The sequence below is a fragment of the Helianthus annuus genome, chromosome 9 (assembly GCF_002127325.2).
Source record: "Helianthus annuus cultivar XRQ/B chromosome 9, HanXRQr2.0-SUNRISE, whole genome shotgun sequence".
Classification (NCBI taxonomy): Eukaryota; Viridiplantae; Streptophyta; class Magnoliopsida; order Asterales; family Asteraceae; genus Helianthus; species Helianthus annuus.
In genome coordinates, this window is record NC_035441.2 from 174,164,200 (window position 1) to 174,236,288 (window position 72,089).

Below are 72,089 nucleotides of genomic sequence, written 5' to 3' on the forward strand. Positions count from 1 at the left end.
CTATTCATATTTGTTTGTTTAACTTGTCGAACAAAACTTGTTCGTGTTTGTTCATTTATTAAATGAAGGAACATAAACGAACTTCCCGCTGACGGTTCATAAACTGTTCCCTAAACGTTCGATTCATTACAGCTCTAACAAGAGATTTTTAATTGATATCGGTTGTCTTATATAATGTCTATAATCTATATTTTAATTTTTGACTTATACTATAATAATAATAATAATAATAAGTAAAGAAAAAGAATTGATGTAGAAACCTTAAACCGTTTCATTTTAATATGCCTATAAAATTGTGTACCTTTTTTTTATCTACTAATTTATTAGGAAATGCTGTAATTTTTTCAAGAATGTGACTTTGGAGTTATATTCTCTTTTCATCTATTTTCATTCCTAAAATCTGATAATAATAATAATAATAATAATAATAATAATAATAATAATAATAATAATAATAATAATAATAATAATAATAATAATAATAATAATAATAATAATTAATGAAAAAGAATTGATGTATAGAAATCTTGACGTTGAAGTTCAAGGTCTGTGGCTGTCTATGCTTCTCCATTCACACACACATGTACTTCAGGCATAAAGTACAGACAAACAAATCAGAATGCTGGTATGCTATCTATATTTTGACTCAACCAGATACGCATGAAGTACGACCCATGTATGCATCTTTGAGTTATCAATTTATAAGGGGACTAGGGGTGGTTCACTAGTGATGGAATTCCATCACTCCCACTATCCAATCAAGTAATGCTATGTCATCAATCCAATTTCCATCACTAGTGATAGAAATGTAGGAGGGGTGGAATCACTAGTGATGGAATTCTATCACTCCCTCCCAATTTTTTTAATTTTTTATTTTAAATTAGAAATTAACAATAAAACACTAAAATTAAAAATTTCATTAATTTTAAAACATACTACTTCAATTTCACATACTAGAAACATACAATTTAAAAAAAAAAAACCTACTCCTCGAATTTAACATACTAGGAACATACAATTTAAAAAAAAAAAACCTACTCCTCGTCCGAATCCGGAAACTCCAAACCTAGAGAACCTACTAGTTCGATTAAATCGAATCTCAACCGAAAGTGAGTTTCTTCGTTACGCAATTGTAAATTGATATCTTGTGGAACTTGAACTTGTGTAGGAGGATCCGGTACCCAATCCGGGGATATTGCACGTCCGTCGTGTTTGATCAACATATTGTGCAATATGATACACGCATACACTATGCTATGTATTGCTTTCTTGGTCATCGAACGAACCGGTCGGTGTAGTATACCCCATCTACCCTTTAAAACACCAAATGCCCTCTCAACATCTTTTCTTGCCGATTCTTGCAATTTTTTGAACGCCTTTTCTTTAGCCTCGACGGGAAATGAGGGAGCTTTCACAAAAACAGACCAAGACGGGTAGATACCATCCACAAGATAAAAGCCTCGTCTGTAATGTCGACCGTTAACATAGAAAGGAGAGGAAGGTGCGGTACCATCCGTTACACTTTGGAACAACGGCGACGTGTGCAACACATTGATGTCGTTGTTTGAACCTGGGACACCGAAATACGAATGCCAAATCCATAAATCATTCGACGCCACCGCTTCTAGTATAATGGTTGGTCTTTTGATGTCTCCCCTCACATACGCCCCTCGCAACTCTCTTGGACAATTTTTCCACTCGATATGTGTACAATCGATGCTACCGAGCATCCCGGGAAAATGCCATCTAGCCTCGTGTGCGGCGTAAATACGTGAGATGTCGTGGCTCGTCGGTTTACGTAAAAACTCGTTAGAATACAACTTAATGACCGCATTGCAAAAAAATTGCAAACACTCACGTGAAGTTCTTTCAGACATAGCTAGGTATTCATCATATTGATCGGGTGGGTTACCTGTCGCTAGTTGGCGAATGGCGGACGTGCATTTTTGAATCGGCGTGAAACTTGGTTTGCCCCTCGCATCGTAACCTTCTTGAAACCATCCCTCGCTTGCCTCGATGTCTCCAACAATCTTTAAAAATAATTCTTTGGGTAAACGAAAACGATCTCTAAACGTTTCGGCATTGTATAGCGGGTTTTCCACAAAATAATCGTTCATCAAAACTTCGTTGGCACGTATACGATCACGGCCGACCATCTTCTTCTTTGGGCGGGACGACTCGGCATCAAGCTCGTTATACACCGACACAAAATAGTTTAGCGTGTCGTTGTCGGAAGACGACTCGGTATCGGTATCGCTAGACATCGGAAACGTCGAATCGGTAGGGAATTCCATTTGAGAAAGATATAAAAAATTGTGTGAAATGGGTTTAAAATGGTTTAAAAGATATAGTTTGGCGTGTGAAAAAATGGTTAAAATGTGGATATATATATAGATAAAATGGATTATTATTTTTTTTTATTAAAAGTTACCGTTTTAAACGGTCATGTGCGCCCAATGGTCGGATTTTTGAAAATTTTAACGCGTTATGTGCACCACGCGTTGAACATTCCACGCGTTATAGAAACACCGGCGGCGGTGTTCCGTGATGTTTCAACGCGTTATGGGATTCCATAACGCACCCGCCCCGTGTCCTCTAAGGGTGTAAGGAGTGGTTAAACACTTGAGAGTGACAAACTAAAAAATCAACCAATGAGAGTGTGCCACGTCAATTAGTGAAAAATGTTTACACTTTGGTGAAAAGTGTTGACAATGGTTTAGACATTTGGTGAAGTGGTAAACTTTTTAAATAAAAAAAAAGGAAAAAAAATGTGATTGGTTGAGATTGGAATGACCCCACCCCACACCCCCCTCTCTCTCTCCTTCCTCCTTCCCCGCGTCGGTAATGCATCACCGAATCTTGTCCATTTCGTCAAACATCCTTATCGGCAAAGGTGTTGGCATTGGTTTGCCACACTTTACCACTTCGGTAAAGTGGGTTTGCCAAAGCCCACACCGAACACCCTAATCATGTAAAGTTAACCAGCTGAGGAGGGGGGGGGGGGATAAAAAACTGAGGACCAAACAATGGCGGAACCAGGACTTTTTAACCGGGGTCGTAGTGGAAAAATTTTCACAATCGGTATAACAAAAATTCAACTTATTAAATTATCATTATTTAATTGATTTGATTTTTTTTATTGCACGGCAAAGAATCTCACGTGTAAACTCATCATGTTTGGAGCTATGTCCAAGGTCAAATCCTCGACCGTCATGAGACCGTCCCCCGCAATAAAGTAATCAAATAAGAAAAAAAAACTAACGTTTGCTATACTTTTTCTTATTTACGAAACTAATAAAGACAAAAAATGATATGAATTTAAATGACAACCAAATAAGAAAAAAAAAACAAATTAAAGTGGTCATATCACACATATTACTTTAGCATATTATAAAAAGCTTAGCTAGCAGACTCCAAACTCCAAACCCTATTGATCCTTTATTTCTGTCTTCCTTCTTTTTCCACCGGAAAGTACAGAGCTCGCCACGGGTCACCGAAAAGCCCCAGAGATGCTATTTTTAGGGTGTAAGGGGCACTCCCCTAAGAGGGGAGTCCCCTCTCTTACGCATAACCAATCCTCGTGTGCCACGTCAACTCCCCTCTTAAACTCCCCTAACACTAAATTGATGGCGGCACTCCCCTCTTAGGTGACTTTGTTTTTATTAAAAAAAAAAAATTGATTGGACGCCGCCTCCCTCTTTCCTCCCTCTCTCTTCGGTGACTTTCCACCGATGTTGGTCCCCGATCGTGGTCCCCGAATGAATGGCGGCACCACCCCTAAGAGGTGGAGGAGGTCACCGCAAGGGGTCACCGAGAACGCCCCGCTCACCCTTACTCTTCTTTTTCTTCATTTTAACTTCTCTAGAAGACAGAAATTGGAGGGTCAAGCTATAAAATGGTTTTTCGTTCGACATATAAGTTAACATAAATCTTGGCCGCCGGAGGGTCAACTGACCCCCCTGACCCTCCCGTAGTTCCGCCCCTGGGACCAAATGTGATTAGGAAACATCGTGCTAAGTAGCAACTAAACGGTAACCAAAACCAAAAAAAAAAAAAAACATAAACAAAATTTAATAAAAAAAAATCTAAACTCTTTTAAGTTTGTTATGCAAAAAGAAAATATAAAAAACAAAATTTAATAAAAAAAATCTAAACTCTTTTAAGTTTGTTACGCAAAAAGAAAATATAAGAAACAAAATTTAATAAAAAAAATCTAAACTCTTTTAAGTTTGTTATGCAAAAAAAAATATAAAAAAAATACAAAATCACCAAAGACAAAAGAAGATTATATACTAGGTTGTTTCCATCCACGCTTTGTGATGGGGAACCAACCTGTTTTGAAAGCAAAAACAACTAAAATAATTAAGAACCTTGTAGTTGATGATGATTTGTTTCATTTAGAGATTATCTGTGATGCCATCGCTTCCCACTGTTAGCCGTACCCCGGCAACTCACACTCCCAAAAAATTCTACTTTAAAAACTTTTTAGCGTTAACACCACTTCCTTCGAACAAACAATCACCCAAAGGCTACTTTTTAACATATAGTATAACATATTGTAGTGGATTGGTTTAAGCGTAGATATAAAAACACTTAACAATGGTATATTTGTACATGGGTGCAAGATGGTTTAAAAAATTAAACACTATAAAAACGTCTAAAACTTTGGCTAGTTGAAAAATAACGTTACGTAAATGAATGTCGAAACGTAGATAAAAATAAACAATGTGCACCATTATCTACATATAACAATTCACGTAGCTTCTTAGCTACAGTACTAACGTTGTGAAGAAACGTCGTTTACAAAAGGATAACCCACGTAATCTAGTTCCACCGCATCCCACGACGTCCTCCGCTTCCTCCCTCTTCTCTCTGTCTACGACCGCTACGTCCACACGTCGTCGTCCCTCCCTTCAATTTTGATTCCAATGATCACGCTTGATGCTTTTGTTTGAAATTAGGGCTCCAACAGGTATGTTTTAGCTATTTGGGCTCGGATTTCAGTTAGTTTATGGTAAATCTCCGGCTTTACTTTTGCAATTAGGGCTTGAATTTTAATTAGTTTTGGATGAATATTTACAATTTGAGGTATGGCTAGGGGTGTAAACAAGCCCAAAGGCTCGAGAGCTACTCGTTATCGGCTCGGTTAGAAGCTCGAACTAGCCGAGTTTTAACGAGCTTGAGCCTGAAATAGAGCTCGTTTAGTTATCGAGCCCGAGCTCGAGCCTAAAATACAAAGCTCGTTTAGGTTCGCGAGCCTAAACGTGTGACAACCCTCACAATTACAGGTACTGTACAAATTAATTAATTTTGATTATGTGCTTAATGATTGTGCTTGATCACAACTGACACTTTAAACTGCTTACTGATTTATGTTACAAACATACATGTGCATCACTTTACATACAGTCACTCCATTTATTTCATACAGACTCTTAGTGACAAACCTGATGCACAAAGCACAGTTAGCACAGTGAGCGGATAACTCAGACACATGCTGACAATGCCAGCACATAGACATACACTACATTGAGGCCAGTATGAGCCAGGGATAGAGTACTACACCAGTATGGAGTGTAGGGAAGTGAGGACCATAAGACTGTGTCACTAGGTGATAGTTTGAGTGCCGGAAAGTGCCTAAAACTCATTTTTAGTACAGAATCTGCATTTTCAACAACAATTCAGCTTTTAACACACTCGCATTATTCAGAAAATTTACTAAATGGTCCTGAACGCTTTCCTAAGTGTTGGAATTAAAATTCGTTACAAAAAGATGCATAAAAGACACTATGCGGTACAATTAAACGCTTTAACGGAACGATACGTAACCGAACAACCAGACATTACCCGAGACACCAAAATTTTGTCAGAAACATTATTTTATTATTCTTAAGTAATCATGGTCACAAAAATCCCCACACACTATAGAAACATGACATACACCCGCTATTCTAGAAAATACCCTTAACCTCCTAATTATTCACCTACTTATAATAGAAACTTACACTTAACCCCCCCCCCTCACAAATTTTCGGCCCACATATGGGACCCACCCATAATCATCACTAAATCCCAACTAAATATTCCTTTTTAATGTGATTGGACCTCCTTTGATTGCTACAAGTGCCAAGAAATTTGACATCATTACAAGTAGAAGAATATCATCACTTCAAAGATCACACTCCACCCTCACTCTCTCTCTCTCTTTTTCGGCCACACTATAACCACCACCATCACCACCACTTTCACACCACCATCTTCCATTTACAAGCTTCCTTCAAGTGTAGAAGATGGATGCTAGAGACTTACAATTTGTGGAACTTCAAAAGGGACTTTGTTCTTACTTTTTCATCATCTTCTCCACTAGAATCATCCCTAGCTTTAAGCTAGTAGTAAGTTCCTTGCTTAAACTCTTGTTCATCTTGTTTCATGGTTAAGATAGGTAATATGATGAAATTTACAAGAACACTAAAAGTTTAAACAAGAAATATGAACAAGAAACATGCTGATTTACATTTTCAGCCAACTTCAACAGGCTGTAACTGGACCGTTTTAAATCGAAAAACTGATTTTCTGAAGCCTAAAATATGCATTTTGGAATAACCGAACAAATGGCACTGAAATCGTAATTTTTTGAGGTCGTTTACTATTTTTAAAAGACTGTTTTTGGACAGCAGCTTAAGCTGTGTTTTTACTGTAGAAAAAGTGTGTTGTATTCGGAGTCATAACTTGAAACCTGAGTAGAATCAACTCATGGAATTTTTACAGTAAATGGTCACCATTGTCAAGATGATCCTCCAACTGAAATTTCGTCAATCGGACTTACGGTTAATTTTTAGTGAATTATTCCGTAAACTGCAATAAGAAAGTAACAAATCTGATTGCAGTCGGGTAAATAAATTTCTATAAAATATTGGTAAAGAACTGGACCCTGATATTTTTACACAATAAAATTTGGATCGTATGAGTCATTCTTTAAAAATTTGGGAATTTTTGGAAAAGGTTAACTATTTTATAAAAATCCTCGAAAACAGTCCAGTTTTGGGTGATGAAGCTGAAATAAAGTAAGTAATGCTTTGAATGTCTATATGTCGGTTTGATTATTGAAAATGAACTACGGGATATACGTAAAAGAAAATGATATGCTATGAAGCATGGACACCCCTATTTACAAAGGAGACTATGACGAAATTTTCCGAAAATCCTAACACTTAATAAATATTTTTGAGACGGGTGTTTACTAGTATACTTTAGATTTTGTTTTCAAAGATAAAACTCGTCATAATATTTATCACAAAATACAAAGTATCGGAGGTTGGTTTCATACATGAATATGGTTAAATATATATATTCTCTAAAAGGGACTTAAAAATATATTTCCGTCATCCCATCCTTGGGAAGGAAACGCGTATATAAGATACTTTAGAAGTATTGATACTAGAATATGGAATGAACAAATATTCCAACACGACATATGATTAAGTTGAAATATTAATTATTTTGACAAATAAATTATCACTCGTAATAATATAAGAAACGTAACTCAAAAATATAAATACTGAGACAAGGCACGACCCGTTCGTCTAATAGACATTAGACCATTGTAGGTAGTCGTGTTTGCTGAGGAGATTTGGGTTACAAGTACCGAAGACGCAATACTGTGAGTTCATGTCCCCCTTTTCTTTTTAACTGTTTTCAGTTTTATACTTCGAGGGTGAAATACATGTTACACTTTTACAGACGCTTTTATAAATGGTATGGTTAGCTTAAGGAGGGTTTAGACGCTTAGAGCAAGTGAGTGGTGGGCATGACACTTAAGGCCATTAATCCTCATTGTAGGACCGAGGGACATTAGTGATAGATCTATTCGAGTGTAGCGAGCCCCACTCCTGAGTCCGCTGAGTGGACCATGAGGTGACTAAGTGTCCGACGCACAAATCCGCTAGGTTTGAGTCTTCCTGCATCACTTCACACATATCATTGGCTTTGCAACCCAATGATGATTTCTTTTTCCTTATTGCTACATACCAGGGATTTTCATACATACAGACACATTACAAAGGTTTATACATACTCACTTACACATGAACTCGCTCAACTTTTTGTTGACTTTTTAAACTACATGTATTTCAGGGAATTAGTTGGATCTGGCGAGCGATGCATGTTAGACAAGCCGCGTATTAAATAAGGATGTCATCCAGAGTTGTAGGGTTTGGGAAGTGCAACTCCTTCCTGGACGAGTTGCATGTCTCTTATCCTTGTTTTGTTGGTAGTCTTCGTTGAGTCACACGAACTCGTTTTAAACAAGTAATGATTTGTAATGCATTTTGTGGTTGATGTTTTTAAGACAAATATGTTATGATTTTCTTTAAACTATTCTAATGGATGAACATCACGTATTTTCATCATATAGCATTGTTGTGATTGTTGCTATGGTATTAAGAAGTCACACCAAATAAACCCACGCTTCCGCAAAAGTCAGGGTGTGACAAAACGAGCCCAAACAAAAATTTATTTGTTTTTTATATAATATAATAATAATGATGATAACTGTTGGTGCAGTTTTCTGTCGACTTCATCTTCGTTCGAGTCTCAGATTAGGAGAAAATGGAATTTATAGGTGATTCCGCTTGAAAATTACACATGGTCATTTCAAGCGAAATCAAGTGAATTAGTGATTGAGTGGGATTTCGCTTGAACATGTTATTCCGCTTGAAACTGTTTCAAGCGGAATCACATGCCTATAAATACTCCTCGAGCGAAATTAGTTGTATTCTTCTTGTTTCCGACGGCGAAGCTCTGTCGAAGTGTCTCCGTGTCTGTAATCGCATTCTGATCAATACAAGAGGCAATTAATAGTGATTCTAGTGTTATCCAAGCTAAACAAAGACTGAATCAATGAATTTCGCCTCTGATTCAGTCTAAGACCTCTTCTGATCGACTCGTTATGGTCGTTTCACGATCCTACATGTGGTATCAGAGCTCAGGAGGAAGAGCTCTTACTGTTTAGCTTGTTTTCGCTGGAAAATTCTGATTTCTACACTTTCTTTTCACAATTAATCAAGTTTTCAGGGTTAAAATAGACCGAGTTTTTGATATATTGTATAAAACAGTGTTTTAACAAACCCTAGAGAGAATCAGATTAAAATTTGACCTAAAACTGCTAAAAATGGACTGAAAATCTGATTCCTCTTGAACGAGATACTTGATTCCGCTTGAAAATTAAGAGATTCCGCTTGTAAGTCAGTATTCCGCTTGAAATATTCTCTGATTCCGCTTGAAAACATTATCTCGCTTGAAATTACACTTGATTCCACTTCAAGTTGTTATTCCGCTTGAAAATTCAAGCAAAATCAGTGATTTCGCTTCAAGTTGCCTGATTCCGCTTCAACTAGGTATTTCGCTTGAAACGTTCCAAGCGAAATCTGTTATTTCGCTTGAAAGGGTTATTCCACTTCAACGTGTGATTCCGCTCCATAAGTGTATTTCGCTTGAAGTTGATATTTCGCTTGAAGCTGGTGTGTTGATAATTTCGTTTGAAAGTGATTATTTGTGTGAAATTTGTCGGTTTTGTTTTGGAAATATGGCAAAGATGTTTGACGAAAAAGAAAATGATTATCTTGAAAGTTTAAATTGTTGGTATATGAGAACTGTGGATAGTAGTTATAGAAATGTAGATGTGGATATTTGGATTAAAAGTTTTGAACATTTCATGTGTCAAAAGGATGAAACGTTGGATGAGCTGGAAAAACGGTTTGAAATTTTAATAGACAATTTGAGAAAAAAGATATTAGAATATCAAATGATGAACATATATCGAAATTGGCAGATGCATTACCTGCTAAATGAGATGAATTCTTGGTTGAACTAAAAAAGAAGGATCTGTTTCCAGAACTTTATCCAAAACAGTTCTTCAATGAGGTTAATGCAGAGTTTCGTAAGGAATATAGGAAAAAGAAGGAATTGATGAATGAAATGGAAAAGAATTTACAAAAAATGGAATTGGATGTAATTGCTGAAATAGATAAAAGAATTCGTGTGTGTCTTGCAACAAAGAGTATTTTGAAATATGATATTAAAAGGAAATATTATATCGATGAAAGTATGAATCCTTTTGATTTCGTTAAACTCTTTTGTGCAGGAACATACAAGACTGAGATAAAGGAAATTGCAAAGAATGAAGAATCTGTGAAGCTTGGATCTTCGAATTCTGAATTAGTGTGCTCTAAATGTGACAACTTTAAAGCTGACAATGACAAACTCTTGAAAAATGCGGAAAGTTTGGCATTGGAGATCAAAAAGTTGAATGATGAGAAGAAATCTAATGATAAACAGATTCTTGAAATGAAAGATTTGGTTCTCCTTAATCTTGTCCCGGTTTTCCTCCTGTCCTATATCATTTTTCTTTAGATTATTTGGTTTCTTTTTTTAGTTGGTTTCCTTTTCTTTGTATCGGCTATTTAGCCATCTGTTTCTTTGGTGTTTGAATGCAAGAAACCAATAACAATTCCATAATTTATTATGGTATCAGAGCGGGTTCTCTGATCCAAACTCTCACCAAATCGTCTCCAACATGACCGACGTCAAAGATGAAAGTGCCGCGGCACCAAAAACCAATATCGACCCATCCTCACCCTATTACGTTCATCCTTCCAATTCACCACGGCAGATGCAAACTAATGAATTCCTATCCGACGTTAATTATAGCGATTGGTCGCAGGAGATGGCCAATTTTCTATTCGCAAAAAACAAGATGGGGTTCGTTGATGGAAGCATTCCAAAACCGAAAGTGACGGACGAGATGTATGCGGCCTGGATGAGATGCGATGCCACGATCAAAGGCTGGTTAATCACGGCCATGGAGAAAGACATTAGAGCAAGTGTAAAGTATGCTAAAACCGCCGAAGAAATCTAGAACGATTTGAAGGAAAGGTTCGAAAAGGAAAACGCCCCCAGAGCCTATGAACTCAAACAAACTCTCACGTTGACGCGACAAGAAGGGGCCTCGATCTCCATTTATTATACCAAGTTGCGAGGTATCTGGGATGAAATAAACACCGTGTTGCCGGCACCAACATGTTCCTGTAACCAGTGCACTTGTGAGATGGGGAAAAAGATGGTGGAACACAAAGAAAAAGAAAATTTATACGAGTTTCTAATGGGCCTTGATGCAGATTACTCAACCATTAGGACTCAATTACTAGCCATGAAACCACCACCAACACTAAGAGAAGCATATCGGCTCGTATCGGAAGATGAACAACAGAGATCAGTGGCTGCGGGAATGAAACCGCCTAGAGAAAGTGCTCCCTTTCTTTCGAACTATGGACGTGATACGAAGCAGCAACAGCAGCGAAACAAGTCTGCCAATTCCAAAGAAACTTGTACTCATTGTGGGAAAACGGGTCATGACAAAGGGGGCTGTTTTGAGCTCGTTGGGTATCCCGAGTGGTGGCCGGGAAAGGCTAAGCGAGAGAAGGGAAACCCAAAGGCTAGCTGTGTTGAAGCCAAGCAACCCGTGTCACACCCCGACCACGTAGAACATACAAAACGTGGCGGAAACGTCGGGGAGTGTTGTAACAGAATCAATTGTTTCAAATCCATGGCAATTGAAGTTTCGTTTTATAATCAAACATGAAAGTTTACATCGTTTAAACAAGAACCAAAGAGTACATAACATAAATTAACTAGTTCTTGTCTCGTTTTAAGTCACTAAGGCACAGGTCCGCCTAAGTAATCTTGATAAGTCCTATGCATCATCTCCTGAAAACACATGTGAAAATAGGTACGTCAGCATAAAAATGCCTGTAAGATACATTGGTTTTGTGAAAACGGAATTCATGACTTATGTTTGAGAAAATGTTTAGTCATGAACCTTGTAATTTGCTTTGTCTTGTAAATCATTTGAAAAACGATAAGATCAGATGATATGTATAAATAAGAGAACACTGTATGGTTAAACGGATAACCATGTAAAATGAGTTTGTATAAGATAAGTAGTTTGTAAAACAATGTCTCGTGAAAAGTGTGTTATTTGTATAAAATGTCATATGTCTCAAATTGAAATGATTCAAATAACGCTACGATATGTAATACCATACAAACACTTATATATAGGAAGTACCAGCGGCGTATCCACCATGCTTGTATCATATTACACACTCCTCGTTACTTAATCACTTACTCAAACCAAACCATCAAGATGAAATGTTTAACAATTGTGGAAATGTTTATGTATAGTCAAATGTCTATTGTCAAATGTAAATCATGTCAACAGATACAACTGGTTTACACGGTTCAATGGTTACAAACGGTTCATATAATCAAACGGGTTTAGACGGTTCACATAGTCAAATGGTCACAACGGTTCAAAATGTAGCATAATGTGTTCATATGCTGGATGAGCATATGCAACAGAAATGCAATGTAGAACAATGTACTAAGTACGCACACAATTGGCATACATAGCATGTAATGTAAAGCAATGTACTAAGTAAGCACACAATGGGCATACATAGCATGTAATGTAAAGCAATGTACTAACTACGCACACAATGGGCATACATAGCATGTAATGTAAAGCAATGTACTAAGTACGCACACATTGGGCATACATAGCATGTAATGTAAGGCAATGTACTAAGTACGCACACAATGGGCATACATAGCATGTAATGTAAGGCAATGTACTAAGTACGCACACAATGGGCATACATAGCATGTAATGTAAAGCAATGTACTAAGTACGCACACAATGGGCATACATAGCATAAACACAATGAAATCATGTACTATATATGTACTATCGAACATAGCAAGTATATGATGTGAAAACCGGAAAGCATGAAAGTAACAAGTAGGCACATGTGTTTCACCCCAAAACAGTTTGGAAAACAGTAAAAGAGGGGTTCAATGTACTCACCTGAGATTGCTTTGAATTCCTTGTATAATAACCAGATAATGCTAGAGATTACGGAATATCAAACGGCACCTAATAGGTAGCTATATTAATATACCGGACCAAAATTGGAAGGATCGGATAGTATGCGGGTTCGTAAACCAAACGAGTATGGAGACTCGTGAAATATGGTTTAACAAAGCCTACATACTAAAATGAAACCTAACCTAAGTGTTTGCGACCCATTACGACCCGTTTAGGTAGCTTATGCTACCTTAACGCGTCGTTCGCGTAGAACGCGTTTGGAACGCCTAACATCGTGACCACAAGGTATAACCTCGGAAGGTTATAGCTATGGTCACCTAAGGTGTTTGGTCGGATCCTAATGATCGACCAAATGGGTCGGGTTCGAAAGTATAAGCGATGGTTTAGATCGCTTACCTTACGACCCTATATATGCACTAAATTAAAAGTGACGAGCTAAGCATGTTAGAACATGCTTAACTAAGTTTAGAAAACAGGTTTGGCATCAAAACAAACGGCTTTGATGCTCACGAGTAGTTTGGTTACAAAATACGCAAGAATGCGCATTTTGGCCGAAACTACGACTCGTCACTGAGCCTAGATAACGTGGTAATCAGTAGGTATAGTCACTACGGACTATAACCATCGTGATCACGCTCACGTTATGAAGTTCCAACGAACTTCGCATCGACCATAAACTGGTCAATGCAGAAAGTCAAACATAGTTCGACTTTCGGACTCGAAAAGCGATAAAACAACGAAAGAACACTTACAAAGGATCCCCGAATGCTAATCTCGATCCAAGGAACTCAGGTATGAAGCAATGGCTCCAACTTAGAGTTTTAGATCAGATTCTTGTGGGTTTTACACCAAAAGGGGGGGGGGTATTTATAGGAAAAGCATAACCGTTAGGATCGTTTATCGATTAACGTGCTTTGATCTTGTCCATACACTTGTTGCAACATCTATGGTACATCAGATTTGCCCCTAATTGGCCTGAAGAGACAAGGGCCAGCTTGGCCTTTCGCTACATGAAGAGGCAACTGCATTTAAAACTGAATCTGCTGTACTGGGGACACCTTACGGACCGTATGGGTTATGGCTTACGGTCCGTAAGCCCTTAGTTTGGCAGATTTACAGTTTTGGTCCCTGCAGCCCCAAAACTTGGTATTTGATGCATTTTTGACACGTTTAAGCCCCGTTAACCCCATTTCAAAGCTCTAAAATGAAGTTAAAGTATAGGGAACTTAAAATGTGCTCAAAAATATCTCGGATGCCGGTTCGTTTGGCCGTACGGTCGCGATGTTCGGTTAATTACGACGGAATGCGCATAAGCGCGAAAGACGATCCAAATTGCGCGACGAATGGATTTTTCAAATGCCAAACACTAAGGCATAATATAAGGATGCTTACATAAATTTTTGGATGTCCGGATGTATTCAGAACGTAAGTTATGCGCGAAAGTGCAAACTTGTGCACCTTTTGACACTTTTAGCCCTTGAATGACCCAAAAGTTTATTTTAGTACACGGAACACCTCAAAGCCTATTTCTAAGCTTTGTAAAGGATATTTATGGTATGTTTAACTTACGGACATGCTCCGGAATGTTCGTTACAGTTCAATTTGGCATACTTTCGCAGTTTGTCAAGTTTAGTCCCTGTAAGCGAATTAACTTGTTTTTGCCATACCAAAGCCTTCAAAACTTATTTCTAAGTTATGTGAAGGTTATTTAAGGTATGTTAAGTATATGTTGATGTTCCGGAGTATTTGTCGCATTTAAACTGAGTGCGTTTACGCACCAGTTTGCGTATAATTCTCCAGAAGGCGATGTAGAGTTTGAATTTGAACAAAAATTGATATGTGCAAAAGATACACATATTTATACAAGATCCCAAGTATGAAATACAATATTTAATCGGCTTGGTATTTGTTTGATGGTCGCGGTGACACAGGTGTTGACGTGACCGTGTCGTCCCGATCAGTTAAAAACCCAATTAAACCTAGGTAGCTAGGGTAAGTCGGGTATCGAATCCACGAAGAGCAGGTGGTCAGTATTGCACAACCCGTTCGATTAGCTAGACTATTTACAAATAATATACAAGATGATTATGAAGATTGCTATTATTTATTTATTTGTTTGGTTTTTTAAAATAAATCGAATGAACCGACAAATTGATGTTATCAAAATCAATTGAATATTAACTAAAATTGTAACCTAAACTAAAAAGTTGAAACATGAAATTAGAATACGGATCACACCCGGTTTGATAATTGCAAGACCTAGGGTTTCTACAAGTTTTTAGATTCAACTCAATTGTATACGATTAGCGGATTTAGTGTACCGTGACTTAGGTGCCAATAACTATCAACGTTTCAAAGAACGGACAAGAATGCACTTTGTAATCAACACAAGTAAAACCTAACCAAGACAATGCATAACTACACATAACCATTTCGTAAAGTCATAACTTTTAACATCGTTCGACAATTTACGAATACGAAACAAATGTAAACTATTGTCAAAGGTTTCAAAAATCAATACAAGTTGTCACAAAGTCGAATCAAAGAACAAATGCATAAACCCTAGAAAATACAACTACCTACACCGGGGTGAAACCGAAGAGACTAGCCGCTCATGGTTGGGTGGACGCGATCACCGGCCAACGAACACGAACACGGAGCCATGACCTTGAGTCTTCAAGAGTGGTGGAGGTTAGGGTTTGAATGGTGGATGAAGATTATGGTGATGGTGGAATGATGGAGATGGTGATTTTGATTAGGGTTAGGATGAAGATGGTGTTAGTGGTGATGTTAGAATGATTAGGGATGAATTGGATTCTCAAGAATGGTTCCAAGGAGGTGGTTTCAAACTCAAGTCCAAGTGTAACTCCCCCTTTTTTCAAAATTGACTTTTTCTCTAAAAAATCCCGTTTTTACCAATCAGCCGGTGTGCAGAAGATAATGCGTCAATTTCTGGCCTTTCAAAACATTATATTTTGATTCGTCTCGTCGAGCTACCCCAAATGCATATATTATAAGCCCCGAAACTCATTTTCTAGCTCAGGATAAGCCAAAATGAAGTTTGAACTGTTTCTGGCGCAGAGTTCAGCTCAGTTTTGCCTCTTTTTACATTTTCTTCAATTATGCTCTCTCTAGCATCCGCCCAAAGCTTCAGTAAATCTCCAAAATGCACCTTAAACCCGTCAATGCCTGCAAAACACAAACCATATCAAAGTAGTGTATTCTAGAAAGTAACTTCGTGTAATTAACCGAAATTAAAACCATTAAGCTATGGAATTTTACCAACCCATCACATCCCCACACTTGTCTTTTGCTTGCCCTCAAGCAAATCTGTTTTTCACTTTCACGTGGGTCGAACAAGAAACACACTTCCCATTCTTGAGACGTAAGTTAAGGTCTAAAGTCATACCCGGTTCAAACTTTTTTTACAATTTTCACATATTTAGCAATAAATGATTAATCATGTAAAAGTGGTTATCCAAGATTAACCCGCCCGTGAAACTCATGTTTCATGCATGTCCCTCACAATGTTCACTCCCCTCGGTTTATAAGTTGGCTAATTTTCATGATGTATTAGCACTTTTAAAAAGTAATCGCTCAAAACCGATTAGAACACGTACCCGCATAGGCTTGCAACTCAATCATTCTCCACCACCGAACACGAATACTAAGCACAAGTCAAAAGGTCTTTGAAGGGTTGTAATGGGGCTAGGCAAAGGGTAGGAAATAGGATGTTTTAAAGTGGCTAAGGTGATGAAAACTCGATTTTTATTACAAAGAAACTATTCTAAACAAAATTAAACTATAAACATCAACTAAAAGGCAACAACTTTAGCCTTTAATTCAACAACTACTAACTTCATATTTTTATGCTTTTCTTAACAATTTTTTTTTCTTCTTTTTCACAATTTTTCTGTTTTTTTTTTTGGCAAATATAAACCACAACTATACAAACAAATAATCCTACAATCGAATTTTCATCACACGGGTTTAAAAGAAAAGGTTTAACGGTTATGGGCTAAACGGGTTGTCAAACGAAAGGTTTAGGCTCAAAGTGGGCGACTAGTGGATTTGTTTGGGTAAGGATAAATAATTGGTTTAAAGGAAAAGGTTTACCTAATGCCTTAATCATTCTCGTGCTTGTATTCGGTCTATGGTCTCAAACGTATCAAGAGTTGCAAGTTCTACAATACATGACTAATGGTCCACTCCTATGAAGCACTGGGACGGCATCTTACATCAAGTACCCGTCTCGGGGACGGCTCGGGGACGGAAACGCGTAGGGGACGGCTCGGGGACGTTTCCCAAACGTACCCGGATATTGGGGACTTCTACAAAACCGTACCCGATATTGGGTACTTCCAAAACAGAGTATCGGGGACGTTTTGGTTCGTCCGATCCAATTCGCGGTACGAAAACGATCCGGTTTCGCTTGGGATCGCGTTTCCGACGACCATAATGGCATTCCGAAAAAACAATTCAATCGTAATAGAGAAGAAATGATGGCTAATCGAAGTTGCTGATCGAACCTTACATTCCCTGCTGAATCGTAGAATGAAAGATCTGTCGGCTGATTTTTAGCTTTAGAGCTTTAGATGAGCGAACAGGGAAGAGAGAAAGAGGACGGCTGATTTAGTTTAGGGTTATACGTAGGTTAAAATTAACTCTTTGTTTTCCTTGTTTACACCTTTTCTTTTAACTAAGTTACGATTTCATCCACCATTTATAGATTTATCAAAATTAACCCTTGACTTTTATAAATTAGTGCATAAAGATGTATATATAAGATATATATTAAATAATAAATAAAGCTTATTTGTAGCTAAATATTAAGTTTAATATATTTTTATTTTTTAATATTATTTTTTTTGCCGTACCCGTATCTTGTATTTTTGAGTTTTGCCGTTCCCGGTACCCGTATCGTCCCCGTACCCCAGTCCCGTACTCGTATCCGTGCTACATAGGTCCACTCAAACAAAGAAACAATAGTATGTAATTCTATGATGTAAAAGTGGCTCAAAACCTCACATGTATCAAGGGTATGGTATGTGACATGCATCAAATGCTAGTTTCTTAGGCGGATTATTCCCAAATAACCACCCGCTAAATACCCGTCATGCTAATTATTTGAACTTGACCATGACAATAGACCAAATGGGTTGTGCCGTCCCTCGTTGACTTAGTTACTTGTGCTTTTTAGATTGCTTCAAACAAAGACATTTTTGAAAAATTTTTGAAATTTTTCCCCCCGTCCCCACACTTGAGGTAAACATTGTCCTCAATGTGTAGTGTTTAAATGAACGGGTCAAAAATCGAAAACTTTTACTAACTCCCCCATCCCCACACTTGAGGCAAACATTGTCCTCAATGTGTGAGAACTAGAGTTTTTAAAACGCACAAGGGACGTGCAAGGCTAACCTCCACAAAATTTCACCCCGGAAAATAAAATACAATTTACAATCCACTTATTTGCTAACTAAAAAAAATCAAAGGTAAAAAGAAACGTATGCACCTGATTTTCTCGCTAGTGGCTCATGTGCTCTTCATCTCTTCAAGAAAGCGGTTGTCTCATGAACATAATGTACCTACAAATTTTAACCCTTGTGTAGAAGCATGCTTCTCACAACCATCAAAATTTGTTAGTTACCTAGTTCTACCACTTTTATGAAATTATTACCAAGTCATACTTTATTTTACTTTGATTTATGTGGAAAATAATTTATAACAATAACAAGCCTAACTCACTTTCGTAGGAATCACGGTTGCATTTAGCGTATGAAACAAGCCCTTTTAAACCTACCGATAGCTCGGGAGGACGAGTAGGTCTCGTGAGGGTTATATAGGGAACACACCCACAACGTTCATTTAACTAAGAAAAAAAATAAAACAAATAATAATACAAACTCTACAACAATCATACCTGATTTACCTCTCATGGTGGTCGAAATGCACATTTGCCTACCGAGTTTCCAACATACGCTCGGTAGTTGGCATGCCGGATCCATTCTCTTTTTATTTTACGCGGCATGCGTAGCAAACTACTTTGGGGTGGTTTCTTGATGAAATGTCCAATGTCTTGCAAGACTACCCTTCGAATCCTTGTACCCGAACCCGCATCCCCAACTTTGTTGGTTGGAGTGATAAGTATGGGAGAAGGATGGATATGAACGTGGGCATCTTTCGGATCCGACTCGTCTCGCGGTATGATGTCTTCCGCTTGGTTCAAACATCCATTTTCTTGCTCGGGAAGATCGATAACCTCTTCCACCACATCACCATCTACTATTGTACCATTGGCCAAAACCTCCCGCTCGCGTTTAATTTGGGCTAATTCCTCCGCTAATTGACCCACTTGCACCACCAATGCTTCATGGGCTTTATCTCTCACTTCATTCGCTTTCTTCAATTCTTTGACATCTTCATGATATTCTTTCACCATGTTTATGAGAAAATCAAGCTTGGAATGCACTGACTCTAGAGGTTCCTCGAATGCCGGTTGAGGGTATTCATTATAATAATCATCATACTCCTCCTCCCGGTAACTTGAGAAATGTGGCAATTCGGGTTTATAGTAGTATTCTTGATAATGTGGTGGTGGCTTGTAACCAGACTTTATTTTTCCTTTCCAAAACACCGGATCTTTCCAAAACACTGGACAATCTTCATGTATATGAATTTTTCCACAACAAGGACATTTGCTTTCTTGCTCTGGTGGTAGAGGTGGTCTAGTGTATGGATAATGTGAGGATGGACCATTGAAATCTTTATGATCCGCCCTCCTATAATCAAACAATCCGCTGAGGAAGTCTTCCCGTTCCTTGTTAGCTTGAACTTTTTCGTAAAAAACAGAGCAATCCTCTAAATAGTGCTCTCCGCTTCCACAACACTCACACGGATCATCATCTACCCAATTCATATTGAAAGATGGTACCTGCAAAACATGTACCTGCACAAACAAGCTCGACCACCCAAAGTAAAATCACAAAAAAAAATACAAGAAAAAAAAAACTAAACTAAAATCGAACAAGCAATGAAATACTAAGCGCACTAGCTCCCCGGCAACGGCGCCATTTTGACGTGACCGTGTCGTCCCGATCAGTCAAAAACCCAATTAAACCTAGGTAGCTAGGGTAAGTCGGGTATCGAATCCACGAAGAGCAGGTGGTCAGTATTGCACAACCCGTTCGATTAGCTAGACTATTTACAAATAATATACAAGATGATTATGAAGATTGCTATTATTTATTTATTTGTTTGGTTTTTTAAAATAAATCGAATGAACCGACAAATTGATGTTATCAAAATCAATTGAATATTAACTAAAATTGTAACCTAAACTAAAAAGTTGAAACATGAAATTAGAATACGGATCACACCCGGTTTGATAATTGCAAGACCTAGGGTTTCTACAAGTTTTTAGATTCAACTCAATTGTATACGATTAGCGGATTTAGTGTACCGTGACTTAGGTGCCAATAACTATCAACGTTTCAAAGAACGGACAAGAATGCACTTTGTAATCAACACAAGTAAAACCTAACCAAGACAATGCATAACTACACATAACCATTTCGTAAAGTCATAACTTTTAACATCGTTCGACAATTTACGAATACGAAACAAATGTAAACTATTGTCAAAGGTTTCAAAAATCAATACAAGTTGTCACAAAGTCGAATCAAAGAACAAATGCATAAACCCTAGAAAATACAACTACCTACACCGGGGTGAAACCGAAGAGACTAGCCGCTCATGGTTGGGTGGACGCGATCACCGGCCAACGAACACGAACACGGAGCCATGACCTTGAGTCTTCAAGAGTGGTGGAGGTTAGGGTTTGAATGGTGGATGAAGATTATGGTGATGGTGGAATGATGGAGATGGTGATTTTGATTAGGGTTAGGATGAAGATGGTGTTAGTGGTGATGTTAGAATGATTAGGGATGAATTGGATTCTCAAGAATGGTTCCAAGGAGGTGGTTTCAAACTCAAGTCCAAGTGTAACTCCCCCTTTTTTCAAAATTGACTTTTTCTCTAAAAAATCCCGTTTTTACCAATCAGCCGGTGTGCAGAAGATAATGCGTCAATTTCTGGCCTTTCAAAACATTATATTTTGATTCGTCTCGTCGAGCTACCCCAAATGCATATATTATAAGCCCCGAAACTCATTTTCTAGCTCAGGATAAGCCAAAATGAAGTTTGAACTGTTTCTGGCGCAGAGTTCAGCTCAGTTTTGCCTCTTTTTACATTTTCTTCAATTATGCTCTCTCTAGCATCCGCCCAAAGCTTCAGTAAATCTCCAAAATGCACCTTAAACCCGTCAATGCCTGCAAAACACAAACCATATCAAAGTAGTGTATTCTAGAAAGTAACTTCGTGTAATTAACCGAAATTAAAACCATTAAGCTATGGAATTTTACCAACCCATCAGGTGTCACAATCCGGAATCGGTGGACTCAGCGAGGAACAATATGAGAGTCTCCTCAAACACTTCGGGGACTCAAAGGGGGCCAATAACTCAGGTGAACAGACCCCTAAGGCCAACATTACATGTAAACTCCTCGAAACCAATTATTGGATTGTTGATTCGGGATCCACCGATCACATTCTTTATGATCCTCGCATGCTAAACAACATCATTGATGGAAAGAACGAGACCCCTGTGATGATTCCAAATGGCCAAAACGTCTCCGTTAAGGGCAAAGGAGAATGCTCATTAACGGAAAATATAAAAATTAAAGGAGTTCTTTATATCCCGAATTTTAATTGCAACTTACTCTCCGTCAGCCGATTGGCAAAGGATCTAAATTGTTCTGTTTGTTTCCTTCCAAACTTTTGCTTTATGCAGGGCTTACACCCGAGGAAGTTGATTAGCGTGGGTAGGTGCGTGAATGGTCTCTACCGTATGGGCATGGTGGTCGAAGAAGAAAGAAAGGCTATGATGTCCAAGACGGATGCTGAAGTGTGGCATAAGAGATTGGGTCATGCATCTTATAATAAATTGTGTAGAATCGGCTTTCTTGAAAATATTTCTTTTCGTGTTAAAGACAATTTTTGTGATGCTTGTTGCAAAGCAAAACAAACTCGTTTACCTTTCCCGAAAAGTTCAATAAAAACCGTTGCATGTTTTGATCTCATACACTGTGATATTTGGGGCAAATACAGAAAGCAATCTACGACTCACACTAATTACTTTCTAACTATTGTTGACGACTATAGTCGAGGCGTTTGGACCTATCTTATCAAGCACAAAAGTGACGCTAGTGAGTGCTTAATTGATTTTCAAAGGTTCATGAAGACACAGTTTGGGAAGCTAATAAAGAGGGTCCGGTGTGACAATGGAGGTGAATTCACCTCCAACAAAATGATGAAGTTTTACTTCGACGAAGGCATCTTGTTAGAGACGAGTTGTCCTCATACTCCGCCACAAAAACGGAGTGGTAGAAAGAAAGCATCGCCACCTTCTTGAAACGGCTCGTGCCCTCATGTTCCAAGCAAGTTTACCTAAGAAGTTTTGGGGAGAGTGTATTCAAGGTGCCACTTTTCTGATCAACCGGCTCCCATCCAAGGCAATAAACGATCGAACTCCTTATGAGATCGTGTTCAACGAGAAACCGAACTATGATCGATTAAGGGTTCTTGGGTGCCTTGTGTACTATTGGATCACCGAAACGGGGGGGAGACAAGTTTGCATTCAGGGGGAGGCCTAGAGTTTTTATCGGTTACCCCACGGGAACGAAGGGTTACAAGATATACGACATTGAACAGGGAAAAATCATTAACTCTCGTGATGTGACATTTGTCGAGAACCGTTTTCCTTTCGAATGAGTAAAACCTCGAGTCGAAAACCAATCTACATTCGAGGTCCCTCCATATGAAGACTTCTTAAAAGATCAAGAAACTAATTTTGTAAATCAAGAACCTTCTGTTATGGAACACAGTTCCGATTCCAACAATCAAAGGGAGGAGTCTGGGCCGACCATAGGCCCAATCAACCAAAGCAATATGGACCATTTTCCCATTGGGCCAAGTGATATTGATCAAGAAACCCACTGTGAGCCCAACAATGCAAATATGGATGGTGATGTTCATATGGCCGAAGAAAATGATTACCATCAGGTGGATAACGCGGCTCTAAACGTCGCCGATCCTCCGATTCAAAGTGAAACATTCAATGAGGAACCCGTTCCCACCAAACGAACCAGAATTCCTTCCAAACGGCTTGAAGGGTATGAAGTAAAATTGCCACCATCGGTAGACCATAATCGCCCTACGGCCGATCAATCGTCCTCGACGGTACACCCTCTTGCCAACTATGTCTCTTATGAAAATTTTACTGAAACTCATCGCGCTTATTTAGCGGCCATTAGTGAAACCAATGAGCCGAAAAATTTTCGTGAAGCCATGCAGGATAAGAGATGGAGAGACGCCATGCAAAAGGAGATAAACGCCCTCGAGGCCAATAAGACCTGGACCCTCGAGGAGCTTCCTCACGGGAAACGGGCAATCGACTCAAAGTGGGTATATAAAATAAAGTTTCAACTGAGTGGAGAAGTGGAAAGATTCAAGGCCCGCTTAGTTGCGAAAGGTTTCACTCAGATGGAGGGTGTAGACTACCATGAAAAGTTCGCCCCGGTCGCCAAGCTTGTTACCGTGAGAACCCTCCTCTCCATTGCTGTGAAACGAGACTGGTCTATTCACCAACTCGATGTGAATAACGCTTTCCTTCATGGCGAGTTAAAGGAGGAGGTGTACATGAAGATACCACAAGGTTTTGCCAAAGAAAACGAGATGAGAGTTTGCCGGTTGGAAAAGTCGTTGTATGGCCTCAAGCAGGCTTCTAGAAACTGGTATCAAAAATTTACCAAGGCTCTCCTGGAAGTTAATATTGTCAATCAAAAGCTGACCACTCTTTGTTTACCCACAAAACCAAAAATGGATTCGTCGCTATCTTGATCTATGTCGACGACGTAATAATTGCCGGAAATGATACTGTCAAAATTGAAGAAACAAAGGCATATTTGCATGCAAAATTTAGCATTAAAGACTTGGGCCCACTAAAGTATTTTTTAGGCATCGAGGTAGCGCGGACGAATGAAGGAATCGTTCTGAGCCAACGAAAGTACGCGTTGGACATCCTTGACGATAGTGGTCTCCTTGTTTGTCGTCCTAGCCCCTTCCCCATGGAACAAAATCTAAAATTGGGAAGATGCGAAGAAAGTGAAAGGGTTGACGCGAGCGTATATAGACGTCTTGTTGGTTGTCTTCTTTATCTCCAAGTGACTTGCCCGGATCTAGCCTACTCAGTTAATGTGCTTAGCCAATTTGTCTCGGGCCCGCAAGAGGAGCACATGGAAGCGGCTCATCGTGTGCTTCGATATCTTAAAACCACTCCTGGTCAGGGTATTCTACTACCTAAAGGCGGGGGATAGGTCTTATCGGGTTTTTGTGATGCCGACTGGTTGGGCTGCCCCATGACCCGACGGTCTAGAACCGGTTATCTCCTTTCTTTGGGGGGTGCGCCCATCTCTTGGAAGACTAAGAAACAAACTGTTGTGTCTCGATCCTCTGCAGAGACAGAATACAGAGCCATGGCTAACACGGTGAGCGAAATCCTTTGGGTCCGTTGGCTTCTCGCTGAATTGGGAGTGTGCCAGACCCTTGCCACCCCCCTCTATTGTGATAATCTGGCTGCCAAACATATTGCAAAGAATCTCGTGTTTCATGAACGAACAAAGCATGTGGAGATGGACTGTTATTTTGTCCGGGAACGCGTGGAGTCCAATGAAATTGTTCCGATCCATGTTGAGTCAAAGAAACAGATTGCTGATCTCCTCACCAAGGCCCTCGGAACTCAAGCTCTGAAGAACCTACTGGACAAGTTGGGCATTCGCGATCTTCACGCTCCAACTTGAGGGGGAGTGAAAGATTTGGTTCTCCTTAATCTTCTCCCGATTTTCCTCCTGTCCTATATCATTTTTCTTTAGATTATTTGATTTCTTTTTTTAGTTGGTTTCCTTTTCTTTGTATCGGCTATATAGCCATTTGTTTCTTTGGTGTTTGAATGCAAGAAACCAATAACAATCCCATAATTTTTTATGAAATGCGAGGAAATTGTGAACAGTTGAAATCTGAAAATGTTAAACTGTTAAGTGGTTTGAACAGTTTGACATTAGAAAACAAGGTTTAAAAAAAAAACATTTTGAAAGCAAAACGAAATCTTCAGAAAATGAAGATTTCTGGATAAAGCTTGAAAACAAAAATTTGAAAGCAAATGAGACAAAATTTCAAGAACAGATAAAAGTTTTGAAAAATGAAAAGTCTGTTCTTGAAAACATTAAGATTGAAAATGAAAAGACAATCAAGTCTCATCTTGGAAGAATATCTCAGCTTGAAAATGAAGCTGAGAATTCAAGAACTAAAATTAATGAGTTTGAAAAGAAATTGAAAGGTTTTGTGACCTCATCAGAGATTTTGAATCATCCTTGTCCAAAACCGATCAATTCCATTCCAATAAGTGACAATGTCACAAATTTTGACAAAGTCAAAATTGAAGATTGCGATGTGAAATCTGATGATGAAAGTGAAAAAATTGAGAAAAAGAAATTATTTTTGAAATTAAAAGAGAAGTTTCAGAAAACTAATTTGCATTCTATAGAAAAAGGTGAATGTTCAAAGCAGAAACCTTTGGAAAAGAATGCAAATCAAAAACAAAAAGAGAAAAATTTGAAAAATGTTCAAAAAGAAAATAAAAGCTCATCAGATCAATCATCCAATCGCAGTAAAAAATCACAACAATTGAAAAATGAAAACTCAAAAATAGTTGGTAATGAGTGGTGCAGGTTTGACCACAGTGCTTCAAAGCCAAATCCAGTTTTCAGGAGGAGTGATGATTACCACAGAGCCAAACAATGCTATGATCTAAGTATTTGGTGTGAAAGTGGTGAATGGTATGATAACAGAGTGTGTTACACTTGTGGTGTTTAAGGACACATTGCTGTTAACTGCCAGAGTTGGAGTTATGAGACGAGAAGATGCTTTGAATGCCATATTAAAGGTCACATTGCCAGAGATCGCCCAATGAGATCAAAAGGAAGATCGAGGGCTGAATCTCAAAAAATGGCAAAGAAACCAGTCAGTGTCAAGCCCAAAGAACAGAAAGTTCAAGAACCAAAAGTTCAAGAACAGAAAATTCAAGAAAAGAAAGTTAAGCTTTCACAAGGGCAGAAAGACAGACTGAGGAAGAAGAGGAAGAAGGCGAGAGAGTATCTGGAAAGGATTTTGTCCTCAGGTACATCAGGAAAACCAAACAGTAGTTCTGATAAATCGTCTTGCTTTCCAAAGAATGACAAGTCTTGCAAAACGGATTCATCAGATACAAATCTGAGGACAGAAGAAAAAGGGATTTTAAAGAAAGATAAAGTTGTTAAACAAAAGATTAACAAAACAAAGAAAGTGAAGTTTTCATTTCCTGGCAATGAGTTTGTTTCCCCGGAAACAAATGAGAAGGAGCCATGTTCAGGCGATGAATCTGGTGTGGTAAAGCCAGAAGAGCCATGTGTTGAGGTAAAAAATGAGAATTCTGGTCTAACAATGGATGATGCAAATTTTCCACCATTGTTGAACAAGAATTCAAAATCACCCAAGGACCGTTAGGCTTGGGTGAATCTGTTCAAATGAAAAAAACCTGACTTGCCGGAGTTCCTAGGTTGGTAAGCGTGGAACATGTATCGGCACATTTCTTGACAATTTCACTTCGGTGATATTTCGATCGACAAGTGGTTAATCAAGGACATTAAATTGTACTTGATTTTCTACAAGTGGTGTTGAGGTTTAAAATCGGAAATGATAAATCTTTCATGTGATTGAGAAGAACAAAGTGGTGAAGTAACCCCGAACCTACAAGTGGTTGGTAAACAGACTAATTTTTCCGGAAAAACCATTTTGATTAAAACAAACTTAAGTGTTTTGAAATCATAATGGGAGAATAGTTTGTTGTGAGGGGGAGTTCTGATTGTTTACGCCATGTGGATGGAGAATTAAAGCTATTTTCATCAAGTTGTCAAGTTTGTACAGGTTGTTTCAAATTTTCCCAGAAAATCAAAATTGAAACATATTTTGATTTTAGGGGGAGTAAAAATTTTAAAAAATTAGAAAATTTGAAAAAGTCAAAAACATTGAAAAATTTAAAAATGAGTTTTGTTGATACAAGAGGAAATGATAGTAAATCAGTGGACTATCACAGCATGCTAAAGAAATGTAATGCCAAAAGTGATAAACGATCTCACTAAAGATGTGACGATAGGCTCAGCTAGACTAATAGATTTGCGATAACGATACAAACATAAATGAAAAAGCCTAGTTCTAGTGGGAAACATGATTGAAAGCATAGTACTTAGTTTTTGTCCTTCTTAATTGTGTGACTGTTCAGTAATCGCTGAATGCCAAAAGCATAAAAACTGGTTAAGTTTATGAGCTTTCACAACTTTGCTGAAAATGATACTGTGATTGTGTATTTCTTTTGCAAAGATTTAAACTTGTTTTATTTCCTTATTTTGTTTAAGCATTGGACATCCTCTGCGTATACGTGAGTATCGACCTGGATGTTAGTGCCTAAATGTTCTGCTTTATTTTATTTGGTGTTTCGTTTAAGCTTTGGATCACCTCTGCGTATATGTGAGTATCGAACTGGTGGTTAAAGCCTAAACAATTTCAACTTGTTTTTAATTTCGTTATTTTGTTTAAACATTGGACTTTCTCTGTGTATATGGAAGTATCGACCTGATTGTTAATGTTTAAACATTCTGCGTTGTTTTCGCACAAATCACAGTTGATCAAAGTTTAAAGGCATTATTTGAGTCAGTGTATTGCATGATGAGGGGATATGCTGAGATTGTGGGGTCCATAAGAACTTAGTGCATAATTAATATACCTTAACGTATCGGTAAGCATTTCGAAAGTTTTTAGATTGAGTTTAAGTGGACAACAATATCGTCAATCTATGTGAATTGTTTAGAACTGAAAATGTTTAAAGCTTAACGGTGCTAGTGATTGGTCAAAAACTGATATGATCCTTTTTCACAATCTCACAAAAATAATGTTTGTACATATTTCATTTCTGCATTTAAATTTCTGTTTAGTTTACATATTGAGAAAAATACAAAAAGATTTTTGACAACTGATGATGAAGAGCTGATTTTCGAAATTCAAAGGATAAACATGACGAACTAATGGTTTGGAAAAGAGTGTTTGAGTTGGAAATTTTGAAATGTTTGGATGATTCAGTAATTTGAATCAGAATTGAGAATGTTTCAAATTTTGATAAGATTTTAAATGAGAAAATTTGTTTATAAGTGTTTGAGATGTGTGTAGGTGAAAGAAAGGTTTCTGATCCTGTTGCTACAGAAAGCCAGGATGCAATTCAGAACCTGTGGAGAGCTCAATCAGAGATAAAGTCAGGGATTGATCTCAAGGTGATAGCTAATTCCAGACAGCGATCCCAGCATGATGAAAGGGGGAGTCTAACGAGGTTAGAGCCAAAGAGATGATCCTTGTACATGCTGAGAAAGAAAGAAGACCGATCAAGATTGAAGAGTCGTCTTGTTGAAGACTCTCACTGAAGATTCCGTCAACATTCAAGGGGGAGTCTGTTGGTGCAGTTGTCTGTCGACTTCATCTTCGTTCGAGTCTCAGATTAGGAGAAAATGGAATTTATAGGTGATTCCACTTGAAAATGACACATGGTCATTTCAAGCGAAATCAAGTGAATTAGTGATTGAGTGGGATTTCGCTTGAACATGTTATTCCGCTTGAAACTGTTTCAAGCGGAATCACATGCCTATAAATACTCCTCGAGCGAAATCAGTTGTATTCTTCTTGTTTCCGACGGCGAAGCTCTGTCGAAGTGTCTCCGTGTCTGTAATCGCATTCTGATCAATACAAGAGACAATTAATAGTGATTCTAGTGTTATCCAAGCTAAACAAAGACTGAATCAATGAATTCCGCCTCTGATTCAGTCTAAGACCTCTTCTGGTCGACTCGTTATGGTCGTTTCACGATCCTACAATAACATTGGCGAGCCGAGCTCGAGCCGATCATTGGCTCATTTAAGCGACACTGAAGCAAGCTCGAGTCAAGTTTTTACCTCGTCTGAGGTTGTTCTTAAAATAGCTCGAGCCGAGTCGAGCCGAGCTCGAGCTTTGGGTTTTACTCGCGAGCCGAGCTTGAGCTCAAATTAGTAGGCTCAAATCGAGCCGAGCTCGAGCTCGAGCTTCATAAAAACATGACGAGCCGAGCTCGAGCCCAGTCGAGCTCGGGCAAGGCCCGGCTCGTTTACACCCCTAGGTATGGCGCTTTCTGTTTTTGCAATCCTATTTCCATAGTTTTGTAGAAGAACTGGCACTTTAGGTCTCACTTGGGTTGATTTTAGATTCTATAATTGTGCTTGCTTTTCATCTAACATTGACCTTGCAACAGATAGGAGGTACCAGGGTTTTTTCACACCTTATAAATACGACTTTAGGATTGTAAAGCTATGTGTATTATAGGGCGAGTGTGGCTGCGTGGGGGCACATAAATTAGTTCACATGAATCAGGTTTGATAAGCCCCGAGTTAGTGATTATATTATCGTGGAAGTTTTTCGATAAGTTTTTTATTTAGAGCATGCTTAATCAGTTAATTGTGAATACACCTGAGGAAAAGTTACTTTTATAAGTATCAAGATTTAACTATATTCAATATATATAGGACTTTAAAGTTGTAATTCTTTCTATGCTTTATTTGAAAATTGATTTGCATAAACAGGGGTAGTTGGTTTACCTCTAGAAAGTAAACCATGAGAAAGTTTATCTATCTCTCAAATATAGACTGTTCTATTTGTTTCTTCTAATTACAGTCCATATTATCAAGCCAGTTCGTATCAGTAGTCCATCAAGTTAGAATGCAATTAGGTAGTTAGGAAAATTGAAAAATATCCCAAAGAGGTGGAGACATGGATAGGCAACAACATGTGTCTAGAAAACTATGAGACCGTTGTAATAATGAAATGGTATTTAGAGAAAGATAAGATTGAGGGCCAGCATGTACTTATAGTGTCAAAGAGCCATAGAAAAGTTCTTGATAAAAACACCAAAATAGTCATGGGAAATGTAGTAGTAGATGTTATTAAGTGCATATCTTTGTGACATGGCTTGATGATTCTATCAGAACAAAACATTAGGAAGACCTATGAGTCACGTAATTTAAAATGTAAAAATGTGAGTCGCTAAAGCAAGGAAGGTTAACCCGTTTGAGAAAGAGATTTTTCTCGGCCATTTCTATGTAAAGGACCAACTTGGATTTCACATCAAGTGGAAATGATGTGTTGAATGAGTCATACAGGTTAAAGGTCAAGCATGCTAGCAAAAGTTAATATTGAAAATGTGATTAAATCCATACCATTTTATTTTGTATATTTCATAAAGAACTTAGTATACTGATTGTCATATGTTTTCAAGGTAACTTGGCAAAATCTTCCTCGAAACAAAGTATATCATCAGTTCCAACGTTTGATATGGCGTTTTTGGTTGCCATAAACAATATGATGGTATAATGTTTGAAGGTAATTTTTTTGGGCAGTTACATGATTGATCAGTTTATACAACATAATTGTATTAGAGTTAGTTATCTATGTTGTCATCAGATTCTTTTTTTTATCAACTTTATTATAATTTCCTCAAAAATTCCTCTTTTTTTTTTTTTTTTTTTTTTTTTTTTTTGCTATTGAGTGTGCTTTCTTCTACTTTGTGTGTGCTAGGTTCCTAGAGTTATCACATGTCGAAGTTTAATTTGGTTCGTATGAGGCAAGCCAACGATGGAAAAAACAACTGGGGCAATAACATAAGAATTATTATTCAAATAGCTTTTGTTGGGCAAATCGTTTTATGATAACAGACACAAAAAAAAAGTGTTATTCAAATATATGATTTATTAATTTGCATTATGTTTGCTGTTATTTTGTGAGCACATGTATTGTTTAATGTTAACCACCCACACTAAACTCTCCTATTTCTGGTTTAACAAAGGTGTATTCTTCTACTTTGCAGGTCCCAAATTGCAGGCCCTAGGTTGCGGTTAGCCTTTTAATTGTTCCCCATTCCACCTGGTAATGTTATGGTTTTCGTTTATGTTTACCTGCTTACTAACATTGTGTTACCAATATGAATCCGAGAGGGGCCTTTGGCAAGCGTTCAAAAAAGTTTAGTTCTTATTAAAGTGGTGAATCTACACATGGTCGTCGTTTGCGTATGGTATCATGAATGTTGAGAGTCAATGATAGGTGATTGCTCCGCTTCGTCTCAAGGACAACACACCCCCACTTTCTGTGCTCCTTTACTTTGTAATGATGGTTTAGTGTTAATGATTTTGATGTGCTCTCGGCACCTTTAACATATCGGAAAACTGTAAAATACGATCGCATGACTTTGGACGTCGATGGGTCGGCTAAACTTTTGTCAAGAAATTGAGTTTCCCCCGCAAAGCGGGGGTCGGAAAATTCTAGTTAATATTATTTGGAGTAAATTGGCAAAATCGTTCCTGAGGTTTGGTTATGTTTGTCAGTTTCATTAAAAACAAATTTTTTTGTACCATACTACCCTTCGCTTTTAGAATTTTGTGTCATTTTCGTCCAAACGTCTTACTTTTTTGCCAAAATCATCCCTAAGGTTTGTGATTTTTTGTCATTTTCATCCAAATATATGACAGAAAAAATAACTTAAATTAGACATTTGGATGAAAATAGCAAAAAATCTCAAAAGTGAAAAACAATATGATACAAAAAAGTTGTTTTGGATAAAACTGGCAAAAATGCCCGAACCTCAGGGACGATTTTGGCAATTTACTCTTTTTAAACTATATATGAAAATATGAAACATGTAAAAAAATATGACGTCGTAACAGAAAATTTGTTTAAAATTTAAAGCGGTAACTTTATTAAAGTTCGGGAATTGTGGTGTAAAACGATTTAAAAAGGATAAAAATAACTTTATTAGTGTTCGGGGGACGTTCGATAAATTTATTAAAATTCAAGGGATAAGAATGTTAATTTGTATAAAAAAGAGAGTAAATTGCCAAAATCGTCCCTGAGGTTTGGGCATGTTTGGCATTTTCATCCAAAACAACTTTTTTGTACAGTATAGTCTTTCACTTTTGAGATTTTTTTCATCCAAACATCTAATTTGTTTTTTTTCTATCAAACATTTGAATGAAAATGACAAAAAATCCCAAATCTCAGGGACGATTTTGGCAAAAAAGTCGGACGTTTGGATGAAAATGACAAAATATCCCAAAAATGAAGAATTATATGGTACAAAAAAGTTGTTTTGAATGAAAATAACAAAAATGCCCAAACCTCATGGACAATTTTGGCAATTTACTCTAAAAAAAATTAGCAAAATTGAGGGGGCAAAAGTGTAAGAACCCAAATTGTGTGGTCAAAATTTAAAAAAAGGTGTCTTGTGGGATGAATAGAAATGCCACTAACAATTGACTAAATTACCAAGTTGCCATAAAAGAAAAGTTAATTATGTAAGTGTGAATAGCATTCTAGTAAATAAATTTAGAGTAAACTGTTATTTTGGTCCCTGTGGTTTGTTCACTTTTGCCACTTTAGTTCAAAATTCAAACTTTTTGCATCTGGGTCTCTGTGGTTTCAGTTTTATTGCCATTTTTATTGCCATTTTGGTCCAAAAATGAAATCAGGTCATATTTGTCTTATAAAATCCTGCTATTTTGTCATTTTTAGCAGGGACAAAATGATCACATTTCTTTTTTATAAATAAATACCAAATTTTATAAGACAAATATGACTTGATTTGCCTCTGGGGAAAATGACAAAATTGCAGGATTTTATAAGACAAGTATGACCTGATTTCATTTTTGGAATAAAATGGCAATAAAACTGAAACCACTGGGACCCAGATGCAAAAGGTTTGAGTTTTGGACTAAAGTGGCAAAAGTGACCAAACCTCAGGGACCAAAATGACAGTTTACTCATAAATTTAAAACTAAAGGTTTTCATGTACTTTAGCCTATGATGTGTTTTAATATATATTATAATATTGATGAAACAGTGGTTAACTGAGAGGTTAGTCCATGGGTCGAGTCTCGTCAAGTAGGGTTAATCCATCCGTTCCTTGATCGATGGCTGGGTCGTCCTCTAATCTGTCACCTGCCCAGTGAAACTCACCGTGACTAGCAACAAGGAGAATGAGGTTGGGGTTGCTCCTTGTTACCACCATCCGTCGTGAGAATAAGTATTTGCTTTGGAAGCAAGATAAGTATTTAAGTAGTCATTGTGAGAGAGCAGATTAGCGTTACCTCAAACCTAGTTTGAAGTGTGTATTTATAGCCGAGGAGTGAAGGAGAAGGGCCAATGGGCCGCCTGATGGGCCTAGGGCCCGACTGACAACTTGCAGCTTTTCCCAGACTTGACAGGAGCGCAAGCCACGGGAGTGTTGGGCGCATGCGGAGGTGTTGCCACGTAACCTGTTGTATCGGTTGCACGAAGGAACACCCACCACGTGGCCTACTAGGGTTGTCAGTCTGTCCATCAGCTTTTATGCAAGTGGGCTGGACAACTGCACATTGGTCGGTCAGTTGACCGCTGTTGTCAGTGCCCGGGCATACCACCTGCTGTTTGGTCATAGAAGTCAAAGTGACAGATCCACTTGTATAACAATAGGACGCGGTCTTGCGCAGCTCCGCTACGTGCGGTAAACTGTACACATATAGACCAACACATTTGTATATCGCTCTGTGCTTCCTTCGCCCCCCCCCTGCGCGCGCCCACGCAGGACCGCGACATGGAAATGTGTTTGACAGAAAGTGAATGTAGTAAACTACTATCATCTTTAGTAGTAATCACCGTATTCCGTGTATGTTGACGAAAACAACCATTTTCATACACAGAGTGAGATTTCTCATCTTTCCCTGAGTGGGAAAGCAAACCGGGTTCACACGTGCCCACACGAACTGAAGCAAGTTCCTTATCGATTGGGACAATAAGCCGGATGATGGTCACTCGTGCCCAAGCCTGATACGAGATTTGGGACCATACCCCTTCAAATGTAACGATGAATTATCAAAATAAAGTATAGTAAAAGTGAAACATTCCAAACTAAACTGAGCTTAGCTGAGCTAATGAGTGAGCCAAACCGAGCCAAGCTAGACTTGCTTTGTAACCGAGTCGAGCTGGCTCAGCTCAATTTCAAACTGAGTCATATCAAGTGAACTTTTTCTGAGTTAAATCCGATCGAATTCTGAATCACGAGCTTTTTGGACAACTCAAACCCAAACAAACATAAAAATTATATCTTTAAAAGAAGTCAAAGGTACAAGACTACAAGTATTTGATGCTTGAAGTACAGTTGTACAAACCATGGGGATTTTTAATTAGGCCAGCCACATAATGGGTGTAATTAAAGTATTGCTTTCGACTTAAATGTGGGTTCTGTAAAAGTCCCACAGTTGTCCAACTTGTCTCATGGATAGTTTAGTTTGATCTAACACCTACGTTCAAATCTATCAAGCCTAATAGAATAGAAACAGGGCTCAACTATTGCTAGAAGAAAATAAAATCAAAATGATTGAGAAATATATTATATTTATTCTATTAGTAATAGTTTTTCACCAATTAATTTGATTAATCAGTAAATTATAATATCGTACTTGTGCATAGCAGAAAATTGTAACTACCAAATAATTTAGAAAAAAAAAAAAATACTCTTGTTCCAAATTAACAAGGGAAGAAAGCTGTGTCAACGACTTGGTTGGTAGCCCAGTGATAAAAGTCAAAGAATCTACGAAGACCACCCAAGTTCAAACCTGGCTTTTAGGACGCCCTAAAATGAGGTATTGTTGTTAAAAAAAATGTTGTGTCAATGAAAATGTCAATAACACGAACTCTCCATCCCATATTACAATGTTGCCGTTATAAAATTACATAATTAAATGATAAAATAGTTAGATACATGTTAAATTATTTAAATTTAGATGTTAAAAAGATTAAGGGGTTGTTTGTTTACCTTTTAATGATGCTGTTAGTGGTTCAGACCTCTTACTGGTTCAGCACTTAATGGTTCAGACTGTTTGTTTCGCGAGCATATGTCTAAATGGTTCAGACATTTGCATCTGAATGGCTAAGCATTATACTGAGTCTGAATGATTAATACCTCTAATCTGAATTGGGCAGACGTTTGCCTCTAAAAGGTTAAGCATTATATTAACTCTTAATGGTTCAGACCGTTTAACACTTAATGGTTCAGACCTCTTACTGGTTCAGCACTCAGAAGTTGTCAAACAGACCCTAAGTGTTAAAGAATGTTTATTTAATATGTACTGGGTAAATTAGTGATGATTAAAAGTTTGGTGTTGGATGTATGCGTTTTAAAAGCTAGCGTGGTGGTTGAGTAGATAGTTAAAGATTGGAACCCGTGTAAATTGTAAAGTGAGAAATCTTTTAATACAAAAGGACTAACTACTTCCTGTAATAATGAACCTCATAGTTAAGACACACACACATAGGATTAGACAATATATTTATTGTATGGTCGGTTCCAGTTTCTCTGTGTATAACCTTTTACCTTTTGTAGTATGTTTAGCGAATCCCTTTTTTTAGATTTTATTGGCACACCGGCCATTCGATCTACACACGTCAGCAACATACTTTATAACGAGTACTCGGCCTTTAAAACCTTGTTTTACAACCATGCTATGTTTAATATCACTTTGATATTTTTAGAATTTGATGGAACCCGCATATTTCTTTAACCGTATTTAGGGTTGTGCAAAGGGTCGGACCCGACCCGAACCTTTACCCTTTAAACCTGTGAAATGAGAACCACGAACCGACTCTTTTTTGTTTATTCGGTTCCAGGTCCAAAAGGCCAAAAGGGTCTGATGGGTCGGGTGGGCCAGAACCTTAATTTGATTTGTGCATATGAACTGAGTTGCATTAAACTAAAAAATGTTCCATCACGGTAGTAACATAAATCTAAAAACAAAAATATAAAACCTTTTTCCTGCCAATTCAACCCTGAGAAATGAAACTGTAGAAGGATTGATCTTTGAAGGTTTCGATGGCAGATGGTTTCAATGTTTGAAGTTCGAACTTTTCATTAGCCGAATGTTTGATCTTGAAAGGATTACTTATACGTCAGAAAGTTGGATGGTTTTAATGATTTTAGCTTTTTTATAAGAATTACAAGGAACTAGGAATATATGGAAGTTCAATGGTTGTTTATCCAAGGTTCCAATGGTTCTAATTTAATACACATGGGTCGGAACCGAAACCAACCCGGAACCTTTTATTGATGAATTCTTAAACCCATGAACTGACCCTTCCAATGCAAAAAGGTCCCTGTCATTGTGATTCCGGTTCGGGTTCAACGTTCTCAGGTTCCAGAACCATAATTTGCTCACCCCCTAACCGTATTTGATGTCACTAGGTTATTGATTCAAATGGTCATTGTAAATTGTGGCAGTGGCTGCATTCTTGATCATTGTTCAAGTTTTTTTTTTATTCAATCACGTTTGTAAATAGTAACAATGGTGATTAGCACAGTGGCTATTTTGGTTAATTTTTGTTTGATTGTATGATATAATGTTGTAACTTGGATATATATATCCAATGGATATATCCAGCAAGTATATTTTATGATACTAACAGGCATACCCGACTGCTTTTGGGCCGGGTATGGAACAGAGTCTTCTAATCGGGTAGGTGTCGGGATTACCCGTCCCCTTGTCATTTCCTACACATTTGTTTTCGGTTTGGTTTTCAACCGATGCGAACTAGCTATTCAGTTTTTGGTTTTAAAGAAACTCAACTCAGTTAAACCACAAAATCGAATTTATATAATGTGTTGGTAAAACAAGTTTATCTAAAACATAAGGACAGATAATGAAAGGAACAATAACATACTCCATGTGTATTAGTTTGTTACAAGATGTTTACGACAGTTCTTTGCCAATCAACAACCTTTTCTCCTAATTTCATTTTTGCCACATTACTTGCTAAATTATCAGGTCCAGCCCTTGATTAATTACAACACAAACATCCCACAGGATGGGTGAACCTGTTACCTATTAGTTTACCCCTTAATGTGAATATCTTCTAATACTAACCAGGTCCAGGGGTAAACCGTAAATGTACAATCAAAAATTGGACATGCTTACAGTTAACAAAAATAACGCGCTAATAAAAATCAACTAACCAATGTTAATTTGAGCTTTTGTTATCATCTGTGGTTTCAAAATCCCAAGGTTCGACGCCAAAAACCTCTTCAATCATTGAGCCTGTGGGCAAGAACTCAGTTTTAGTTCTGGCACACGAAAAATAACCGACATCCCATACCCGTGGATCCAAAGGTTCAAAGTTAAACTCATGGTTCACCCATGACGTGTTGACTTTACTTGTACACGGCGCACCAACGGTATCAGATGATGTGCAGGAATCATATAAGAAATCATGGCCTCCATCTCCGCTTTCATCAACAGTTTTCTCCGAAATTGAATCAAAACTACAACTGCCGTGTAACTTTCTGGGTTCTGAATCATACTCCGGCGATTCATCATCATCACTGTCGGCATTCATTGGATCAAGTCTGTTCTGCTCTGTTCTTCTGCGCAGCATGAAGACGTTAAAATAGTAACTAACGATCTCTTGACTGCTGCGCGAAGGGAAATCAGCTGCAAGATGGTTCCAGAAGTTTCTACCCGATGACACAGGGTTTGAGTACACAGCTTCATGAAATAACTGTTCATCGTCTTCTGTCCATTTCTCAGCAACCACTTCCCCCATATCACCAAACCCTAAATCCACAAACGCTTTTAGTCCAATTCGTGCCTTCAGGGTCTCCCTTGATTCTTTTATATGTTGTTTGACACACTCAGCAGACCCGGGATTTTGACAGTAACATTCGGTTTTAGCACTTGCAACAGTTGCACTATCATGTATGGTTTGATTTTCAGGCATTGGGATGACAGTAGAACCCAAGAATTTAATCTCATCTCCGTCAGATCCATGCCATTCGGGTATTTCAGCTTGATATTCAGGTCCAACCGAGACTTGTTTCATAGGAGGGCGTTCTAGAAGGTAAGAGTAGGCATTAGGCGTTGAAGGAGGTACCGCCTCTGACAAGGCGTCTTCTTCGGTAACTGTACTGCTGGCCCATGATGAGGTGGAAAGGCGACCAGGAAGAGTACAATCAACATCCTTTGTGGCACACACAGGATGATCGGTGAACTTGCCACTTACAAATCCATTTTCAACTTCATAATACGGCTTAAAGACGCAGCCCACATCTTTATCTATCATAGGATAGACACTTGTTAAAACAAAAGAACGATAAACCAATCATAAAACCTTAAATACAATTTTTTCTCATTAGAGTATCACAACATTATGTAGCTAACCGGTATACGTGACAAATATATTTCAATGTATAACAATAAGATTAAGTATTTACAATTGCCTACAAAAGCATAAGCATTTAAAAACTGAAGCTTTCCCCACACACCTGACTGACGCTGCGCATCGTCCTTCGTAAATTGCAAACACGGAACCAAATCACAATTATGTTCCAACTTCAAGTGTTTGGTAGAAACATCATACTCTTCTCCATAAAGTTGTCGCTTTTGCACCATAATTTACCTGCAAAAAATGACGTTAAAAGATGTCAATTTTAAAAATGATGGAACCCAGAACAGCCAATTTTCATTCCAGCTGAGAAAGAGAGGCAATTGTGTGATAAAATTATACTTAAAATCATAGCTTGACATAAAAGATTCCACTTATGACCACAAGTAATAAAACATATGGCTTAAATGAATGAATGAACTAATTTTAAAAAATAAAGACAAACTATCAGCACATTCTAGCATTTAATGTAAAAAGAAATGTAGATTGAACTGGAAATGTTTATAGTCAGGACTGAAGAAGTGGGGCACATCAGTAATTTAACAAAGCTTTGGGTTTTAATGTGGTAAGGTATAAACATAACTAATAATCTGGCAGAAAAGAATCTTAAACCACACGTGTGAAGTCAACCCAAGAAAAATAATTCGAAAAATAATATTTCTTCGAATAATCTATAAATTAATATTAATCAAGGAAAATATTGAAATTTGGATAAGTAAAGAATCATGTAACTTAAAAAGATAGAATTTTGATTTATACCTTCAACTAAATTCGTACGTAATTCAAACAGCAGATCCTCAAATTGAGGTGGTAAAAATAAATCAATTTTATAAAACAAACCCTAATTTCAATCCCCAATTTCAAAAAAAAAAATCAAGAATTTGCAGAAATCGTGAATGAAAATCTCGGCTTTTGAACGAATTAAGATATAAAACAATGAAATCAAACGATTAAACAACAGAAAATGACTCGATTCACAAACCCTAAATCGATCAAGAAAACAAAAACAAAAGTCAAGATCTGACGAATCAAGGCAAAAAGATAATAATCCGCAAGAGAAAACCGATAGATTGATGAAAACGGATGATAGATCTGACAGATCTGGTGCGAAATCAACGAAAAACAAAACCCTAACCTAGAAACCGATTCACTCAACGGAAGGTCTTGAAAAATAGTTCAATCAATAGACGAAGACGAGAATCGGAAGAATCCGGTATCAATTTGGGGCGTTTAGAGTGAATGGAAATCGAATTTGGGAATTAGGGTTAGAAAGAGGGGTTTAAAAAAATTGGGGATCTGAGTTGCAACGAGAAAGGTAAAGTAGAGGTCGGCGAATTTTGTAACAAGTTGTTCGAAAATAAAATACGAAATTACCAAAAAGGGTATGCGGTGGCTTGTAATTACCTGACACGGCTCTTTGTTATTTCAACTCTTTCTGAGGGTGTTTTAGGGATTTTAGGTACAACGCAGACAAAACACGTTGTACGTAGGCTCCAATAGTCAATGGCAACTCAACAGTTCACACTTCACACGGACTCAAAATTAATGATTTATCTGATGTAATCTAACTTATAATAAAACTACGTTACAACCTCGTGTATTACACGGTTAAATAAATGTAATTTTATATACTAAATTAGAACACTTATTTTTTAAAAATCTCGTTTATTACACTGGTTGAACAAATGTAATTTTATATATCAAATAATAAAAACTTGTGTATTGTACGGGTTAAATAAATCTAATTATATATACTACATAATAAAAAAAAAGTTATATTTTTAAAAACATTGTGTATTACACGTGTTAAATAAATGTAATTCTGTAACCTTATATATTACACAGGTTGGATAAATGTAATTTTATAAACTAAATAATAAAAAAAGTTGTATTTTTATAAACCCCGTGTATTATACAGGTTCAATAAATCCAATTATATATACTAAATCATTATCATCATACTCAGTAAATCCCACCAATAGCAAAGCTAAGGTAGGGTATGAGGATGGTAAGATGTAGACAGCCTTACCTCTACCTCGTAGGAATAGAGAGACTGCTTTCAGTGAGAGCCCTGGCTCGATAGTAGTTTTGCATCAAGCCTTGGATATAAGGCACATAACACTCAACAGTCGGGACAAAGACCGATTAGTGCATGGTCCCTTTTGTCTTTCTACTATCAACGCCACCACATGATGATAATGCATGATTAACCGTCCTCCGCTTTTAACGTTATTTTCACGAACTTAGTAAAATAATGTTAAAATTAGTGCAATTTCGCTTTTTCCCTCCGAGCGTCCACACATATATACATTATATGCGCACACCGCAAGCGGGGCGAATATATACTAAATAATAAAAAAGTTATATCTTTAAAAACACCATGTATTACACTTACACTGGTTAAATAAATGTAATTTTGTATAGTAAATAATATGCTATTGGATTCATTTAAAAAAGCATAAATTTGGTTCGGTTTAATTCGAATCAAGTCATAAACTTGGTTAAGTTTAATTCGAATTGATTAGAACCCCAATTTGAAAAATAAAAAATAGAATTATATTATAAGCTTCTCTTCCCAATTAGTGTTTTTTAAAGTTTGATCTAATGTCTAATAAGTTTTTTATATATTTTATTTGTACTTTAAATTTTTTATATGAGCGTATAATTATTTTTTTTAAGTTTAAGATTATTGATTTGTGCTATTATTTAAAAAATCTTTAATTTATAATTTAAATTTGAAGATAATATATTATTAGATTAAATAGAATGATTCTATCCGACATTTAAAGTAAAATAAGATTTAATATTAATTGATTATTTATTATTTAATTAATTGATATAAGATAAGTATGAAAATGCAGGAAATTAAAATGTAGACGTCTTCGTTGAATAACACGTGTCCCAAAGTTGGTTTCTTTTATTATATAGTATGGATACTCTAAATAATATTATATTACATTCTCTCATTCGACCTAATAAATTTTATTTATATTTGTTAAATAAATTTCGTTTAATATTAATATTAATTAATAACCAATAAGTGTTCTCTCTAAACGCATTGAACCAGGGTATGTTTTGTCTGTGAATTGTCTAAACCAGGAAGTAGGAGATCAAAAATTGTCTACGAAATGAGGCCATTTCCAGCCAGAGGCTCTGCCCCTTGGTCCCCGCCAGGGGCTGCCGCCCCTTTGACCCTGCTCCTAGGGGCGCTGTCCCCGGACCCCCGTCAAGATCGTAAAACGCAATGACTCAATTAAAAAACCCAGATCGTAAAAATGCAATTTAATAATTTCTTACATGACTCGAAGCCGACTTCTCAACGAATGACGAAATTTGAATGATAGAAACACTTATCAGCGATCGAATCGACCGCATCGAGTGATTCGCTTCAAAATCCCCGAAAAAAAATGAGATATTGTATGAAGTTAAACTGGGTTTCTTCAAAAAAAGTTGAAGAACACGTTGATTGGGTGTTTGAATCATTGATTGGTGACGAAAATCGCACTATAATGTAGTGATTATTGAGATACAAAAGTGAAGAAAAGGTTGAAGATGGTGCGTTTTGAAGTTACTGGGGGAGAAGAAGGAAGAAGATTAGATACAATTGACTAAAATACCATTCCTCTTTATTTTAAATTTTGCCACATGTCATAATCTTGTTGTTTTCTATTATTTTTAGCCAAAATAAACTTCCTATTTGATTGTCACCCATATATAGATATCACTTATTTTTATCTTTTCTTTATCTAAAATTAATAAATAACTTTAATTTTGCAATTTAGACCCTTTATTTTTTTACTTTTAAACCAAATTTTTTCATCTTTTGCAATTTAATCCCAACTTTTTTTTATTTTCAATTTTGATCCACCATACTTTTCATATTTCCTAAGTTTTTCGTTTCGTTCTAAATTTTGCGAGTTAACGCACCGCAACGTGCTTGTGGGGTTCAACATTTTTTCGTATATTTTTTTCCTGTTTGACTGGCCCGTCGCGTCACATCTATTTTTCTATGTTTGACAAGTTCGTCCAACACACGGGTCCTGGATGGACTTAGTTATTTTTTTCTATATTTTACGTTTCGGTTTAATTTCTCAGCAACGAGCGTGCGTGATTCAGAGATTTTACGTCTGCTTTTCGCTCGGCGTTATTTTTTTCCGTTTTTATTTATTTTGTTTTTACGAGTTTTACCGGTGTTGGTGGTCGCTGACAATGGTATAATATTGCTACTACTCAACACAATTTTATGACAACCGCTGCAACGCAGTGACTTAATACTAATAATTTATATACTATAGAACGCAGGTGAGATATGTGCTAGGACTCGAACGAAACACGAAAATAATCAGGTTTAATTTCAAAATTGTTACTGATATTCGTCTTGGTATTTTTTTAAATGACAAATTTAGATCACTAGCATACTATTGGATCGACTTGATATATGTAATTAATTTAATTAAATGAATTATCAAGTGATCAAAGGATTTCCTTACAATAAAAGAAATAATATATTATTATGTCAATTCGTAAACTTATTTAACTAATAACAACCGGTTTATGATCGATTAACTCGTTTACATCTAAGCTACATCTTGTCAACTTGTTTATATCTACATATTAAATGTGTCGATTACATGATTTTAAAAGATCTTATGTATTTAACACAAACAAATATCTGAGTCGTATTTGGGTTTATCAATTCAATCCACCAACCCAACGCATTTGCGACGCTTGTACAAAACCCTTTTTGTCTGATGTCTGAGAACTAGGTCAAACTTTAGGGGTCATAGGTTTGGTTAAGAGTAAATGGACAAGACAAATGAGTTGGGTGATTTTAAATGAGTTAGACAAAACTTACGTAAAATCGTTGGTCCTTGCCTTCTTCGTTTAAAAGTTTTAATTCTAAATTGTTTTTAATAATATATCGAGAAAAAGAAAAACCGGATTGAACCAGTTGCGTTACTAGTTAACCACTTGGATATAGTTGGATATGTTTTGAAAACCGTGTGACAATGTAAATAATGATTATTAAGAATTAATAATAGTGAAATTACAAATATATATAAAATTTTAAATTGTAAAAAAAACACTCCCTTCAAAGGTGCCTGTTCTAACTTGTCACAAAAACAAAACACTTGAACATCTATTTGAAGTACAAAACTTTGGCTTTAGGCAAAAAACCAAAATTTTCAAGAACGCTAAACCTAATCAAAACATTATCGTATAAATCTAAGGTTTTTGGGACAAAGATTCCACTAATAGCAACTAAGGGCTCATTTGATTCATGGAATAAAGATTCCACTAATAGCACACTAATACCTCCCGCCTCCATCCTTAGTTGTCCGCCTTGTATTGCCCATATTCGGAAAACTTTAGCCCTTCCACGAAGCTTTGCATCCTTAGCTCTCAGCCGAAGCTTCCTTGTACCAATGCAACGACATTGATCGGTGTATGTTGAAGCCCCAATCAAAGATAAAAGGGTTTTAAAGTTTTTTTTTCCTTAGTTATGGAATACACTTAGGTTATGTCGAATTGATAATTTTGCAAATATTTATAAATAAGAAAATAAACCTCGTAATTCAATGCAATAAATTGTAATCACACATATAGGTTCATATTTTGAGAGCATCATGTATAATTCAACTTAATAACGCCCCACTGGCGGTAAGCGCATATAATGTATATATGTGTGGGCGCTCGAGGGGTAAAAGTGAAACTACACTAATTTTAACCTTAATTTTTACTAATTTCGTGAAAATAACGTTAAAAGTGGGGGATGGTTAATCATGCATCATGTGGTGGCGTTGATAGCCGAAAGACAAGGGAGTACATGCACTAATCGGTCTTTATCTTAATTGCTGAGTGTTATGTGCCTTATGTCCAAGGCTTGATGCAAAACTACTATCGAGCCGGGGGGTCTCACTGGAAGCAGCCTCTCTATTCCTAACGGGTAGAGGTAAGACTGTCTACATCTTACCCTCCTCAGACCCTACCTTAGTTTTGCTATTGGTGAGATTTACTGAGTATGATGATGATGATGATGTATAATTCAACTTAATACAGGAGGATGCGATAAAGATAGTTGTCAACACACTATATGACATTGCAACCTTAATACAGTTTATTTCTTAATGGAATTAATCAATGTGAGAAATGATACAACGATACAATCCACACTAGGTTGCCTTGCAACGTGCACACAAATTAAACATAAACATAGTTAAATTATTCACATGTAGAAATAGTAACACATTCAAACCCTACACTCGGTTTGTGATCACGAGTGATCTAACCTTACATGTTCATTGGTGGTGATAATGATGTTTCTTATTTTTTGGTGACTACCCCGATGGTTTACCTTTCTATAGTTTACCTTTCTTCCTTGGTTTTGGTTACTTTTTAGGTGGTTCGTGATCTTTCATTGTCAAGCATGGAAAGATTGAAAAAAGCATGAGACATTGAGACTATAAAGATTGATTTCTTCCTATCAGGCAACAAGCAAAGTAGAAAATGTGGAGCCCCAGGAAATTTAGACCGAATGGTTTTCAACATGTACTCTTAACTCTGGAAACAAGTGGGGCCAGCCTACTTTGGGAAAGAAAGATTATGAGATCCTCAAAAGTGTCTGTTAAACCAACCAAAAATATTTAAACCGAAAGATCAGAGCATACAATCCCTTTCAAGCCTCCACATTTGACCAAACCCCTCACAAGCATGCGGATGCCAGTGTCACACCTAGCCCAAAAGTTAAATAAACAACCCATGTTCAATTTTGTGGGCTCCACTAACTTCTTTAGGATTAAAAAGAAATTAATTCAAAAATAATCACAAGCCCAAAAGTTAAATAAACAACCCATGTTCAATTTTGTGGGCTCCACTAACATCTTTAGGATTAAAAAGAAATTTCTTCAAAAATAATCACAATTTTGTTGTGATATTATGGGGAACAATTAAAGTTTAAAAAATAAGCACCTTGTTGAAATTTCACCTCCCATTCTATGGAGAGAAGAAATCTTCATCATTCCTGACTGTTAACTATTACATGATAAAAAAAAATTAAAAAGCTACATCAAATCAAACTTAGAATAACCAAAAAATGATGGTAAAACTACACATGGTGCTTAACTTGTGAAAAATTGCAGCTTATGGGAATGCCACAAGATTTCAATAAAGGCTAGGCATAGCAATTGTTGAGTTTCGGTGATTGATGATCATGAAACACAAATCCAGCCTCTTTATTACCAAAAATAAGAAGAAACACAAATCGTCAAATCGAGCCTCTTTATAATTACCAAAAGTAAGAAAGAACCTTATTTTACTCGATAATACTATATATAAAATTAGGAGATGTCCATCACGAAGAACCCGCTTTCTTCTTGATGCTTTTGCCTGAGATTTCTCCACCAAAGAAACTCGTTGCGTTGTATTGACTATTGAGTGCTTTCGTGTGTGTTGTAATGAAATCAATGTACAGAATTACAAGTAACCCAAATATAGTTCAATAAAGATACATAAAAAACAGTCCACCAGTCTCAAAAGAATCAAGTCCCATTGCTGGACCTCAATAAGGAGGAAGGTTGGCCCTTTTGGCTTCCCAACACTGACGCATGGTAGACACTTGAATAGCGCAAACCATCTTGCAATGGTTCACAAAATAATCGTATACACTAACTTCTAGTGTCTCAAAATCACCCTTTTGACTTTTGCCTCAATGACAACCTACAAACAGTCAACTACTTGTTTTGCAGCAGAAAATTAACACACACATGGGGGACACACAACTGCTAAATGCAAGGTTCTCACTCAACCTAATTATATTGTCAACGGTATTAGTCTCATTGTTCTTAACCTAAGGTTCTTTAGGGTATGCTTTGCATCTTCACAGTAGACATATTTATGAAGTCGCTTCGGTTCAGTTTCAGTTTCAGTTCGTAAACCAGCTCAGTTCGTCAAAATGTCCTAGTTTAATTTCACTGAAGTTTCTTTCCATACAATTACCACTATTGTCCATTGATCCTCATACTTATTGACCCTAAAACAGTATAAAGAAACCAGAGGACATTTTGACCAATCAAAAACTAGGAAGACAAGCCTTACCTATTACAACTGATCCTTGAATATGTTTATACATCGAGTCATTTACAACACATTTTATTAATTTGTCATCAATTATTCATATTTACTGCACACTTTTATAAGCAACAATGGTATTTGTATTACCTTCAGAAAATACGAACATAACAAACTATAGATCAACGCCCTCATCAAGGCCTTTAGAACCAATCATCACATTTGAATCGATTTGTTTGTCAAATTTCTTTTTTCTTCGATCTTCAAACTCGTGAAATCCTTCCATCTGAGAGTAGATTTTCAAGCTTTTTTTCAATATATTTTCACTTTTGTAGCTTAAACTGAATATTTGGGAATCAAAGATTAGAGATTACCTGTTGGAACTGATCCATAGATATGGGATTGCCATGCAATGAAATATTCTGTAGGGTCTTGCATTCTTTCAATAAACTTGGAGGAATCTGAAGAAGAAAAGATGCAATAAGATTTATCAGAACAAACTACGTTTCCTGTTAAAGATGAATACTTTGCAAGAAAGCTACCTGTTTCAGGTTGTTATGATCTAAGCACAGTGACTTCAGATTAACGAGACTGCAAACCGAAGTGGGAAGTTCCTCAATGGAGTTTTCTGAGCAATAAAAGAACGATGAAACTTCGAAATACAACTGGCATAGAGGAATAAAAAATTAAGTAAAATGAAAAATACCATTTGCTTGTAGTTCTTCCAAAGAAAAGCAGCTCCCTATAGAATCTGGAAGAGCCTTTAGTTTGTTATGCGACACGTTTAGTAGCAACAACTGCGTTTTAAAAAACTCTAATGAATATTATAACAAAATTATGCGATACAAGTGAATTACATTGACATTTGAAGTATATAAAGTGAGACGCCATAAAACTTATTTTACCATAATAGATTGCTTAATAGTTAACAGTCAAATGAAGAATGGAATACTGAGATGCTATAAGCAGTTACTTACATTGCGCAAGCTTCCTAGGGTTTCAGGCAGGCTGGTTAAAAGGTTTCCAGATATAGATAACCGCTCAAGTCTCACCAATTGACCCACTGAACCATAAAGCAATAAGAAAATTATAAAAAAAAAATCTTATAAATATTGACAAAAAAGTGCACACACATGCATACACAGAGGATCAGTATATAATATATAAAGGGTTTTAAGCTAAAAAGTGTAGGAAGGGCTGAGTTCCTCTCCTCGTTCCATTTTCTATCCACGATCATAAGTGGTATGAAAAGCTGGTCCTCAGGGAACCATGGACGCTGTGTGACTTTTGCAAACACGGATACGTGACATTACACTGAAGAAGAGGACACCACTGATTCTCTTGCTAGGGTTGCTGTCTTCGTCGGTCACATACAATCACATTGTCTCATTTCCACCAAAACCTACTCCAGTCCTTGCCCAGAATTAACATACGGCTGCCCTAGACGCTGGTGCTACAATCCCATACCTAGACCTTAGCGCTAAAACGAAGGGTAAATACGTAAGAAAGCCAATGGTGGTTCCTTAATGTTCTTCTAGGGGTTCCAATTTTGGGGATGAACAAGCAACATAAGGTAAAGCGGTGTTAATAGTGCTTTTAAAAAATTGCAAATTTTGCATAGATTTGCAATTTTAGTTACAAGTTGATGTTTTAACTTAGTGGTTGTTTAGTGTTGCTGCAACCGTTTGGAATTTATAAGGATTTGGTTGACGGAAATTCTTCCTACCCTTTTAGCTGAAATTTCTTTAAGAATATCTTCACCCTATAGAGAGAGAGAGAGAGAGAGAGAGAGAGAGAGAGAGAGAGAGAGAGAGAGATATAAGTACCTTCATCAGGAAAGGTGGTAAGTCGATTCCCATCGAGTATGATAAACTTTATAGACTGAAGCTTCCCGATATTCATTGGAAGACGCTCGATTACATTATTTGCCAATATCTGAAAATAACAGAAGCAGTCACTTACTTTTTTTCTAATTCCAATAAACAACCGTTTAGAAAATAAAAAAATGATAAGTTCTAAGAAAATACAGATTTTATACCAGCCTCTGAATACTCATTAGCTTGCTGATCTCTTCTGGGACATCAACTGCAGTGGCCACAAGACAGAAATGGTGAGCAAAATTACAAAAATGTGTCTTTAACTGTGAGCTTACGCATTTTATAATAATCTGCTATATCAGTTAGAAAGGTTATAAATGTGTACTCTAAGCTTATGTACACCACCAGGGAATCAAATGATATTCCAACAAAAAAAAAGCATTACCTAATTTATTTTGTGTTAGATCAAGCGTCCGTACAGATTTTCCAAGCTCTAGCACTTCATCTGGAAATGACTGTTTCACCAATCACACCAAATCAACGCATTAAACACAACACCTCATGGTTTAATTTAAATCCACGAAGCCTTGTTCCAAATCATAGTCCATAAACCTCCAAAGAAATTAGCTACAAACAAGAGGTAATTAACCATAGTTATTTAAGGCGCTAGGCGCACTCAAGGCGAATAGGCCTCACCTGGGGCCTAGGCGCAAGGCGCAAAAAAAACGACGGCCTGAGACAATTAAAGTGCGCAGTGAAAAAAATAAAAAAAATATATATTATGTACTAGAAAAATAATAATATTCTACAAAGAAATAAACCAAAACATATTATATAACATTTAATATCATTACTTGGAGAATTAAAGTGCAATTGACTTGACTCAAGGCGCAATTGCCTCGCCTCACCTGAAAAATGGGCCTAGGCGCAAGAAAAGATGGCTTTTAACAACTATGTAATTAACTGTTCTACACAACTCAATTTTCATACACCAATATTTGACCCTCTTAGGTCCAATTCTTTTTAATCTTTACCCACATAATAACCAGGAAATGGTATCAGTATCATCCGGAAAATGGTAAAATTCATACTTCTTGTCAAAAAAAAAAAAAAAAAAAAAAAAAACCTCTTATTTCTTCTTTTCACTTTCTCCACTTCATAATTTCAAAGAATCAAAACCATCTCTGTATATGTTAATTTAACAGCACATAAACTACTACCAATTTCTGTTCTAGAATAACAAAACTTCATTTGATCCCACACAAATAAGACACACACCAACAAATCTTATCAACACAAATTTCAATTTCAATTTCAATTTATTAAATCGGAAAAATCAAACAAACACAGTTAATTCTAGAGTGAGAGAGTGTACGTGCCTTCAATTTACCGTCACGCAAGGCTACAATGCCAGTGGCGCGCCATCTAGACAAGCGGCTGGCTTTGGAATCGGCGCTCTTGCTGGCAAAACATCCCATTGAGTAATAACAGCTTGAAATTAGCTCCGGTGAAACTGTAATCGGCGATAGCAGTTAGCAGTTTGAAGATGATGACGACAACAGCGAAGACTTTTTAGATCGTGTTGGGTTTTTCGCCGGTGATGTTTGAGCCGTATTAAACTAGGTCCACACGACGCGCTAAAGTAACGCGACCAATTAAAAAAACCATTATCATAGTTTTGCTTGAAAAAAAAAAAAAAAAAAAAAACGATAGTATAACGTAATTTTGAGCTCGTGGCAAAATTGTATTTTTTCAGGACTAATGAGCGAGTGTTAGGCAGTTGCTTGATATGAAAAACATTAAATCGAGTCAACCAATTAAAACAAAATGCTTCTATAGTTTTGCTAAAAAAAACTAAAATGATTGCAATACTGTGATTTTTTAAACAGGGGCAAAATCGTAATTTTTAGTTGGGGTAAAATCGTAATTGTCAAAAGCTAAAGCAATGACAATACTCTAATTTTTAATCAGGGGCAAAATTGTAAGTTTGAACAGGGGCAAATACGTAATCTTTTATTGGGGTGAAATCGTATCATACTCGGTCCAATAGGGGAGTGTCAGGCAATAGTCTGGCACTGTTCCCCGACACACCTAAAAAAAACTAAAACAATACTGTGATTTTTAAACAGGGGCAAAATCGTAATTTTGAACAGGGAAAATTTTATAATTTTAACTAGGGGTAAACTCGTATCATATCCGGGCCAATAGGGGGTGTCGGACAACAGCCTGACACTATTCCCCCACACACCTTTTAAAAAAACTAAACGATGTTAATACTGTAATTTTTCACTAAAGGCAAAATTGTAATTTTGGGCTAGGGTTAAACCGTAATTTGCCAATATCTAAAATCATGGCAATACTGTAATTTTTAACCAGGGGCAAAATCATAGTTTTTGAACACGGAGCAAATTCGTGATTTTAAAATGGAGGGTAAAATCATAATATACCCGAACCAATGGGGGTGTGCCTAGTTAAGACCGTGGGGTATGGTGGGGCGGGGGTTTGGGGCATGGGTTGACACGTGGATTAGGGGGCACTCAATACACAAACCCAAGTTATAGGGGGTATGGTGGGCGTGGCTGGGCTGGCGTGGCCAAGCCACACCAATTTTTTTTAATATAGAAAAAGTATATCATACTTTACGGCTTAACGTACTTCACGTACGACAACATGCGTAATTTGTTCCATAACATGACTGATTAATGTTTTCAATATGCGTGATTATTGTGTTTCAACATGCGTGATTTTGGATTTTTGAGTTATAACGTGCGTGATTTTAAAATGAACTTGCGTAATTACCTGTCGTACGTGATGTACGTTAAGCCGTAATGTACGTTAACCTTCCTCTATATATATATATATATATATATAGGACAAAGATCTGTTAGGAACCACCCTTTATTGCGAGAACCGCGAGAACCAGTGTGAACACAAACAGTAATACCTAAAAAAATCTAAAAAACACCCAAAATTTTTTTTTTTTATTTTTTTACTATTTTTTATATAAAAATCGTTACTTTTAGTATCCAAAAAAAAATATTTTTAATTTTTTTAAAAAAAAAAATTTTTTTTGGCTACTAAAAGTAGCGATTTGAACATAAAAAATAGTAAAAAAATAAAAAAAAAATTTAGATTTTTTTTTTGATTTTTTTAGATTTTTTAGGTTTTTTGGGGGTTTAGTTTTTAGCATTTTAGCTGGGGGGGGGGGGGGAGGGGTGGGGGGTTTAGGTTTTTTGGGGTGGGGGAGGGGGGTTTAGGTTTTGGGGGGGGGGGGGGGGTTAGGTTTTTTTTAGGTTTTTTTGAGGGTTTTAGTTTGTAGCATTTAGCTTGGGGGGGGTTAGGTTTTTTTTTTTTTTTTTGGGGGGGGGGGGGTTAGGTTTTTTTTTTTTAGGGGTGGGGGTGGGGGGTTTAGGTTTTTGGGGGGTGGGGGTTAGGTTTTTTTAGTTATTTTAGGTTGTGTTCACATTGTTCTCGCGGTTCTCGCAATAAAGGTGGTTCTCGCATGAACCTTACCCTATATATATATAGGGGATGGTTCAAATGAAAACCACTTTTATTGTGAAAACTCGAAAACTAACTAAAAAAAGCCTAAAAAACACACAAATTTTTTTTTTCAATTTTTTTTATAAAAATCGCTAGTTTTTATATATAAAAAAACTTTTTTTCAAAAAAAAAAAATTTTATGTAGTGCACATGTGTAATAATACACATGTGTAGTACACATACATATGTGCAGTATTACACATGTGCACTACACAATTTTTTTTTTTAATTTTTTTTATATTAAAAAACCTGCGAAATTTTGATTGCAAAAAAAAAAATTAAAAAAAAAATTTTTGTATGTTTTTTTGGCTTTTTTTAGTTAGTTTTCGAGTTTTCACAATAACTAGTGGTTTTCATTTGAACCTTCCCCTATATATATATATATATATATATATATATATATATATATATATATATATATATATATATATAGGGAGGGGCTCATGCGAGAACCACCCTTATTGTGAGAACCAATGTGAACACAACCTAAAATAGCTAAAAAAACCTAAACCCCCCACCCCCCCCCCCCCCAAAAAAAACCTAACCCCCCCCCCAAAAGCTAAGTGCTAAAAACTAAAACCCCCAAAAAAACTTAAAAAAAAACTAAACCCACCCCCCCCCCCCCAAAAAAAAAAAAAAGAACCTAAACCCCCCCCCCCTCTCAAAAAAAAAAAAAAAAAACCTAACCCCCCCCAAATAAAAAAATAAAAAAACCTAACCCCCCCCCCCAAGCTAAAATGCTAAAAACTAAACCCTCAAAAAACCTAAAAAAATCAAAAAAAAATCTATTTTTTTTTAAATATTTTTTATGCTCAAATCGCTACTTTTAGTGGCCAAATTTTTTTTTTTAAATTAAAAAAAAAATTTGGCTTCGAAAAGTAACGATTTTTATATAAAATATATTAAATTTTTTTTTGTGTGTGATTTTTAGCTATTTTTAGGCATTTTTGGTGTGTTCACATTGGTTCTCGCGGTTCTCACAATAAGATGTGGTTTTCGCATGATCTTCTCCCTATATATATATATATATATATAAAACCATTAAAAACTACATAAACATACATAATAATTATCAAAATAAAAAACAATCATTCTTCGTCGTCTTCGTCGGTTTCGAACCCAGGAATCGTTGAAACATGATCCACCAAATCAGATTGAAGGTTGTGATGTATATCCCTTGACTTGATCAAAAATTCATTTGACGCTTTATCTTGGTGTGTAACTGTTACATTACGTTACCTGGTTGGGGTCATCGTCGTCATAGTAGGTAACGGCCGCTCTACCTTCATCCTCTAAAATCATGTTGTGAAGAATGATACATGCGTACATCACGTTTCCAATCAACGTCTTTACATGCAACCATTTGGACCCTGTTAAACTTTGATCTCTTTGGATCTATGGTACCGTGTCTTGTGAACGATTTTACGAAAACCCCCCACTCCGGGTAAATCCCATCAATTAGGTAGTACCCATACACGTACTCAACCCCGTTTACAAAGAAAGTTACTTTGGGTCCTATACCATTTACCCGATCATTGAAAAGGGGCGAGTGGTTTATGATGGTAATATCATTATGTGAACCTGGCATATCGAAGAACGCGTGCCATATCCAAAGATCTTGGGACGCAACCGCTTCAAGCATGATGGTTGGCATCCCGTGAAATCCACTCGTGTGAGCGCCTTGCCATGTAGTAGGACAAAGTTCCCAAGGCCATTTCATACAATCTAAACTACCTAGCATCCCGGGTAGCCCATGATAATCTGCGTGATGTTCCAATATTTGTTGCATGTCACTGAACGAGTGCTTTCTCAAATATCTTTTCTTATAAAGTTCTAAAATACACGAACAAAAGTTGTGAGACTTTCTCTAGCTACACGTGCAGACATTTTTAAATAGTCATCCATAATGTCTGAACTATTTCCGTACGCTAACTGTCTAAGTGCGGCCGTGACCTTTTGCCACGTACTAAATCCTAATTGCCCGGTTACATCCGGTTTTTGTTGGAAATAAACATACTTCTCCTCAAGATCTCTAGATATCCTTAAAAATAAGTTTCTACTCATACGACAACGACGCCTAAACATTTTTTCATCATACTTAGGTTACGCTAGAAGTAATCGCTTACCAACAAATTGTTAGCGGTGTGCCGTTCACGAGCGATGTACCTCCTCCGTTTAGGTTGCGGAGTCTCTTCCTCATCGTCTTCCACGATAGCTTTCACCACCGTCACGATCGTCTGTAGAAATATTTCCGCACCATCGTCAGATGATGATCACGATTCACTTGAACTTGAAGAACTCATGTCAAGATTGTGTTTTATGTGTTTGATATTGTGTGAGCAAAATGTTAAATATGGTAAGGTATTTATAAAGGAAAAAAGGTTTTTTTTTTTTAAATGCCCCAACGGCTAGTTTGGTTTGGCCATTGAGAGCCCGCCATGTCATATTCATAGACCCGCCCCACGCCCGGCTTTAAACTCCTGCCCCTTGGGCCACGCCGAAACCCAAGCCCACCCGGGGTGGTGGCTTGGGCGTTTTCAGCCCACCCACGCCCCAACCCCCCGCCCCATACCCCATAGTCTAAAGCATATGGACGAAACACGCATATAAATAAAGTTAACCAATAGAAGGAAAACTTAAAAAAAAAACTAATAAGCTAAACACGTATATTAGCGAAGTTAAATGTTTAAAAATAAAGTATAAAAAGCTACGACCAATGAAGGGTGCCAGATAGCTGCCTGACACTATTCCCGGCATTGTAATTGTAGTGTATATGTATATAAATTAAGCCATTAAGGTATGTATTACGTAATAATTTTTTAAATACAAATTTGGATCACTGACGGACTCTAGGAGTATCATCACATCACGGAACTATCTGATCATATTTATCTCCACTAGGGTTGATGAAATGGTTTGTAGAATCTTAAATGATGTATTGAATGATGATATAACAATATTATTGGATGGTGGATTGAAATTGGTGGTAGGTTCAACTAGATGTCTAGATGGACGCCTTATCCTTTTTAAGTTGAAATTGAATAGAATTAGTATTTAGGAGTTAGGACCATCGCTTTGCGACAGGGTCGTTAAATCAAATAAAAATAGATGTAAAAACGTTTAACCAGAAGTTCTAATTTAATTTGTCATGTTTGGGTGTCAATGTAATAAAGACATCTAATGTTGATGAGGATAACATGATATTATACTATTATCGAATTATTCATTGGTTGTTAATTTCTTTATTTTGTTTTTATCTGGATTCAAGTGCTGCAATGATTTTTTTATTAATTTAATAATTTTTTTCTTACACCTGAATTCATTAGCTGATTTAGTTTTTTATTACCTTAATGTTTATATTTTAAGGATAATTTAGTTTTTACTTAAAAACTTAAGTATGTAGTTGTGTTTGATTTTTGTCCCTGACATTCCGTTATAAGTTTTATTAAAACGATGTGTTTCATATGAATTTGAAGGTTACATTGTGACTTGCTTTTTTTATTACAATCAACTTAATTTCAAACCGGGTTTTTGTATAATGTATAAATTATCGAAGCATGGGCTTAGAAGTCGTCGACGCTACTTCAAGGTTTAATTTATTTATTAGTTTTTTCCGTTTTTCTCTTACAACCTCTAAAATATGTTAGTTTATAAAATTTAGAATTTGTCGTTTGATGTTAATTTTTTTCGTTGGGTAAATACTGGTGTACATGTCATCGAAACCAAACCTCACAAAGTTTAACACCCCGCCGCGCGTGAGTAATATATTGCTAGTTATAACTTATTTATCATGTTAATTTTTTTTCATAGCCTTTTTATTAAAGAAAACGTGGTATCAGTCAAAACAAATTTAAGATTGAAAAATGTAGCATGATCTTTATGAGTTGACTAACTTCAAATTCAAATGGGACACGACAATTTTTGCATAATAACTGTGTCATCAAAGTTTTTCGTAATAGTTACAACTTATAACAACTTATCAAAGTTTTTCGTAATAGTTACAACTTATAACAACTTATGTGAGGTCTCCATAGTCCATTATTTATTTTTTTTTTTTATTTTCAATCTAATCACAAACAAGAAGGATTGTTTATAAATCAATATTGTTGCATACAATTATTTGTACTATTTTTATAGTTAACTCTCTAAATATATAAGCTATTCATGAATTTTATAAATTTACATGAAGCTAATAATCCGATTTGTTAGATTCCAAATTATGTAATATGTTAATTTTGATTAAAAAATACAAAATCTATCTATACTATATAATAAAAGAAACCAATTATGGGACACATGTCATTCATTGAATCCATCTATTTTTTAGTGTTTTTGTGTCTATCCTACTTAATTATAAATAATTAATATTAATTAAAACATAACTACAAAATTAAATTTAATATAAATTTAAACAATTCGTATAAGAAATGGCTCATATTTTATCTCAGCAAGATCTAACGATAAATATCGATTTCAAAGACGATTAGACTTAATAGGCTTAATAATATATACAATTTGATTTATCCACTAATTCATCTTTAGTCGCTCAAGTTTTACGTAATAACATATTTGTTTGTTTTTCATTACTTACAATCCCCTTAGCTAAGGTTTATTACCATTTAGCACAATTTCGATAATAATAAACAGAAAGTTCATTCAAACACATGAAAAATATTATTTATGATTAATAGCACGTGGCTTAAATCTATCCGTACTATATAATAAAAGAAACCAATTAGGAGACACATGTCATTTATTGGAGTCATCTATTTTTTAGTTTTTTCTGTCTATCCTACTTAATTATAAATAATTAATATTAATTAAAAATAATTATAAAATTTAATTTAATATAAATTTAAACAATTCGTATTAGAGATAATATAATATTTTGAAATATTAATATAATGTAAATGATTTATTTTATTAAACTAAAGTAGTTAAGGGTAGAATTTATTTCAAAAATGTTTATAAGGGGTAAACAAAAACATTAATCAATGTTTATTGGTTTTCTATACTTTTATTACATGGTAAACAAAAACATGAATCATTTACACTATGTTTACGTGACATTTTTAAGAACCATCACCGCAATCACCCCATCCATCATATATCGAGTATATCCGTTAATTTTTTTAAAGATATAATTTTTTACTAGATTCGTTCAACCCTTATAATAAACGGGGTTTTTTAAAGATATAATATTTTTATTATTTACTATACAAAATTATTGATTGGTATATAAAATTACATGTGCTCAACCTATACAATACATGACGTTCTTAAAAATGTAACTTTTTTCATTATTTAAAATATAAATTAAATTTACTCAACCCATACAATACACGGGGTTCTTAAAGATATAACTTTTTATTATTAAATATATAAAATTACATTTATTCAACCCATGTAATAAACGAGATTTTTAAAGATATATTGTTTTATTATTTGGTATGTAAAATTACATTTATTCAACCCGTGTATTACACGGGGTTCTAACCTAGTATATCTAATAAAGCAAACCATTGGGGGACACATGTCACCCAATGGTGCAAGCCAAATAAGCAGCCATGTCATCATCCATGTGGCACACCTCATAGTTGAGGATTGAATCTTGCTTCTCATTTACGCTATACTCTCTCTCTCTCCTCTCAAAACCCTAATTTGAACTCTCTTTCTTCTCTTCTCTGGCTAACACGACGACTAAACAAGAGCCAATAATTTTGATCAAGAATCAACGGATTTGAAGACAAATCATATACGGTACTCTCTAATTCGAGTATTTCATGATCGATTATAGGGTTTAATTAGATCTAATCTTGCAGGAAATCAAATCCTCGAGATCAAATCGGCGATTTAGTGAAGAGGTATAATCAATCTTCATTAGATAATAGTCTACATCGACGGTATTGATTCTTGATTCCGATATCCCCATCTTTTACATACGATTTCATTTTCTTTTATTGGATGTTTCAGATTCAATGGTTTTGAAAGATTCTTTGTTTGTTAGATTATCATACGCGATTGATGTTATTGTGGTGTACAGTTTCTTTTTTAGGGTCTGTAATATCCGATTTTGATTTTGGACGGATATATGTTTTGTGTATTAGGGTTTTAATTTTTTTGTTCATGTATTGTAATTTGTTGATTTTTATTAGCAGTTTTGGGTTTGTTGTGTGTGTATACTGGTTTTTTACATGAATTCAATATGTAATAACTTAACCCTATTTTTTAGGGTTTGAAATCTGATTTGTTGTTGTTTTGTTATATGTTTTTGATTTTTACATGAATTCAATATGTAATAGCAGTTTTTGATTTTGTTACAAGTTTTGATTATGTATTTAGGGTTCATATGATTTAGGGTTTGATTTCGTATGTGATTTAACCCCTGTATGATTTCAGTCAAATGTGTATCTATTTGTATCTTCACCCGCAATTCCATTCGTTACTTGCTGTATTGTTTCTTTAGATTTGCAATCCATTGTTATAACCTCAAGTATTTGAACAATTGTGCTTATTTGGAAAGTTAGGTTTCTAGAAACCTTATTTGTTGTTAATATCTGTATGATTTCATTGTATGGATTGATATTGTTTGAAGATAGTTATGCTATTATGGATGATGATGATGATTGATTGATGATGATTCTAGAAAGCAATAAATAATCTTTAGTGTATCGCTTTTATATATTCTGTTCTATTGCCGATTTGTTTGTACGGTGGTAGTTTTTAGGGTTTTGGAATAATCATAGTGGAATAATTTGTGTTGGGGCTGATTTATGTTGTATTGAGTGTATTTGTTAATGATATTAGTTAGTAGTTTGTTTACTATGTTTTTATCTATTTTTTATCATTTCGATTTCATTACTGATGTTTCAGTATCATATAGTTTGATATATGGTTTTAATATATCGTTGTTTATGTACTTATGTGGTTATTGAGTACGGTAAATGGACCTATATGGTTTTATCTGGTATTGTATGATGTTTTGTAATGGTCATTTGTTCATTTATGCTTTGTTTTTCACTTTAACTCTTCTTATGAAACTGTGAAACTTTTTATTTATGTGTTTTGAATATCACAAAGAAGTAACATTTAAAGGGTTATTTATGCATTTTTGATCTTCTCAAAGAATATGATTATTTAACAGATTTATTATGTTTTTATATGTTGATGTAATTATTTACACATGAAGTTTACCTAATTTATGTTTACAACAGTTCTCATAACCTTTACCTAAATTCGCATAGGTTATAATCAACCGTTATTATTTTATTCAGTTCTCATAACCTTTACCTAAATTCGCATATGTTTACATCAGATTCAATTGTTTTTGTTAGATTGTTTGTTTGTTAGATTCAACGCGTCTCTAATAGTCGATTTTGATGTTGGACCCTGTTTTTTTTTTCCTTTTGTTTTAGGGTTCTAAATTATTTGTTCATGTATTGTGATTTGTTGAAGTTACTGTTGTTCATAGCTGATTAATTTTTTAATTCCTTTGTACAGTTTTTTTTAGGGTATGTAATAGTCGATTTATTGTCAGTTTTTGTTTTTACTGATGTTCATAGCCGATTAGGGTTTTAATTGTACAGTTTCTTTTTCATGTTCGTTAATAGTCGATTTTGATGTTGGGTGTTTTTTTTTTGTGTTTTTGGGTTTTAAATTCTTTGTTCATGTATTGTGATCTGTTGATTTTACTTTTGTTTATAGCCGATTAGGTGTTTAATTCCATGGTACATTTTCTTTTATAGGTTCTGTAATAGTCTATTTTGATTTTTATGTTCGATATATATATGTTACTCAGTACATTATCATGCAGATTCTGTTATTTGTATCAATTATTTGCTGATTGAGTGTATGTAATGTTCAGTTTTGTTTGTGCTAAATTAGGAGTGCTAGATGTTGATGCGATTAGTTATAACGGTGTTGTTTTCTTTACTTTGTTGACATTTAGGTGTCAATCTGTATATCTAAGTCCGGAAGGTTTTTGATGGTTTATATTTTGGCAAATCTTATGTTATAATTAGTTGTTATTATTTTATTTAGTATCCATGTTTGTTTGTTTTTTGATTTAAATATGTAATAACTGAATTAATCATCTATGGTACTCTCTAATTAGAGTATTTCATGATTTTGAACAAAATCAAATATGCTATAATCAAATCGGCGATTTAGTGAAGAGGTATAAGCAATCTTCATTAGATAATAGTCTTCAATTATGTCCGACGGTTTGTTTTTTTCTTTTTAGGGTTTTAATTTCTTTCTTCATGTATTCTGATTTGTTGATGTTACTGTTGTTCGTAGCTGATTGGGGGTTTAATTTTTTTGTTGAGTTTATTTTATGGTGTCTGTAATAGTTGAAGTTAGGGCGGTTACTTGTAATGGTGCTGTTTTGTTTAGTTTGTTGACATTTTAGTTTGAAACTGTATTTTAAAGTTAGGTGCTTCTTTTTGATGGTTTATATTTTTGCGAATCTTATGTTAAAATCATCCGTTTTTTTTAATATTTATGTTTCTTTATTACTTTAACTACATATGTAATAACTGAATACTTTTTTGATATCGTTTTGATGTAGTAATTGTCTGTCGTTTGTTACCTATATTTGTTACTTGTAATGGTGCTATTTTGTTTAGTTTGTTTACATTTTAGTTTGAAACTATATTTTAAAGTTTTGTGCTTCTTTTTGATGGTTTATATTTGTCCAAATGTTATGTTAAAATTATCCGTTTTTTTAATATTTATATTTGTTTATTTGTTTAACTAAATATTTAATAAGTGAATACTTTTTTGATATCGTTTGATATTTTCTTTGATGTAAAAGTTGACTGTCGTTTGTTACCTATATTTGTTACATGTACCTGTTTTGATATACAATTTGGGGTTGTGAAAGACAACAACTTTGGAAGCGAGATGGTGTACGGATTCGCTGCGCGTGTGTGGAAGTGCGACAGAAAATCGTTGGTGAGTGTTGAAATTATAATCATTTAAAGAAAAAAAATTAATATGGTTTAATATAACACTTTGTGATTACTGTTATTATAATTGCATTTAACGATACTTATATTTTCCGTTGCAGAAACTTCCTGCTGACTATGGTGACTGGATTACGAAGTTTGGTTATCCAGAGAAAAATGCAATCATCAGGACCCTTGATGGGAGGACCTTTGAAGTCAAAGTGTTCAAGCTTGCAGGCGACTATTTTTTTTACAATGGCTGGTTTGATGTTGTCTCATCTTTGAAATTACCGGACGATTCGTGGGTTGTTTGTCAGTATGAAGAAGTTTTATCTTTGTTCCGCCTATTCCACTTTTATCAAGACATTTCTCTAGCACCATCTAACTACTTCTACTACAAACCTAAAAATGATTTTAAAGACCGAGACGACTGCATGGTAATTGAACTATTACGTTTTTAAATTATTTTATCTTTGCGTTAATTCGTTTTTTTCTATTTCGGCTATACCATTGATCCTGATACTGTTTTATTCTTTGAGAAGATCGTGAACAGGTTGTTTGTTCATCACTCTATGCTGAATATTTGTCCTTCAGATCCGATTTTGATTCGTTCTGCTGGAAATCATAAATGGGTTGTTCGGATGGAAATTTTAGACCATAACATTTACATTACCACAGGTTGGAGTCGGATCAAGGAGGAGATGTCGATAACTGATGATCATCTGTTGTATTTGAAATGATTGATCGTAAGACGTTTGAATTGAGTGTTTTTTGTTGTAAGCCTGCCCTTCTAACTTACCCGCCTGAACTTTCTGTTATCAAAAAAGAACCAACTGATGGCGTAGTTGAAGTGTCTGATGATGAGGTACCTGATGCGGTTGCTGGACCTGTATTTGAACAGAGTGTTGATGACGAAGTACCTGTTACTTTTGTTGTTGACAGTCATTACGTAAGTTTGTATTATTTACTTCTTCATACCATTAATGTATGTTAAGTGAATCCAGTTTAAATCATTAGTTGTAGGAAAAACAGTTTTAATGGTATTTATTATTAACATTTATTATATTCTCATATGTAGCGTCTGAAGAAGAAGTGGGCTCAAACTCATAGTTTAGATCGAAAGATGGATTTGATCATTAAGGACAGCGCTGGTCGAACATGGGATGTAGCTATTGGTAAGGAGTTTTCGCAAGGCTGTCCGCGATTCAATGTGACCGGTATGAGGGAGTTTGTTAGAGACAAATGGTTGGTATACGGTTCTTCGTTTCAGATGGTATTTGTTAAAAGTAAAGGTATGTTGCTTTATAATTGACTTGGTGAAGGTTCATGGTATGTTTTGGTACTATTTTCAAGGTGTGATCGTTAGTATACATTTAATGGTAGGTTTTTGTTGTGGTTGTTACGTTAAACGTATGTGATGGTAGATGTTGCTGACACTTTTTTTGGGCCGTTTATGTGTGGCCGAAGAACTTAGTTGTTGAACATATTTGATTATAGATTGGTAGACGTTAATGTTATTTGTTTTGCTACATGTTTGTGGTTAATATTCTATGTTTTTGTGAAATAGTTAGTGCTTCAAAATTCTATGTATCTTAATTTAGGAAACAAGTAAAGTATTCATCATATTAAACATCATTTAAGTACATTGTTTGATTAGTGCCAACTCTATTATTTTATTAAATACTAGTGCTAATACCCGCGAATTTCGCGGTGTTGAGAAATGATATGTTTATTATTTTTTAAAAAAAATTACGTTTATACTGATCATAAAGAAACTATACGCATGGACTTATTATAGAAATCTGAAGTTGAAAATTAAAATCAAAGAAAACCGAAAAAATAAGTAAATGAATGAAATACGTTTTTCTGATTTCAAATATAAACGAAAGCCTATTACTCTAATATTTCTACTTGCTGGAGCTTCGGAACCAATAACCTCGAATTCGTTTTTGACCAATTGAAAAAACAATCATCACCTATTATATCATGACATCCAACAACACCGTACCTATCGTAAACAAAATATATGAAAATTTTTTATTAGTAATATATTGAAATACGTTGACAAATAAAGTAAAATAAAAGTAATCAATAACTTGAGTAATCGATTGGCAAACCTTGTTTGACCATCAATAAAATAAGTGTATATAAGTTATATGTACGCAAACCTGCCGAAGAAGCATATGGGTTGTTGGCGTAGTATCCAGGAGGTGCACCCCATGGTGGTGGAATATAGCCCATGGGCCGAGGATGGGGATTGGGGATGTTGGTTAATAAATAAAATATCATTGGTGGGTATGATCCAATGACTGATTCTAAAGAAAAGAAATTAGAAACCATCTGACCGAAAAGTTATCTCAATGAGCCAGTCAACCAATACGGCTTCATCGTCTCATTGATGTCTAAAATGTTAGTTCATATAGAGTAGGAAAATCAAGCTACAATTCTACAAAAAATAATAATAATAGTAATTAGACTCATCTGGTTATTGAATATGATTAAACCATAACTTTCCTTGTGTAGCAGTAAGAAAGTCAAAGGAATTCACATAGTTTGGCCTTTTGTGCAAGCCTAAAGGACTAAAAATTCTAATTTGTTTTATAATAACAATGTAATAATGCTAAAGTTCAGTTAGAATTTAATTGAAATCATTTTAAAGAAGTTAAAGCATTTAGTTTTTAGCAGCAAGAAAGTCAAGTAATTAGCAAGTTTTGACTTTTAAAGATCAAAGGAACCATATACACCCATCCTTCTAAAATTTGCATAACGATCTTCAAAAACTCTACGACTGTAAATTGGTTTATGTAATTAGATGACTGCAAGTTGATTCCCACTAAAAAAATAACCATGAGAAAAAAAAAGTCAATAGAGGTGGTACTTCTCTACCCATTTTTTACAAATCATTTGATTTCAGTCGTCTTATATCTTTAATGTATGAAAGCTAAAAAATTTTAACCAAAAGAGTTGGAGTAGTTTAAAATGCATTCATATGCATAAAACCTTTTGATTCACTTTATTTTAAAAAATAGATTATTTTCGCAAGAGTACAGTTTTGTAATCATATTTTAAACATTAATATTTTTTTTAATTTTCAAGAAACATAAAAATAAAAAGGCGTTTGCAAGTTGGCTCAACCTAACTTGAGCGACCCAAACTCACTTTGACTTTTAACCCAACCCGCTTGACACACCCAGATTTCCATTACTATCTTTTACTCAAGTATAGTACCATCTCATTGTATAAATTATATGTGATATGCAGATAAGAAATTTTGTGTTCCAAATTGATAATTCTTTAAACTACAGACCATGGATAAGTATTAGATTTCAAGTATTTAAAAGTTTTCACGCTAATATTACTCGTCCATTGTTATCATTCCCAAGAACTGGTCATACATACTTGAACCTAAAACACTAATGTTGCCCGTCGACCCATAAATTCTTCAGAGCGGGACGACAGACCAGGTATATAGACCCATAGAGAAAGTGTCTCAATACGCCTTGTCAAGGGTATTTAAAAGATAGTTAATGCCTAATACTCAGTTATTTTGAAACCTTTTTATGTGGAATAAATAAAGTAATAAATTTGTACCTCAAAGAAATCCATGTAGACTTCCCATTGCATGATGGTACAAATCATTTGTTATTCACACACTGATGCCTTGAAGTCTCCCTGCTCTAATCTAAACACCATATGTTCATAAATTTAGAAAATTTTCTGTATTTTAACCATAAGATGGGAGCCTTAATTATTGTATAAATATTGACTTATAAAGAAGATGAATTTATATATAAAAAACAAATTAATATATTAAATCAAGAGCACACTAATAATATATCAAATGAAAAGATAAAGATATTTGCAGACTTACTCGACCCAACTATTTTGACCCTAGCTAATAGTTACCTGTTTTGACCCGCTACTTGACCATGTTAAGTAAATGGGTCGAAAAGTGCAACCTCCAAGAAAAATTACAATAGACGATTTGAAGGATGTCAAAAGCTCGATAAGTAGAAAAGCAAAGAGGGACAATACCTGCTCAAGTGCTGGAAGTCAAAGTGCTCTCAAACTCCTTCAGCAAGGTCCACTGCCAGGTATCGCATAAAAGAAAACCAAATATTTTATATAGTTAATTACTATAAAACCACATGCATCATTATTGAATTAGAGGAAAAAGTTAACAAAGTAAGAACATGCGTTCAGAATGAGGAAACTGAGGAAGTATGTGCCTTACTGTACAATCAAGGTATCTTATTGCCTTTAACAAATTTTAATGCAAAAAAAAAAAAAAAACACCAACAGAGAAGAAGAGTGTAACCCCGAGTTTGATGTTGTGAACCTTTACCTTTATCATCCTTAATTATCCCCTTCCGATGTGTTAGGATCGCCTGAATCAGTGTGTATGAGAATTACGTACATGCTTAACAAAGGCTTATTTAGTGTAAAATAAGCTATAAGACAATATGTACCTGAACACTCAGAATTCAAACTCACCTTATAATCAGTGGCGGAGCTTGAACTGGCGGAGCTTGAACGGAAACTCGGAGGGGGCGGACTCTAAAAATCCAAAACAGTGGGGGTCAGGCTCTTAAACATCCAATATTTACACTACAAAAAAATCGTAAATTTTCGATAAAATTAACACTGCACGCAAAAAATTGCTGGGGGCCGGGGCACTCCAAGGCCTCCGTTATCCTAGGCCCCTGCTTATAATTATTGGCGATCAAACACGTTGTGAATAGGAGCACTGGTAGTTGATGTAAAAGCTTCATTTAATACAAAATAATAAAAAAAATCTGAATTTATATATCATCATTGCGGTCGCTAAATCAAAAATACGCACTATTAATAACTCGATTTATCACTCATGAAATTGACATATAGAACAACCATCAGTACATAAATAACAATAGTTTAATAACAAATTGGATGGAAAAGAACAAAACGAAATATAGATCTCACATCAAAATAAAAATGATGATAATAAAAATATAGATTTTTTGTGAGCACTTTATATAGATTTTGGCATGTTAATTTTAATGAAAAACACTTTAACATGCCAAACAACGTTCCACATCGATGTCCATAAAACCCAACAAACCTAACCAAATAATCAAAGAAACAGGAGATCAAGATCATGGCACATACCCGACAACCTCTGATCATCACCATCATCGGGTTCGCAGCAAAACCCTAACCGCTGCAGAACCAACGTTCTACATCTTCAGGTGGGTTTGCAGGAGAACCTGAATGCTAAAAATACAACATCAAAGTGAAAAAAATCATAACCTTAAGATTAGGAATGCAACTGAATCAAAACATGTTATTGAAAAACCCTAAAATCTTATCATTACCCTTTAACTTATAATAAACAAAATCTTAGGAAAACCCTAAAATCGGTATGAAAATATCGACCATGTGAAAAAATCGAAATAACAAAATCAACATTAATGCTAAGCAAACAGATCGAATGCTACCTCTGACGGAAGAAATCGACGGCAATTTTTGTAATTTGCAGCAGTGGAGGAGACACTGAAAATTAGGGTTTGTGAATGATGAATCAAGATTAAACAATATGAAAGACGAATCATAAAAAAACATATGTGGATCCGATCTAGGATAGAAAAATAACTTACAAAGAACAAAGAATCTAGGGTTTGATCCTGGATAGTAGCAAAGAACATTAGAATAAAACATTATAGGTAATTAACATATACAAACCTGCTGATTGAAGACGAATGAAGGATTGAATGTATGTCGCAGATGGATGGGATGAGAGAAAGGGGTTTCTGGAGAAAACCCTAGGATCGCGAGTGAAAATCTGATGAATTTAATCAAGGATTGAATGTTAAAGAATGATAAATCATCATTTTTAATCGAAATTATGTGTGAACTAACATTGTTTTGAAGATTAATTTGAAAATCTTAATGAGCGGCGGTGAAGAAAGCGTATGAGAGAAGAAGAGTAAATGGGAAAATTGATCGGTTTATTGGTTTAAGTATGGACCGAAAAATGAGGACCCGAATAGAGTAAGTGGATCCCGTGTCGGGTTAATTCAAGGGAAATGAGGAGAATGCATATTTTGGCGGGAAAATGAATTTTAGAGGCCCTAGGAGGGGGACATGTGTCCCCTAATTAAGGCTTTTATTAGGTTGTATAGATAGGAAACAAGTAAAGTATTCATCATATTAAACATCATTTAAGTACATTGTTTGATTAGTGCCAACTCTATTATTTTATTAAATATTATTATAATAAACCGTCAGTTTTTTATAGATTTATGTAAAACAAAAATTTAATATGATTTTGTTTCCTTTTTTAAATTGTATAACTGACTATAATTAATTTTTTAATAAAACCGTTTCATTTTAATCAATTTAGGGTTTTCCTAAGCTTCATTGAATATCTACAATTGGAAATTTTATTTTAAATATGCTACTATTTTATACATAAAAAAGGTTTGGTTAGTGAAATAAAAATTTATAAAGGAAATAAAATAAAGTTTGTACACTGAAATAATTGAAATATTTTTTGACATACAGTTTAATCATTTATTTATATCAAATTGTTTTTTTTATTTTAATGAACATTATTAAGGTTGTTTTATATAAATTTGTAAACTAAAAACAAATTTTCAAAGTTATATATGTAAATTTCTTAATATCGTTGCTGATATATAATATTTTGTATTTAATCAATTAAGTTTAGTAAAAAAAAATCCTAAATTAACTACAAATATATTACCAAAAAAACTAAACAACCGTATGCTAAATTATATGGAATTTTTTTAATTTTCTTTGGTTGGTCAAAAACCTGAATTTTCAACCGTTTTACAGTTTGAGTTTACCTTTTTAATATTAAATTTGATGTATAAGATTTGGTAATTTTTTATGGTGGTATTTCATTTTGTATTGTTTTTCATGCATTCCTTTAGGTATACGAAAAAGTTGGTGCCTAATCTTTTTGAGATTTTTTTTTAGAAATGTCAATCCATTTCTAAAAATACTAATTTCTTAACTTAGGTAACATATTTTTACAATTCTCAACTGATATTTCAACTTGAAAAAAAATTATTAAACGAAATTTGCATATATATATTCATTTAATTCATTCAATTTATTCACTTATAAATCATTTTTTGACTTCAATCATCTATAGTTGGTTTTGAATCTTTTGAATGATTGATATGTTGAATTAGGGCTGAGTGTCTATTTAGTGTCTTTTTGCCTTGATTCGTTTTATATAATTTTATTACATTTTTGTAGTAATTTGCTTAATTTTAGAAATTATACATCTAATTCTTGTAATTTGATTATATGTGGTGTTTTCAGAATCTATACTATCTATTAAAGGAGATTACAGGATGACCTCTATTTGCCTACGTGTCATGTTTTTAGTTATTAATGAAGAGAGGAAGACACAAAGGATGTGTCAAAGACAGTTTAGATGATACATGTTCAAGGTAATAAGGAGATACCCTTTGTTGAAGAAGCAACCAGTGAGAGTGTTTTGCTTGAAACATGGAGGCGTCGGTGATGTTGTCGAGGAGTGTCAGGAAATGCTAAGTGATAGCATTTCCTTACACTCCTCGACAATGTCACCGACCCCTCTTAAAAATTCCATGAAAACTCTTTCACTGGTTGCTTCTACAACAGAGGGTTTCTTTTTGTTACCTGAACCTGTATCATCTCAACTGTGTTGACTGACCCTGTATGTGTTGGTACATCAATATTCAATTAGGATTTACTCATCTGAAATACTGTTTTGAAAATTGATCTATTTAGTTTTGATCAGGACATATGTTTTTGTCATGTGAGGCTATGATGGCTAGAGCTGCCGTGTTGTTGCAACATGACCTAATCGTTGCTGGCTGTCGTTCGCGGCTGTTCTAGGGGGTGTTGGGTGTAATCGATGTTTGGTTGATGATAATTAGATCGATGACACCTAAGGGATATTTAGTCAATGATGTTGATGAGATGCTTCTCACCTGAGACTAAAACTATGATGAAGCAGACGTCTGCCCGAATAACTGAGGTTTGACATTTTGAAATCATTTGAAATACTTAAGCAAATCATTTAGTGTTGACTGTGAAGGTGAATAAAAATGAATTCAAAGTGCATTGGACCTGTCCTTTGAACATAAGGCTATGATGATTTTGTAGATCTGAGTAAAAATTGAATGAAGATAGCATTATGGTATGGCAAGGTTGTAGGATGGCAGTTGTTCATGCAACCTCTCTTGCAGCCATGGTGTTGTCATCTTTTTTCATAATCTGAGCATGACAGTCTGACAATATAAATGTTTTGCAACTTCACCATGAATATAGAAGAAAGAGAGAGTTGTATCTTTGTGATATTGAATATAGAAGAAATAGAGAGTTGGATGGAGATAGGAATACTTCTGAGTGAATTAAATGGTTAAAACAAGTCCATTTGCATTTTAATTTTTGCCTCATAAAAAAACAGATTATTACATGAACCTGTGTCATTTGAAATGTGTTGAATGACCCTGTATGTGTTGTTACATTAAGATTCAATTAGGTTTAATTTGATTTTGAAAATTGATCGGTTCAGTCTTGATCACATTAGATGTTTTATTTTATTACTTGACTAATTCACATGATTTGCTAAATTATGAAGTCCTTCAAAAAGACTAAAGAAGGTATATTATTTTTGTCATCTTTTTTATATGTTTTTATGTTTGGATTATTCTGTTAAAAATTGTTTGTACTAAACGGGCAAGATTGATTGTTTGATGCTTAATGGATACAACTGGTTATCCTGGTCTGGTTGGTTATATATCACTCTGGAACTTTCGGATTGATGGTTGATGAGGACAACTGGTCATTTGAGTCGGCTCGGGTATATGATTTGATCATTCAAGTTGATGGTTGATGTGTACAAGTGATCACCTGGGTCGTGCTCGGTCGCGTTGGTTATATTATGCTGCAACTTTTAGGTTTGATTTATTGTTATTTTGAATTGATTACTTGCTCTTGAATATTAAAGTTTTCCGTTTTATTATGTCTTTTAACTTTCAGGATGAAATCAGTTGTGTAGCCATCTTAATTGAAATGTAGGTTTCAGCTGCCATTTTCTGGAAAATGATATTTAAGTTTTTGCAACATTTAATTTTTTTTTATTCATTTACCTTTCATTTCATAGATGTTTTACAATTATAAATTCAATTCTTTTATATCACTAGATTCATTATGTGTTTGGTTAATTTTGGTCATATTAGGTACAAAGAAGAAGCCGAATGATTTCAAATTGTCAAATTGTCAAGATTTTCAAGCAACTAGCAAGTGTTTGGATGATATTATTTTTTTTATCTAATGTTGTTTTTTTCATCCATATATTACATTCACATTTTATAACATTTGGTTCATATTTTGATAATTTCTTTTTTACTCTACCGGTGTATATTGATCAACAGAATTTTTTATGCAATAGTACAAGACTACATATTACTAAACTTTACAGACGTGTTATACAATATGACATTATATATTAATTTTAATAGTTTTTTATGCGTTTGTACAAAATATTATATTTCAAAGTAAATAATATGGTTTTGGATGAAGCCGCGCATCGCGCGGGCATTAAACTAGTTATCCTTATATATATCAAAGTCACAAGTTTTCTCTGGATAAAAAATAGAGCGAAAATGCACTCCTTAGATTGGTCGGATTGGTAGTTTCAATGTGTTGTAAATCTTTGTTTTCTCCTTTGTTCCTTCTAGCTTCTTGCTAGTGTGTTTCTAATATAACCAGCCGTTCAAAAAAATATATAATTTAGCTGTACTAGAAAATGAAGAATATATAAAACAACATGACATATTCTGACCAATAGAAGGAGAAATAAAAGAATAATAGAGAGAGAAAGGATTTGGTATTTCATTGATTGAGGTATGTTTACAATGACATACAATAGGGATATATATAGGAGTACAAAACTTAGAGAGGAAGCTAATCTATTTTTGGTGTTGATAACCATAATAATAATAATATATGTTTATAACAATTTGTTAAATATGCACAGACAATAATTTTTTATAAGAAAAGGTTTTATATAAACACCATATATTTATTCTCCTTAATTATTAGTTCATTCTACCCATTGATTCTTCCTCACACAAATAAATATTTTATATGGTAAAATGAATACTTTAGTTCTTATGTTCATTTAACCTTTATATAAAAATGGGCTTGTATATTTGATTTAACCAAATGAGTTCCAGAAATTGATATAGAAAACAAATAGAACTAGTGTCATCAAAACATGATGAGTTCAAGAAATTCAAATGAAATAGCTTAAACCAAATTTTAGATGAGATAGAAGAAACAAAAAATTAAAATTGAAAGACAATTAAGTTGAGTTTGATTTTCGTATTATAAGTTCATTCGAGAAAACTAAACTAAACTAAAAAAGCAGTGGGTATGTTCATTCACGAAAACTAACCATAGATATGAACATGAATATAGGGACGAATAACGAAGATGAAGTTACGCCGGTAGACAATTGACATCATATTATTTTTAAGGGCGTTTTAATTTGATGATTAGTTTTGTCTTTTATCCTTTTCATATTCCAATTCCATAAACAAAAAATTATCAACCAAACATCTTATCAATTTTCAAGGGATTTCAACAAAATTCCATTTTCAATTCCTTTAAAAAAACATTCTACAGAACATAGAGCTCCTTAGTTTTAAAGGTATTTTAGTAATTGTGCTAATTATATTAACTATTAAATAAAATGATTCTAAGTTAAAATTAGTGATGATGTGAGAATAGTGGGAGCCTTTTTAAAAACCTTGTTATAAAATATGTTTTTTGTTGCCTTTATGGTAGAGACTATATCAAAGACTAATGGAAAAGACTATCAAACACCAAAGAAACAACACAACGACCTTTGGATTGATACATTTATATTCTGGTTTATAGTTCGATCAAACAGGTCTTATTTAATTGCAAATTTACATTTCAAACAGTTTATCTAGAGCCAATATAACCGGGCCTTTGTATTTTGGGGCGCTGGCAGGGAGAAAGTCATTCCCGAACACTTCATGCACCCTATCCGAAATGTCGTTACTTATTCTTCTAAGATGCTCATACAACCATATCTTACGCTGGTGCCAATACATATCCTCAAGAACATCATGGATGCCAGATTCAGTGTACTTGGGATATCCCACCAAGAATATAATGAACTCGTTTAAATGTGGGTAGACACATATGAGATCTGTAGGGGCAGCGCGACGAATGAGCGATTTCATTAGTCTCAATGGATTTAGACGCTGATACACCTTG

The 72,089-nt window shown here is 35.3% G+C and overlaps 2 protein-coding genes and 2 long non-coding RNA genes across 11 annotated transcripts; 1 reads left to right on the top strand and 3 right to left on the bottom strand.

Annotated features, from left to right (window-relative positions):
* Nucleotides 1–4,791: 4,791 nt before the first annotated feature.
* On the top strand, nt 4,792–31,487 carry LOC110908828. 2 transcript variants are annotated; one of them, XR_004867864.1, is made up of 3 exons: nt 4,792–4,972; nt 30,441–30,544; nt 31,029–31,487. It is a non-coding gene; the product is annotated as an uncharacterized LOC110908828 (long non-coding RNA). The 2 variants fall into 2 exon arrangements; XR_002574926.2 differs by lacking the exon at nt 30,441–30,544.
* A 5,394-nt stretch (nt 31,488–36,881) lies between these two features.
* Nucleotides 36,882–39,719, bottom strand: LOC110908827. 2 transcript variants are annotated; one of them, XM_022153814.2, is made up of 3 exons: nt 39,537–39,719; nt 38,502–38,635; nt 36,882–38,292 (listed from the first exon to the last, which is right to left on the bottom strand). In XM_022153814.2, the coding sequence occupies exons 2-3, from the start codon at nt 38,626–38,628 to the stop codon at nt 37,202–37,204; spliced, it is 1,218 nt and encodes a 405-aa protein (XP_022009506.1). In that variant the 5' UTR covers nt 38,629–38,635; nt 39,537–39,719; the 3' UTR covers nt 36,882–37,201. The 2 variants fall into 2 exon arrangements, with proteins under 2 accessions (XP_022009506.1, XP_022009505.1); XM_022153813.2 differs by having other exon boundaries at nt 39,161–39,718.
* A 6,740-nt stretch (nt 39,720–46,459) lies between these two features.
* Nucleotides 46,460–49,938, bottom strand: LOC110908825 (plant intracellular Ras-group-related LRR protein 7). Its single transcript, XM_022153812.2, has 9 exons — nt 49,665–49,938; nt 48,731–48,800; nt 48,507–48,553; nt 48,295–48,403; nt 47,446–47,531; nt 47,175–47,265; nt 47,011–47,096; nt 46,843–46,929; nt 46,460–46,754 (listed from the first exon to the last, which is right to left on the bottom strand). Exons 1-9 carry the CDS (start codon nt 49,761–49,763, stop codon nt 46,644–46,646), a joined length of 786 nt encoding a protein of 261 aa, XP_022009504.1. The 5' UTR covers nt 49,764–49,938; the 3' UTR covers nt 46,460–46,643.
* A 12,646-nt stretch (nt 49,939–62,584) lies between these two features.
* LOC110905655 lies at nt 62,585–66,762 on the bottom strand. Of its 6 annotated transcripts, none has more exons than XR_004867869.1 (8): nt 66,675–66,762; nt 66,498–66,577; nt 66,413–66,439; nt 66,254–66,308; nt 65,925–66,029; nt 65,271–65,333; nt 65,122–65,164; nt 62,585–64,863 (listed from the first exon to the last, which is right to left on the bottom strand). It is a non-coding gene; the product is annotated as an uncharacterized LOC110905655 (long non-coding RNA). The 6 variants fall into 6 exon arrangements; XR_004867866.1 differs by having other exon boundaries at nt 62,585–64,458; nt 64,812–64,863; nt 66,413–66,577; XR_004867870.1 differs by lacking the exon at nt 66,413–66,439.
* Nucleotides 66,763–72,089: the final 5,327 nt, after the last annotated feature.

Coding starts and splice junctions, on each gene's coding strand:
- LOC110908827 (XM_022153814.2), bottom strand. CDS start 38,628: ATGGTGCAAAAGCGACAACTTTATGGAGAAGAGTATGATGTTTCTACC. Junction 38,293..38,501: donor CGATGCGCAGCGTCAGTCAG/GTGTGTGGGGAA, acceptor ATCCTATGATAG/ATAAAGATGTGGGCTGCGTC.
- LOC110908825 (XM_022153812.2), bottom strand. CDS start 49,763: ATGGGATGTTTTGCCAGCAAGAGCGCCGATTCCAAAGCCAGCCGCTTG. Junction 48,404..48,506: donor TAATGAGTATTCAGAGGCTG/GTATAAAATCTG, acceptor TGTTATTTTCAG/ATATTGGCAAATAATGTAAT. Junction 46,755..46,842: donor CTATGGATCAGTTCCAACAG/GTAATCTCTAAT, acceptor ATCTACTCTCAG/ATGGAAGGATTTCACGAGTT.